The 72089-nt window shown below is 43.8% G+C and overlaps 5 protein-coding genes across 5 annotated transcripts; 1 reads left to right on the top strand and 4 right to left on the bottom strand.

Moving 5' to 3' along the window:
* LOC8072040 (pollen-specific protein C13) lies at nt 17434–18313 on the top strand. The gene has a single exon (XM_002447683.2). It carries the CDS (start codon nt 17535–17537, stop codon nt 18054–18056), a length of 522 nt encoding a protein of 173 aa, XP_002447728.1. The 5' UTR covers nt 17434–17534; the 3' UTR covers nt 18057–18313.
* On the bottom strand, nt 18441–21167 carry LOC8072039 (probable glucuronosyltransferase Os04g0398600). Its single transcript, XM_002446318.2, has 4 exons — nt 20722–21167; nt 19594–19982; nt 19240–19481; nt 18441–19153 (listed from the first exon to the last, which is right to left on the bottom strand). The coding sequence occupies exons 1-4, from the start codon at nt 20867–20869 to the stop codon at nt 18640–18642; spliced, it is 1293 nt and encodes a 430-aa protein (XP_002446363.1). The 5' UTR covers nt 20870–21167; the 3' UTR covers nt 18441–18639.
* On the bottom strand, nt 26349–30707 carry LOC8072038 (cytochrome b-c1 complex subunit Rieske, mitochondrial). The gene is made up of 2 exons (XM_002446317.2): nt 30400–30707; nt 26349–27308 (listed from the first exon to the last, which is right to left on the bottom strand). Exons 1-2 carry the CDS (start codon nt 30572–30574, stop codon nt 26671–26673), a joined length of 813 nt encoding a protein of 270 aa, XP_002446362.1. The 5' UTR covers nt 30575–30707; the 3' UTR covers nt 26349–26670.
* On the bottom strand, nt 30923–40668 carry LOC8072037 (glycine--tRNA ligase, mitochondrial 1). Its single transcript, XM_002446316.2, has 9 exons — nt 40228–40668; nt 37611–37993; nt 37407–37524; nt 36873–37067; nt 36520–36744; nt 32668–32727; nt 32426–32506; nt 31942–32347; nt 30923–31479 (listed from the first exon to the last, which is right to left on the bottom strand). The coding sequence occupies exons 1-9, from the start codon at nt 40663–40665 to the stop codon at nt 31232–31234; spliced, it is 2154 nt and encodes a 717-aa protein (XP_002446361.2). The 5' UTR covers nt 40666–40668; the 3' UTR covers nt 30923–31231.
* Nucleotides 34718–36507, bottom strand: LOC110436669 (4-hydroxy-2-oxovalerate aldolase-like). The gene is given in 2 exon segments (XM_021464123.1): nt 34718–35144; nt 35147–36507. Coding segments are annotated over 2 exon segments (450 nt in total). The 5' UTR covers nt 35492–36507; the 3' UTR covers nt 34718–35039.

Raw genomic sequence — 72089 nt, 5'->3', positions numbered from 1 at the left:
TATTTATGTTGGCTCTTACACCTATGTTCCAAAATAGGAAAAATAATGCTATGATATTTTTATAGTTTTTTTTGTAATGTAGAAATGCAGCTGTTCCTAGAACAACGTTTGTTGAACCAGAAATGTGGTCAGGTTTCACGTTCTCGGGTGTTAAGATTGCGTCCTTTGCGCAAAGAGAGAGTGCTGAAATTATTTTATTTTGTCTATACTGTCCAACGGTTTTCAAGTAAAATTTTAGCCCTTGAAAAATACATATTCTTGTACTAAATGGTGAAATACTATATACTCTTTTCATTCCAAACTATGAGACATTTTAGTTTTCTAGATATACATTTTTACTATATATTTAAATACTTCCTCCATTCCAAATTATAAGTTGCTTGACTTTTTTGATTCATCTATTTTGCTAATATCTAGACATATTATTATTATTATTATATCTATATACATAGCGAAATAGATTTAAAAAGTCAATTTTTTTATAGTTTAGAATGTAGGTACTATATCTAGTAGATATATAATAATAAAAACAATGTACTCCTATCTTAGAAAGAGATTATGAGTGTGTTTGGTTCGTTTTCAATACAAGCGTAGCTAGCAAAACTAAATCAGGCTAGCCTAAGCCTGACCATAGCAAGCCAAGATAGACTTGTTTGGTTGCATGTACTACGCTAACCAGGCTAGATGTGTTTGGTTGGCTGGTTTGTTTTGATACAGTCACCTCTTCTCTCAAATGGTATGGTTACCTCCATTGAAACATTTTGTCACACAATTGATGGGCATCGAGCAGGGCACACAACACACAAACAACCATGAACCAACCAAGCAAGCAATCACAGATTCAAAGCAAACAAACAATCGAGCGAAGTCTCACCCTGTGGTAGGGCGGATCTACAGTATGTGCATGGAGTATGTGCATGGGAGTACAACTGCCCCCCCCCCCAAAAAAAATTGTGGAAAAACATCAAATGTATATACCTTTTAATAACTTATACATGTACAATATATTGTTAAATACAATTGTTTGTCTCCTCAGCTCATACAACAGCCCCAACACACTACATTCGTTACTATTTTATTAATGTTTAGTGATCTAATTACGTCATGTCGATATTGAAAGGCGGAAGAAGTGAGCAGAGAGCAACAGTTCGGACGGAGAGCTACAACTTAGGCTAGCTTGGGCCTGGCACCATTTGAACGATCGGTTTGGCCGTTCGAAGCTGACCTGGCTATCTCGGTACGCCTGGCTTATTGTAGCCTAGCTCCAAACTCAATACAGGCAACCAAACACCTAAATTTTGGCCCAAAGGAGCCATGGCCAGACCTGCAACCAAACACACTCTATATTGTCTTATGAAGGCTACATTCCTAGTTTCCCACTCCCATACCATAAACCGTCCATGCATGCCAAAAGCGGAGAATATCCCGTATTTTGTAACATATTGGTTTGCGTAACAGTAGTTACTACGGGTCTGTTCGCTTGGCTGAAAAGTCATATAGTACTGTTTGCTGATTTGTTGTGGAGAAAAATACTGCTGGTAAGCTCAAGCGAATAGGACGTACGCCTCTTAGTGTATTAATTAATGTTTCTTATAATTTAGAATGGAGTATATACCATATCTAATAGATATAGAATAATAAAAATAATGTACTCCTATGTTAGAAAGATTATATTGTGTTATGAAGGCTCCATTCCCGGTTTCCCACTCTTACGCTCTGCTTGCAAAAAGCGGAGAATGTACTGCATTTCGTAACCGCTGTTTGTTTGCGTAATAGCAGCCACTACGCCTCTCGGCGTTCTTCTTCCCGACCGATCCGACCCCGTGAGCTAAACCAGACAACCAGCCATGGAGGAGCCTGGGACAAGCCGCCCACCCGCCTCCGGCACCGCCGCCGGCGACTTCCCGGAGCTCCTAGGTTTCTGCGCGCGCGCGGAGGCCCTCATCGCTGAGCTGCTCCTGCTCTCCGACCGCGCACCTCCGATGTTCGCAGACCGCCGCTTCGACCCCGTCCTCTTCGACTTCCGGTGACATCTCTCGCTCTGGTCTCTGCCATAAATAATCAACTCCGAACCATCGCAATGCGAAAGTGCAGCTGTGTGAATTCTCCTCCTATTCGTAGATAAAAATCTGCACATCTCGAGTAGCCAACGTAGTTTTAAGTTTCAATAACTGAGGTTCACTTCGCTCGCGGCGCAGATACTTCGATTCCCCGGGCGACTTTGAGGCGAGGATCGAGGGAAACATCGAGCTGGAAGCACTGGAAGATCAGCTCGGTGACTCCTGCGGCTCCTACATGCAGAGATTCTTCTCCTTTCTGGATGGCGCCGTCACTTACCACGGAGAGCTCTGCAATTACCTGAATGATCTGCAGGTTAGGCTACTCTGCTCTGTTGCGCCGTTGCACAGTGTCTTTGTAACTCGTAAATTGATGGTCATTGTTGGTAACCAGAGCGTCAAACATGATGCCCCCAGTCCCAATTTTAGTGACACTAAACGAGTGTTCTTTCTTGTTTAGGAAGGGTTATATGTCCATTGCACATTAGATCATGTGTTGGAGAATAACTGTGCATGCCAGTTACTCGTGGAATCAATGACTCTGTTCGGTTGCATGATTCTAATAATGGAACACAAAATTGGTGGGTTGCTGCGCGAGAGGCTCCTCGTGGCGCACCTGCGGTACAAACGCTATTTTAGTTATCCTAATCTGGAGTAGATATGTGATCTCTGTGGTCGGCATGTGCCTACCCATGGTACTTCTGCTAGTTCTGGTTCATCACCATTTAGCTCGGACATTATTTCTATTCAGAAGCCTGAGGACCTACTCAGGAGGTTTCCATTGCCCGAACCTGTTGTGATTGCTGTCATAACCTGCTTGAGGAATGGGGATGTGTACAACAACATCCGCTTCTATCCTGATCCGCAGCACCGGACTACTGCTCTCTCCCTGCAAGGTGGACATCTGTATGTTCTTTTATTTTACTCTCATGACCTTCTGCACAGAGGTTTGGCTATGCGGAGACCGGTTCTTCAAAGACAACTGGATGGTTCCCATATTCTTGCATTTCTCAGTGGATTTACTTGCCTCTTGGGATGCATACAAATTATGCATTTTCTTTGCTTTGTTCTGTTGGCACCAGGCACAAATGTCTGCATTTGAAACAATTTTATTGAAAATAAACCTGTAAACGGTTTAGGCGCCACCCTTGGTTCAGATAAAAAGCATCCTTGCCACCCTTGGTTAAGACTTGCAAGTAATTACGGTTTGCATGTTTGGTATGACTACAAAGAGTAATTCTAAGCTGTGAATACAAATGTACTATTTTAGTTATTGAAAGGATTGCATTGTCATGCAATTCTCTACTTGCATATGGCAGGATTTGATGAGGAAAATACTAAACGGTGGACAATTAAATCTGTATCTGTGGCGTTTTTACAAAAGGTGTTGGGGCATAATAAAGAAGGAAATTATGGCAGCCGTTGTAGAATTGCAGCGTGGTAATTTCAGAAATTTGTCTCTCCTTAATTCAGCTCTGATAACGCTCCTTCCCAAAAAAGATGATGCTGCCTCGGTGAAGGATTTTCGTCCTATTAGTCTCATACATAGTTTTGCCAAATTAGTCACCAAGGTGCTGGCTAACCGTTTGGCAGGGAGGCTGAATGAACTGGTGTCTGTCAACCAAAGTGCTTTTGTGAGAGGGAGATGCATTCATGATAATTTCCTTCTTGTCCAGCAAACTGCTAGGTTTCTACATCAGCAAAAACAACCTCGTATTCTTTTAAAACTGGATATCTCAAAAGCTTTTGATTCCGTCTCGTGGCCTTTTCTTCTTGAGGTTCTTCAGAGAAGGGGTTTTGGGCCAGTTTGGCGGAATATGATTTGTGGTCTACTCAGTTCATCTTCTTCTAGGGTGTTGCTGAATGGGGTTCCTGGAGAGGTTATCTATCACCGGCGAGGGCTTAGACAAGGAGATCCGTTATCCCCAATGCTTTTTATTCTGGTTATGGATGTCTTGAACAGTTTGATTGAAAAGGCAAGTAGTGAAGGGCTGCTGCAGCCCCTCTCTACGCGTAATATCCACCATCGCGTCTCCTTATATGCTGATGACGTGGTTTTGTTCCTCCGGCCGGTCGCTGCTGATCTTCAGATGGTTAATGCCCTGCTACATTTGTTTGGTACAGCCACAGGTCTCAGGACTAACATTCAGAAGTGTTCAATCTCGCCTATCCATTGCTCGGATGACGTCTTGGCTGAAGTGATGGATCATTTTCCTTGTGAAATCCAAAATTTCCCCTGCAAGTATCTTGGCCTTCCTCTTTCTCTCAAGAAGTTGACTCGAGCTCAGTTGCAACCGTTGATTGAAAAGGTGGCTGGTCGGCTTCCAGGATGGAAGGCTGATCTGATGAGCAGGGCTGGTCGGGCTACTTACGTGCAATCGGTCCTTACGTCAATCCTCATCTATTATGCGATTGCCTTGGATCTTCCTCCTTGGTGTTTGAAGGCTGTTGAGAAGTTTTGCAGGAATTTCTTGTGGAGAGGCAGGAAGGAGATAAATGGGGGTCATTGCTTGATCACCTGGCCCAAGGTTAGTCGTCCAAAGGAGTTGGGAGGCCTGGGCATTTTGGACTTGCAGAAATTTGGGTGGGCTCTCAGGATGCGGTGGCTATGGCTTGGTAAAACTGATCCTAATAAGCCTTGGGCAGCCTTTGCTGTCACGACTCATAAAAACACCCATGCTCTCTTTGCCTTGGCGGTTACTACGGTGGTTGGTAATGGGAAGAACACCAAATTTTGGACTGATAGATGGCTTAATGGATCGTCTATTGAGCAGCTCGCTCCTCATCTGTTTGCATGTGTTCCTAAAAGGCGGGCGAATAAACGTACAGTGAGTGAAGCACTCTTGGATGATAACTGGGTACGAGATATCCAAGGGCACCGTTCTGTAACAGTCATGGCTGAATACTTAGTGATTTGGGATATGATCCAGGAGGTGATACTGCAACCTGAGGTGGAGGATGTGCATAAATGGAGATTTGAGGCCTCCGGAAAATTCTCTACTCAATCGGCATATAAGGCCTTCTTTGTTGGATCAGTCCAGTTTGAGCCCTACAAGCTGATTTGGGGCAACTGGGCTCCAAGGAAGTGTAAATTCTTTCTATGGTTGGTGGCTCATAATCGTTGTTGGACAGCTGATAGGCTTGCTCGTCGGGGTCTGCCACATCCGGAGCATTGCCCGCTTTGTGATCAAGACAATGAATCGATCAATCACCTCCTGTGCTCTTGTGTTTTCTCAAGAGAATTTTGGCACCGACTGCTGCTTCTGTTTGGGTTGCCAGATATAGCCCCTCAGCCTAGGATGCTATTTTTCGATTGGTGGCAACAGTCGGGTCGTGCTTTCAACAAGGCTTTTGTTCGAGGATTTAATACTCTAATCATGCTGGGCTCTTGGATCCTTTGGAAAATGAGAAACGATATGGTGTTTAACGGCATCCTGCCGAGATTGGATCGTGCGCTGCTGCTTGCACAGGAGGAGGCAAACCTCTGGATGCTCGCAGGTGCTAAAGGTCTCAAGGGTCTGGTTGGTGCTGTCCATAGGGTTTAGTGTGTCTAGCTGCAGGTCGTCCTTCTTCCTAAACTGGCGCGCCTGTAGGTGTTTGATCTTGTGGGTGGGTGTGTGTGTGAGTGAGTGTGTATGTGTGTGTGTGTGAGTGAGTGTGTGGTTCTTGTTGTATTGGCTTTTTATGCCGGTTTACTCTCCTTTCTTAATGCAATGATACGCAGCTCTCCTGCGTATTCCAGAAAAAAAAAAAATTAATCACTGACTTATTTGAACTGATCTCGATAATATGTGGGGTTTTTCTGCTATATAATATGGCATTAGTCCATGTTAAATCTGATGTGAAGTGCAATTGCGTATACTGCAACATTTTGGGCATAAAAAGGATACCTATATTGTGGACGTTGTCGTAGCAAGAAATAAGAAGATTGACGCCAGGGCATGGCTACAGATGCTGCTGATTCCATGGCCGGTTATAAGTTTAAGTTAATTGAGTTGTTTTGACTTGTTAGCTGGTTATTTGGTCGAGATAGGATTGAACTCGAGTCATTAGCCAAGTTTGTTAGGGCCAATTCTATATACAGTGACCAGGCACATTCATTTGAGATCAAACAAAGAATAATCCTGTTTAATTTATACTCTCCTGCATGTCCGAGAAAACAAATCCTTAAACCACATAATTTGGCAGTTCACAGCTGAGAGCGCGTAGTAAGCCTCTGTCTCTTTGCTACCTTTCTATCTACTAAGCAATCACAATCTATACATGTGATCTCTAGTAACTTACAGTCAGTTCTATGTTGTGCATAGGTGAAGATTTTATATTCGTCATGGGGACCACTGGTTGAGGAATTGGCAACAATTGGACAACTGCAGTTGCTTCGGACTCTTATAACCTTCAAACTGAGATCAGCATGCAAGGCAAGGAAATTGAAAGCCAACCTTTTATTTTTCCATGATGTAAAATGTCTTCCAAGGGCCTTCTTTATGGCAGATTCTTGTTCCCTAAACATTTTCTGTGCTGGAGGTGGCAAAGTCAAGTTGTTACTTATTACTAGTTACTAGAGTAACTATCCAGGTGTGAACCAGGAAAGCATTAAAGAGACTGAGTTTCTGAATTTCAAAACTGAAAATTTTCCTTGTAAACAGAATCAGCTTGGTAAAGGTTCAATCAAATTTATGTGTAAGTTTAAACCAAAATAATCTTATCTTTTGTCATACTTCTCTGTCACCACTAAATTGAACCATGATTTGAATCAAGTTTCACACTCATATGTGCTCTTTAATAATGCGTTTTCGTCAGAAGCATTCACATCATGACTTGATTTGTGGATTTATCAAGTTCTCTATGTTTCCCTTCTGTTCTGCATTGCATATATAATCTCTTGTTCTTTTATTCTAAACCTTGTCTGGTGATGTCTCTGGCAGATCAAAGCAAAGACTATAAGCTCAGTCCTTGAGGTTTTGGTGTCTTCACTTTCTGTGCAGAAAGGAAAATTGGAGGTCAGTTCCAAACATGCCAGCAATTCAACTTCGTTATAGATTTGGTTGGTACTCATAGGTTGTGATTCAATGTTATGATCATTCATATAGACAGGAGAAGAGGATCAAACTGTGAGATTCTTACTTGACGGTATAAAGGAGCAGCAAAACTTTTGTGGTTTATTTTCACCTCTTCAAGTTATCTATATCTCGGAGGAGCCTCCAATGTTCTTGACCAGATTGCTGTCCCTCTTTTCAATATCACAGGTTTGTTCATGAAAAATTAAGGCATATTGTGAATTGAGATCATATGTTGAATAAGTGCATGAAATTATATGTACATTTGGCTGAGTGCAGTTGTCAAGATATGTGCTTGATGTTCATTTAGGGAATTTGACAAGTCCACTAAAGAGGTCCACCGCCGATTTCTCTGCCGTGGTACTGATCTCAGGTCCATTGTATCTGAATAGTGCATTGTGTTATGTGACTGAGTAATCACCTTTTTCCTCTGCTAGATCATAGGGCTTGGGACACTCTTGCGGCAGTTTGATTCTTTCTATATGACCCAGTATATTCAGGTAATCCTGTTCTTATATCATGTGATCCCCTTTCTTAGACATAAACTCACGACAGAAATTTGATCTATTTGGGTTTCAGTTCATGGTTCAATACATTCGGACGACAGAAGCAGCATTCATTGACACAAGCGGTACACACAAGGGAGCTACTCATTCCTCTGAGGTTGTACGTGCTCAGATATCTCTGTACTTACGAACTCATTTAGTGAGGTTTTATTGCCCATGTCTTTTAAGAACACAACTTGCACAACATTTATCAAGTACTATGCTAAATATGGGATGCTGTCATTTAGTGATTCTAGATGCTAATACAATCTTGATGCGTACATTTAACTGATGAGTGTTTTGTTGAGTCAATAAATACATCCTTATCACCTTGTGTTCTGTTACCTCTTCTTTTTTTTAGTATTTATCAACTTTGTTATTTATCTTGTGTCATGTGGGGACGGCAGTATAGCCGGCGCCCCAAGGGGCAGAAGGCTGCCAAAGGTCCAGAAGTATGAAAGGGCCTAATACTGTTTAGAGTATGAATGAGAGATTAAGGTGTGAATGAGAGATTGAGGTGTGAATGTGAATCAAGGGTGATCAGCCGGCTGGGCTATCTCCTATATATATGTAAGCCAGACCCTCGATTATGATTAACAAAGAATGAAGTAATCTCTAGTCTTCTCATCTAGTTCTATTCTCTAATTTCACCTTTGCTGGGCAGCCAGGCAACAATCCTGGCGCCTCCCCTACCTGGTTCTAGCTACAACCTGAGAAGCACAGGCCCTGCTGAGCTAAGCAAGGAGGCTTGTGACAACCTGGTATCAGGATTCCGGCGATCCTCCGGCCACCGATCATCTTCCTCCGCTGCCGCTCTGCCTTCTCCTCCTCCTTCACCCGCCCCCTCCACCGCATCCTCCGATTCAGCCATGTCTGAGCCTTCCAACGCAGACCTGGCCAAGATGATTGAGACGATGGCCAAGAACATGGAGACGATGCAGCAGCAGATCGTTACGCTGCAAGCCTCTCAGCAGCAGCACTCATCGTCGAGTTCTGGGCCGCACGGGTTTGCCGAGCACCACGGCGCTCGTCCCCCTCGGTTCCAGAAGATGGATTTCCCGAAATTCGACGGTAAATCTGATCCTCTATCCTTCCTCAATCGCTGCGAGTCATATTTCCACCAGCAGCGGATTCCAGCGGAAGAACAAGTCTGGATGGCATCATACAATCTCGAAGGGGGTGCCCAACTATGGTACATCCAGGTGCAGACCGACGAGGGCACGCCGTCGTGGCGGCGGTTCTCGGAGTTGCTCAATCTCCGGTATGGACCCCCGGTCCGCTCCAACCCGATGGCAGAGCTGATGGAATGCAAACGCACCTCCACCGTCGCCGAGTACCAAGATCGATTCGAGGCTCTGCTCCCTCGCGTCGGGCCGCTGGACGAGCGGCAACGCGTCCAGGCGTTCACGGCTGGGCTACGTCCTCCACTCAGCATCGACGTACAGGTGCAGAACCCCCAGACTCTGGTGCTGGCCATGAACCTCGCAAGGACGCTGGAGCAACGCGAGCAGTACTACGCCTTCCCCGGGCGCACGACGGGCCCTGCCCCCGGGGCCGCGGCCTTCAAGCCCGCGGCTCGCGGCCTCCTTCCGGGCGTCCCACAGCAGCTGGCGCTGCCGGCTCCTCCGCCTCGTACGCCGTCCGCGCCCGCCGTCATCGAGGGACGCCAATTGAAGCGGCTGTCTCAGCCCGAGATGGAGGAACGACGACGCCTCGGCCTCTGTTTTAACTGCGACGAACGGTTCGAGCGTGGCCACAACCGCGTGTGCAAGCGCGTCTTCCTCCTCGAACTGGCCGAGGCCGAGGACGACGAGGATTCGGCCGCCTCGACCGACGCCGCCGACGACCCGAAGATATCCTTGCTCGCCATGGCCGGTGTGCGCTCCTGCGATACGATGCAGCTTCGCATCAAAATCGGCGAAGCAGTGCTCTTGGCCTTGCTGGATTCGGGATCCACCCATAATTTCATCTCAGAGGATGCTGCGGGCCGCACCCCGCTCTGTCTCCAACCGGGCGGCTCCATGCGAGTCACCGTGGCGAACGGCGAGCGCGTCCCATGTCCGGGAGTCTACCGCGCGGCGCCATTCTCCATCGCCGACGAACAATTTCAGGCTGACCTCTTTGCCCTGCCACTGGCCGGCTACGACATGGTCTTGGGCACGCAATGGCTCGCCTCCTTGGGCCCGATCCTCTGGAACTTCAAGGACTTGACCATGTCGTTCTGGCTTGGTGACCACGAGGTGTGCTGGCACGGCGTGGCTGGACCATCCAGCCCCGGTCTGCGGGCTTGCTCAGCTGATGGTCTCTTGGCCACCCTTCTCGACGAATTTGCGCCGGTCTTCGCCGAACCTTCTGGTATGCCTCCCCCCCCGCACCAGAGATCATACCATCACACTTGTTCCAGGAGCCCAACCGGTGGTAGTTCGGCCATACCGCTATCCAGCGGCTCACAAAGATGAGCTCGAGCGTCAGTGCTCGGCCATGCTTGCGCAAGGACTGATCCGGCGGAGTTCCTCGGCGTTCTCTTCGCCAGTCTTGCTGGTCAAAAAGGCGGACGGCGCGTGGAGATTTTGCATCGATTACCGGGCACTCAATGCCATCACCGTGAAGAATGCATATCCAATTCCGGTGGTGGACGAACTCCTGGATGAATTAAAAGGTGCCAAGTTCTTCACAAAGCTTGATCTGCGTTCGGGTTACCACCAAGTACGTATGAACCCGGCAGACATCGAGAAGACGGCCTTCAGGACACACGACGGCCTCTATGAGTTCACCGTCATGCCCTTTGGACTCTGCAATGCGCCGGCGACGTTTCAAGCCCTCATGAACGACCTGCTGCGGCCATTCCTTCGCCGGTTCGTCCTTGTCTTCTTTGACGATATTTTAATCTACAGCAGCTCCATCGCAGAACACCTCCGGCATGTCCGTGCTGTCCTCACCGTGCTGCATCAACATCGGCTCTTCGTGAAGAAGTCTAAATGTGCCTTCGCCGCCACATTGATCGCGTACCTAGGCCATGTCATCTCGGCTCAGGGCGTCGCCATGGATCCAGCGAAGGTCCAGGCCGTGGTGGACTGGCCTCAGCCCCGCTCAGCCCACGCGGTCCGTGGCTTCCTGGGACTCGCGGGCTACTACCGCAAATTTGTCCATGGGTTCGGCACCATTGCAGCCCCGCTGACAACGCTGCTCAAGAAGGAAGGATTTCTCTGGACTGAGGCGGCCGCCCAAGCTTTCACGGCACTCAAATCGGCCCTAACGACGGCGCCCGTGCTGGCGCTTCCGGATTTCGCCCTGCCGTTCATTGTGGAGTGCGACGCCTCCACCTACGGGTTTGGCGCCGTGCTTCTGCAAGGACAACATCCGGTCGCGTTCTTCAGCCGTCCCGTTGCGCCGCGACATCAATCTCTCGCGGCGTATGAACGAGAACTGATTGGATTGGTGCTTGCCATCAGGCATTGGAGGCCCTACCTCTGGGGACGCCGATTCTTAGTCCGCACTGACCACTATAGTCTCAAATTTCTCTTGGATCAGCGCCTCGCCACCATTCCCCAGCATCACTGGGTGGGCAAGCTTCTTGGCTTCGATTTTTCAGTGGAATACAAGGCGGGCCGCAACAACACCGTGGCCGACGCTCTGTCTCGCCGGGACACTGATGACATCAAGCTCCTCGCCATCTCTGCCTCCCACTTCAACTTTGTGGACCAGCTACGGGTGTTCAACACGGAGGACCCGGCACTCATTGCACTCCGAGACGAGATCATCACCGGACAGCGATCGGCGCCGTGGGCTGTCCTTGACGGCCTCGTAACATACAAGGGGCGCCTCTACATCCCTCCTGGCGCCCCACTCCTCGACGAACTCATCACCGCCGTCCATGCCGACGGCCACGAGGGAGTGCAGCGCACTCTTCACCGCCTTCGCCGCGACATCCAGTCCCCCAGCCTCCGTGCAGCTGTCCAAGATTTTGTGCGCAACTGCACGACTTGTCAGCGGAACAAGTCTGAACATCTCCAGCCGGCAGGCCTCTTGCTGGCCCTGCCGGTGCCCACGACCGTCTGGACTGATATCAGCATGGACTTCATTGAGGCCCTTCCCAAGGTTGGTGGCAAATCGGTCATACTCATGATCGTGGATCGATTCAGCAAGTATGCCCACTTCGTCGCCCTCGCTCATCCTTACTCTGCGGAGACAGTGGCCCAGGCGTTCTTCCGCGAGATTGTGCGGCTTCATGGGATTCCACAATCGATCGTCTCAGATCGCGATCCGGTGTTCACCTCCACCTTCTGGAAGGAATTGATGCGGCTTTCTGGAATCAACCTTCAAATGACGACGGTTTTTCATCCCCAGTCTGACGGTCAAGCGGAGGCTGCCAACAAGGTGATCACTATGTACCTCCGCTGCCTCACCGGTGATCGCCCCCGCCAGTGGTTACGCTGGCTGCCCTGGGCAGAGTACATCTTCAACACTGCATTCCAGACAGCACTCAAGACTACGCCGTTCACCATCGTCTACGGCCGGGAGCCACCATCTATTCGCTCCTATGAGCCGGGCGAGACAAGGGTGGCAGCTGTGGTTAAATCCATGGCCGAGCGCGAGGAGATGCTGGCTGATGCTCGCGCCCGGCTGGAGCAGTCCCAAGACGTCTACAGACGCGTCTACAACAAACATCACCGCGAGCTCAGTTTCGCTGTGGGTGACTGGGTGTGGCTGCGGCTCCGTCACCGTGCGCCCGCTTCCCTTCAAGGTGCCACCAAGGGCAAGCTGCGTCCTCAGTTCTTCGGGCCATACCGGGTTGCCGCCGTCATCAACGACGTCGCATACCGCCTTGAGCTGCCTCCGCGCGCGCGTCTCCATGATGTCTTTCATGTGGGTCTCCTGAAGAAGTTTGTCGGCACGCCTCCACAAGCTCCGCCGGCGCTTCCACCTATCCACCATGGCGCAACGCAGCCAGTGCCAGAACGCGCATCCAAGGCTCGGCTCGCCCGCGGTGTTCGTCAAGTCCTAATCCACTGGCAGAATGAGCCAGCTGCCTCGGCTACATGGGAAGATCTTGAAGATTTCCAGGACCGCTACCCCGCATTTCAGCTCGAGGACGAGCTGCTTCTCCAGGGAGGGAGAGATGTCATGTGGGGACGGCAGTATAGCCGGCGCCCCAAGGGGCAGAAGGCTGCCAAAGGTCCAGAAGTATGAAAGGGCCTAATACTGTTTAGAGTATGAATGAGAGATTAAGGTGTGAATGAGAGATTGAGGTGTGAATGTGAATCAAGGGTGATCAGCCGGCTGGGCTATCTCCTATATATATATGTAAGCCAGACCCTCGATTACGATTAACAAAGAATGAAGTAATCTCTAGTCTTCTCATCTAGTTCTATTCTCTAATCTCACCTTTGCTGGGCAGCCAGGCAACAATCCTGGCGCCTCCCCTACCTGGTTCTAGCTACAACCTGAGAAGCACAGGCCCTGCTGAGCTAAGCAAGGAGGCTTGTGACATCTTGTATGGCAAACTTTTTGCAGGCGCCAAAAGCAGTGTTTTGGTTGATGTCCTTATGCAAGTACATGGATATCTCGAGGGATGTAGTGGAGTCGTGCTTGCCCGCTTCTGCTCTTGCTATCCTCCAGTCTTGAGTCTATAGTTCAGCGGGACCTCAAATTGTGTTGGCTCTCGTCTTTTAAAAAAAATGCATTTTCTTTCTATTTCATGTAATCATGTCCTAGAATATGGACGCAAACAAGCTGGAAAGGAGAGTCGCACCTGATGTGCATGCATCAGTGGAATGCAAAGAATGCTGGACATGCGAGATTATGCTTTCACTCACGGGGTGTGCTACGGGTTCTATGGTTGAAAACGGTCGCGTTAAATTGCTTTTGTCTTCATTTTTTTTTCATGGAAACGGGATTAAAATGGTATAAAAATGAATACGGCACCGGTATACAGTAGGTTCATGTTGATGGGTGTCGCTTGATGCCGAATCAACAGTGTTTTTCTCAAACAAAAATCAGCGAATAGTACTTTTAGTTATGTCTTTTCAGATAAGTGAATAGTAAAACAAAATAGTTTATATGACACCATATATGTAGCAATAATAAGCCAACTTGTTCATACACACATGTAGACTGATAGATTCAAATAGACAAGACACTGGAGGCTGATATATAGAAAAAAAAATAGTATGATATCGTTGAAAATTTGTATACCAAAACGGTAGAAACCATATTTTGTTTTCATATTTGCAGTTTCTTTTCTCTGCAAAAACAGAATGAAATTCCCAATAGGCATCCATTCACTGAAGGGCCAACGTCCATACCAGCAGTTAGGGCCAACGTCCATACCAGCAGTTAGGATTAGTGTTAGAGATTAATCATATCATTAAAGGGCCTGTCCTTTGGTGAACAGTTGTCTCCCTTGGAGACACCTTTTCTTTTTTTTGGGAAAAAGAGGGATCTTTATTTAGCCGGTACAAGGATTACAATCATGCTTCAAGAGGTCAACAACGCACGCAGGTGCTTGCCTCAACCATGTCGCGCTATGGACATTTTGTCTAGCTAAATGAGCAAGTTCATGAGCAACACCATTATAATCCCTCTTGACCTTTTTAATCTTCCACTCAAACAACAGTTGCAGATATTCTTTGGCTTCAAGGATGGTCCACCGGAGCTACGACCTGTCCTCCCTAGCGTCTCCTAAAGCAGTGACCAGTCTGGCTAAATCAAACTCCAAAATAGTTAGCCCCGGACACCACTGTGAAGCTAGACTTAGACCATCCACGCACGCATGTCCTTCGGCTTCATCTGCTGAGGCACATCGATGTAAGACACGCCATGCTATTAGGAGGACCTCGCCCTTGTGATTCCTAATCACAACTCTAACACTGGCTTCACCAGTAGCGTTTACAAAGGAGGAATCAACGAACTTTAATCCAACCGGCTGGAGGAACTTCTTAGCTCTGGTCTATGGCCGGCGTACTGTTGAGCCGGGACTTAGCAATCCAACACTTCGCCTTGCCTTTTCCATCAAGAGTCTCATGTTGACTAACCTGTAACAATGTATCTCTATAATTTAGCAAGAAGAAGACCGATTCAGATATGGAAGTAGATCCTGAGTTGTGTGTGGCATTATTATGTAGCGACCAGGCTCTCCATATTATGAGAATGATCAGGTCTCCTTGCTCCCGAGTACATTTATCAAGCATCAGTAAGAACCAATCAGGTCTTGTCTTCCTAAATAGCATATCATCAGGAATTGGCCACTGCTCCCGCATGGCGCATCAAAGATTTCTCGCTTGTGGGCACTCCACTATGGCATGGTAGTTGTCCTCCACAGCACATTTGCATAACGGGCATTGCGAATCCATTTCAAGCTTCCTAATAAATTTATTTTTCTGTCGGTAATATGTCTCTTACTAATTTCCAAGCAAACATGCAGACTTTTGGTGGGACAGCAGCGTTCCATACTATGAGATCAATGAAAGACTAGTTTTTTTTTTCCAAATCACTGTTGATTTACATTCACTTTCAACACGTTATCAGACATTTTGCTCTACGGAACATAGAGGAGAACGACATCGACAGAGGCACATGCCTCTGAACTCCCATCATTTTTACAGGGGTCGATTTGATGGAAGAGGAATTATGACTAGTGGATAGCAGTACCGCTATTTCTATTCTTAGGGAAACAAAATATTTCCAAACTCTTACTAAAAGACAAGGGATGTGTTGACAATCGTTGGGCGCGATGCTACAATAATTGGTTTATGTCGTGCCACTATTGTACTCTCTATGGGTACCTAAATTACAATTGAGGATGCATTATTATATCCGGATTCAAAGTGTACCTTATTAAGTTATAGAGATATCCGTCAAAATGGTTTCCATATAGAAACCCTTGATGACAATAATGAGGAAATTCTCCTTGTTACTAAAAACAACAGATATGGCAAATGAATTGTTGACAAAATTCCCTCTTTTTTGTCCGAATTGTACTACGCATACATCAAACCCGTAACACATGTTGCATACAAGGTAGTTTTTCAAAAGGTTGACGCATTCAGAACTTGGCATGATCGTCTTGGTCATCCTAGTATAAGGATGATGCACAAAATTATCAGGAATTCCAATGGTCATGAATTAAATACTGCTAAGTTCCCCAAATCTTCAAATTTTATGTGCACTTCATGCGCTATAGGGAAATTGATCTTATGTCTATCGCCCATTAAGATCCAAAATGAGCCACTTAAATTTCTTGAACGTATTCAAGGAGATATTTGTGGCCCCATACAACCAACGTCTAGACCGTTCATATACTTTATGGTTCTAATAGATGCATCTACTAGATGGTCTCATGTGTGTCTTTTGTCCACACGTAACCATGCTTTCAAAAAAATTATTGCTCGAGTTATTAAACTTAGAGCACATAATCCTAAACATCAAATTCAATCAATTCGAATGGACAATGCTGCTGAATTTTGCTCAAAGGCTTTAAATGATTATTATATGGTTTTGGGAATTCAAGTTCAGCACCCTGTCCCATATGTCATACACAAAATGTTTTAGCAAAGTCTCTTATTAAGAGAATTAAACTCATTGCAAGACCATTATTACAAAATTGCAACCTACCAACTTCATGTTAGGGTCATGCAGTTTTACATGTTGAATTCAATTGCGTCCAACTGCATATCATGTAGTTTCCCCATTTCAATTAGCACGTGGGAATATGCTAAAGATTTTCCATCTACGGAAACTCGGTTGCGCTTTATACGTACTGATTTCACTACCAAGCGTACCTCTATGGGTCCACATAGGAAACTTGGTATCTATGTGGGATATCAATCTCCATCAATTATCAAATACCTCGAGCCTCTTACAGGAGACTTATTCACGGCCTGGTATAATGACCGCATGTTCAGTGAGGTCCATTTCCTGGCATTAGAGGGAGATTTCAAGTACCAAAACAAATGCCAGGAAATCAACTGGAATGCCCAAGGCATTTCCTCCTCAGATCCAAGTACTTTAGAGACTGAACAACAAGTTTAGAAAATTATAAGCTTGCAACATATTGCAAATAACCTGCCAGAACTTGTCATGTGATAATCTCACTGACCTATTTACTAAGTCCTTACCAACTTCTGTGTTTCAAAAATTAGTACATGGAATTGATATGCGGTGACTTCGAGATTTGCCAAAATTAGGGGGAGACATCGTGTAGATGCCACTTATACCAGCATCATATTAGGTCAGTCTCAATAAGGTTTCATTAGAGTTTAATGCATATTAAATATGCTGATATGGCGCTATATTAATGAAGAGAGAGATGATAAGAATTTTATGAGAATAGAGAGAGTCTCATCCTCATGAAACTTCTATACACTGTTTTCAAAATATGGATGTATTGGAAACTGAATCATGAAACTCCCACTGAAGATGACTTTATACTCTTTTCTTTCACAAGTTTTACTCAAAAGGTTTCTTGTTAAAGTTTTTAATAAGGTAATATTAACATAAGCATGTGTCATATTTTCTATTTTCCCTTTTTATACATAGAAGTCGTCCAAGTTTTGTGGACCGCAGAGAAACTCAACCAAACTCCAAATTTTCACCATATCTCACCTTCACATGCCAATATGCCACAAAACCAGGTCAAAACGGCTTTGCTCCTATTTTTTGAATGGTCAATACGGCTTTCCTCGTCGCCCATGCACTATCTCTGCGGGCAGCCAGACAAATCTTCGGTCTCGTGATTATTTAAGGACACCCTAGGCCCTGTTGCGAAACCAGGCTAGTTTCACTACCCTCGTCTCACCCTCCCTCACCAAATAAGGTCCTGCCCTTTCCCGACATTCACAGGGGGGCAGAGGGGAAAACACATTCATCCGGCGGCCATGGCCTCGATTCTGGTGACGACGACCACCGCCACCGCCATCCTCTTATGCGTCCTCTTCTGTGCCGCGGCGGCTAACACCACCGTCGCCAACGACCCCAACCTCCCCGACTACGTCATCCAGGGCCGTGTCTACTGCGACACCTGCCGCGCCGGGTTCGTGACCAACGTCACCGAGTACATGGCGGGCGCCAAGGTGCGGCTGGAGTGCAAGCACTTCGGCACCGGCGAGGTCGAGCGCGCCATCGACGGGGTGACCGACGCGACCGGCACCTACACCATCGAGCTCAAGGACAGCCACGAGGAGGACATCTGCCAGGTGGTGCTGGTGCAGAGCCCGCGCAAGGACTGCGACCAGACGCAGCCGCTCAGGGACCGCGCCGGCGTCCTGCTCACCAGGAACGTCGGCATCGCAGACAGCCTGCGCCCCGCCAACCCGCTCGGCTACTTCAAGGATGTCCCGCTGCCCGTCTGCGCTGCGCTGCTCAAGCAGCTGGACTCCGACAATGACGACGATCAGTAAAGATCACATACTGTTGACGACGACCACCGTGGTCGTCGCTGACAGGCTGCGCAAAACTACAAATCCTCTTCAGTCTTCACCTGCTGGCCTACAAATATAATGGTACAGAGTCGAACGCATGGATATAGCAGTATCTGAGAAAAGAAAAGAAAAAAGGAAAAGAAAAATGTTAACTGCTGTATCTGAGAAAAGAAAAAAGCAAAAGAAAAAATGTAACTTACAGTCCTGTGGCTCTTCTGAGTGCTGGATTCTTGCAATTGTCACCCATTCTTCGTTTTAACGTACAAGTTGCAGTGCAAGACGGCTGAAACAGACAGCAATACCAGCTCTGGCGAGAACTTACCGACAGAAATAACCAACCTAACTAATAATAACCTGCGGATCTGAAAGCAAGATAAATACCATTTCATTTATATCGGAAATGAATAAGTTACATCATTCTCATAAGGACTAGGCACGGCCAAGGTGTATTTTTGCACCTAAAGCACACAGCATTTTGATCACATCGTATTTCATGAAGCACGCATTAGTCCTAGGAGGTGCTCATGGCAGAGCTTATCCAAGAAGACAGCTCTTCTCTTCTCTACCACGGCTTCAGATCTCCCACAGGTCCGGCAGTCCAGTTGAGATGCTGATCGCCAGGTTGTAAGTACGTACCCTCCGGGTGAGGGAGCTTCCGAGCAAGGCCGTTCAGGATTTGGTGGAACGCATCCCTTGGTTGCGCTGGCTGCGGGAACAGCATGGCCTGCTTCATTGATGGATTTGCAAGTAACCTTTGCTTTCTTAAGATGTCATCTATAGGCATCGACGTGAGGATTGTGTCTAGCTTTGGGACATCCTTCTCCTCGACAAAGACACCAATTTCCTCCCATGGGATTGCATCCGCAAATGGAAGCACAATATCATCAGCTATGATGACTGGAATGCAGCCAAAGACCACAGCCTCAACCAACCGAGGGCTCCATGGTGCCCAGCCCAATGGGCAGAGGCAGAAGACAGCACGTTGCATGTCTTCGTAGTAAGTGGCAGGGTGGTCCGTGGAAATGTCAAATAGAGGGTTGCTCTTGAAGTTCTCCCATAGCGAAGCTCGCGCACCTCTGTATTCAACAATATTGAAGTGAATAAAGGTATCAAACATTAACACAAGATTCAAATATGTTCAAACTTGAAAAGCAGTTGCTACCTTGCATAGTACCCGCCCTCAGGGTCGTTCCCAGTGTCATAGAAAAGTCCCCGGAAGTAAACAAAGATTGAGCGTGGAGTGTCAGGGGAAATCAAGTGAGCTTGCATTTTCTGCGGTGGAGCAAAGGGTGGAATAATGATGGAACCCTCCTTCAGACAAACATGATTCTCCTGTCCAAAAGTTTGGACCAATGTAGCACGTCGCAGCAATGGAAGAATTCCACGCTCAATAGCCTTTTCTTCCTGGAAATGCCAATACAATTGTTACGCATACAACTTCTGAGTGAAATGGTAGTCAAGGCATTAAAGGGCAAGATTGCACACAATGAAAAGCATGATGAACATGGGTACTCACCTGATAGTGGAAGCATGCTGCAAAATCATGAGGAACAACAAAGAAGTGATCCGCTCCATCAGTCCTATTCCAGAAGGGCCATTTGTTTGAAATATATTGGATTGCACTCCTCATCACCCGTGGTGACTTAAATGGCAAGGGCAGACCAGCATTAGTTAAATCACAAGTAGTGTAAACTGGTGTATAGAACCAATCAGCTTCCTTGGGATTTAGTGTCCGGACAGCACTTGAGAGCAAGAAACGGTGCATGAAAATTTCGGCGGCAAACATGTGACTGAGGCACCGTGGATCTTTAGTGACCATCTTCTTGTTGTACTTCCTTGGTAAGTCATAAATGAAGACCTTCAACCTCCCCACAGGATTATCCTCTAACACATCACCAGCACTCCCTACAGTTCCATAATTGCCGTTTCAGTACACACAATACAAAATAGACAAATTCAAGAGCAAAACAATCATATGGAGATTTTTCTACATAAAATTGCGAGCAACCTCTCCATGTTGACTACAGTCTAAGCTTATGATGGAATAGCCTTTCTAAAGTTGAACCAATTCATGTCATTAAGTTGGGCTCATCTTTGATTCCATACCATTTCAGCCAACCGAACCCAAATTACCTGTATACGGCTGCATATAAAGAAGGTTTATTTTCCATGTTTAGATATTTGTTAGGATCAACCTAACAAAAGCAAGAGATTCTTGTGGATTAAATGAAGGAGACACCCAAAATTAACCCTACAACTAAACGGTGATAGTACCATCCACAAAAAGGATCGAGCTTCAACCTGAAAACTTTCACGGCGAAAAACTTAAAAAGAAAAGGCAAAAAATGGAAAGCAAATTCGGCTGAACTGATGCAGATTTGTCTATCAGCCTCAAAGACGTCCTAATCCACAAGTCTAATCGACAGCAACAACTAACAATATTCAGAAATCAACCTATTCAATCTCCAACTCCACAGCTACAAGAGATTAGTATCATTCGGAACGAAGAAATCAACAGCTACGTAGGCCTCGGATTCCAAGGTAGGCTACGAGAAGCAACACGTCGATGGGGAGGGGGGAAAACAAGTTCCTAAATCACACCAGAATCAACTTCGGAAATGAAGAGGGGAAGAAGGTGGGGCACCTGAGATGCGCTCGCTATGCTGCTGAACGGCGTGTTCGGCCTCTCCGCCGCCGCCGCCGGCTGCGGCTGCTGCTGCGACCGGCGGCCAGAGGGCAGAGGCGGCCAAGAGCAGGAGGGCCACGGGGAGCCACCTCTTTCGTGATCCCATCCCGGACGACCTCTTCGGCCTCGGCCTCCCGCAGCAAAGAGCGAGCTTGACGAGGGGATTGGATTTAGGAATTCGATAAACAGGAGCAGGTTGGGGAAACTAAAGAAAAGGAGAGATTTTGTTTGGGACAAATGGAGAGAGGAGGAGGAAGAGGAGAGAGAGAGGAGAATGGGTCCAGCCACCAACTAGTCCACAGTGATCAAACGGAAACACTCCACTGAATCCACAGTTTTATCCATTTCTTTTCCACAGTCATAGTTTAGGAAAAGGCAAGTCCAACTAGTGTTAAATCTCAACAATTAATAATCACTGCTCCTTCCATTTTCAATTATAAGGTATCATGATCTTTTTTTTCTACTTATCTACTATCTAGACACAATGATATATCTAAGTATAGCAAAAGCTATGTAACTAAAAGAAATTAAAATAGTTTATAATTTAAAACAGAGGGCATATCATTTTTGGTGTTTACCAATCTAGTGAATAATTCTCTTTCCATAGTTTTGATACTAAGGCCCTGTTTAGTTTACCCCATAAAATTTTTTCATCCATACCATCGAATTTTTGGACACATGCATGGAACATTAAATGTACATAAAAAAATAAACTAATTACACAGTTTGGTTGAAAATCGCGAGACGAATCTTTTAAGCCTAGTTACTCTATGATTAGCCTTAAGTGCTACATCAACCCACATGTGCTAATGACAGATTAATTATGCTTAACAGATTTGTCTTGCAGTTTCCTGACGAGCTATGTAATTTGTTTTTTTATTCGTTTCGAAAAACCCCTCCCGACATCCTTCCGACACATCCGATGTGACACCCAAAATTTTTTTATCAGCAATCTAAACAGAGCCTAAATACATAAAAAAGTTATCTGCTTTTTGTCTTGATTGAGAAAGTTTGTTACCAACTGACAAAATGTATAAGAGTAGCTCTAAGAGTCTTTTGATATCTTCCCTTATTAATAGAATTAGAGATTTTGTTAAAAAAATATTTTCCAACTATTTCTTTAATTAGATCTCAAAATACTGTTGTTCTTTAGATTTATCACTAGTCAAATATGGAGTACGGGGTTAACTCTTTAGACTGCACATAAGATATAAAGAAGTTGTTGAAAGTCAAAAGATATAAGAAAATGATTTTTATTCAATGACTCCTAAAATAATGATTAAGAGAGTGAGTTCAGGGAAAACCCCTAAAGATACTCTAATTAAGGATCGCTGGACAAAGTAAAACTAGATACCACTTTTATCGGGCTAAGGCCCCATTGACCGCACAAATTGTTTTCTAGACCCTATATTTAAGAAGAAAAAAGATTGGTTTCTAACTTTCTATAAATTTTCTATACAGTTTTGTAATTATTTCTAGTTTTTAAGATTTAAACACAATTTTAATGTGATTATGATGAGTCTCAGTATATGACTTAAAATCTGTTGATTTCAAACTAAAAAATCATTGCGGGAGCTTCTGGCTAAACAATGTTTTACAAAGAAACTTATGTCGTGCCAGTCTAACTCTCGGCGACACTATACTAGTAGGCTTCGTTGTGCGAAAGATCTACAGGCTTTAGGGCTATCCCATATTGTTCGTCTATCCATCCGTGTATCTTGTTTACAAGTCTTGTAAAGGTTGTACGGTAGCTTGTCATGTACGTCTAATCAGCTGCGTATCCTATTTAATCATCGTTTAGCCTATTTAAATAGCCATTTCACCCAAATAAATAGGTAAGCGATAAGTGAACATTTAGTCCATCTAAACAGTTAGGCTAACACTGATGATATTATAGGTAAGAATGTCTAGTTTAGTAGCATTTATATCTTTTATATGACCTAGCATATAACAACACTTATTCAAGAAAACACAAAATATATCTTTTGCTCATGGAATAATATGTAAGGAAAACATGAATAATGATGAGAAACTTTTTGTGTCCTGCATATCCAAGTGTTTATGCAAATAGCCTAAGATGCAGGTCACGGTACATAAGAGCACTTACAATGCAAAAATTAGAATAGGTTCTATATACATCATTTATACTGTCATGTAAGTTTTTAGCTGATGTGGCAAGTAATTTGCTATAGAAAGAGAGAAAAACAAGAAACCATTTCTAATGAAGAAACTAGGTCTTCGCACATAGCAATGATGGAGGAAAACTACTTGAATTGCGTTGAGGAGGACAACCATCATTTCTATCGGGTCCTTCAATCTTGTGCATCCTTAGCCCTCCACATTGGTGAAAGCCTGAAACTTTCGTCGCCAAAACCCCCCTGTGCACACGCCCAACAAGCACAACAGCATGCCACACGGGCAATGGCCTTCACCCGTCTCCTCGTGCTTGCCACCTTCCAGGTCCTCATCCTCTTCATCCTGAGCGCGGGCGAGGCGCGTGCAGTGAAGGATGGAGCTACACTACCTCCGCCATAGGGTTTGATGGTCATTGCTGATTAGGGGGATTCGAGGGTGTCCCACGTCTGTGGCGACATCGCAATGTCTCGCTACAGCGGGAAAGGGCTCGCTGGCATGCTCTCAGCTGCCATCACGCTTTCCAACCTCCGGCCACAAGAAGACCCTCGCTTGTAGAGGATTTGCCAAAGAGAGAGAAGCAGACAATGAATGATTGCTTAGATTTTTATTCGGACCCACATTGCATTGTGAAAAATAGTTCCTAGTATAAAGTTGTGGAATATACAACTAGGGGTTTTGGAGCGCCTTAACTCATCGTGCCGAGGTGTTAGACACATAATCTTTTTTTAATGCCATGTCGTGACCCACACTAAAACCTAAAATATTGTGTTATGGCTAACCTAAAATAGCATGGCCTAAATCCTAGTATCTTCGTGATAGCTTCCCTCTCTTAGGGCATCTCTAACATTGCCACTTCAGTCTTTCGCTAGCTTATTGAAATCCATGTCAGCACTTTGCCTATGTGGAAGAGAGAATAAAGAAAAGAGAAGAGATTATTTCTTATCTCCATACTTATCTCACTCAGAATATGAGACCATATATGGGCCACTGGGCCTACCCATAAAGAAAGAGAGAAGGAGAGAAGATGTAGAATAAAAGGTCACTTAGAACAGCCCCAACACGCCACTCTATCTGGTGATTTCAATCGCTAAATTTGCACATAACATCCACGTCGCGTGGAGTAGTGGTCTTGCAGATGTGCAGAGCAGCTTAAAGAGGCTGCAAGTGCTTCACTGACCAAAAAAAAAAGTTGAAGCCACATTGGAGAGGATGAACAGCGTCCCTATCACATATGTATCATCTGAAAAGAGTGTGGAACCATTTAGAAGCTATAGGAGGGCTGTATATCTACGCTTGAAGGACATGAATTTTCTTTACTCCTCGTTTATGTGTACTATACCTTTTTTATGAGGTTAATATGCTTGTTAGCTCGAGTTGGTAGTATCATTATATGTACTCCCTCTATCTCCTAGCCGCATTCAACGCGTGGAACGAGACAATACAATAATGGCCATATGCAGCGACAAAAAAGAGGCCCTTTGAACCTAGGACTCACGACTCAAACCTAAGCTAGCCATTTAAGCATTTGGTTGCTTCTTGAAAGAAATGCCCCCACAGTCATATTTATTAGGGGTAGAAATGGAAAACTAATCACTAATTAATTACTTCTTGATAAGCACAATCATATTCTAAATGTCAATAAATTTGGGTATGTAAGGACCAAAACTTATGTAATGAAGTGACATGACATACATGAACTAGCTGATGTCTTGTACTGTTTTAGGACGTTCTTGGGCCTTGTTTAGTTTCCAAAAAATTTTGCAAAATTTTTTAGATTCTCTGTCACATCGAATCTTTAGACGTATGCATGAAGTATTAAATATAGACGAAAATAAAAACTAATTACACAGTTTGGTCGGAATTGACGAGACGAATCTTTTGAGCCTAGTTAGTCCATGATTGAACAACATTTGTCAAATACAAACGAAATTAGTACTATTTATATTTTGCAAAATGTTTTGCAAGTAAACAAGTCACATGTGGATATACAAAACACTTGCATGTCCTAGTCACTGAGGCCTTGTTTAGTTCGCAAAAATTTTCAAGATTCCCCGTCACATCGAATCTTTGGTCACATGTATAGAGCATTAAATAAAGATAAAAATAAAAACTAATTACGCAGTTTACCTGAAATTCGTGAGATAAATCTTTTGAGCGTAGTTACTTTATGATTAGACAATGTTTGTCAAATAAAAACGAAAGTGCTACAGTAGCCAAAAAGCCAAAATTTTGCCACCTAAACAAGGCCTGAGTAGGCCGAATTTGTTTGTACTATTCCGTGAGCGTTTGCAATCATCGATGAGCTGACACTTGTTTAAGAGGACGTCGAATTCGACATGGACTCGCTTTTCCTTCACGCTACCGTTGACGCCTTCCCCTTGGACCGTCGAATTGGAGGCTGGCTGACACTTGACGAGTTCATCGAGTTGCCATGTGCGGCTCGAGTACCTAGTTTCTTCGTTATCACGAGACCTAATTCTACTTTGCCACGTATATGTATAATCTCCGATCCCTAGAAAATATTTTGCCTTCTGTTTACGTTAATGTTTCGGTATATAAATATGCGTGTAGTATTTAGCAACCCACGATGAACATTGTTTAAGGTAACACACTGGTTATAATATTAGACACATTTTTTCTCTTCTTAATACAGTGATACACAGCTTTCTGTAGGTTCGTGAAAAAAAAATAGACGCTATTACAACACTGTAAAGACATTAAAACGTGTTTAGGGTAAACACGTTTTCCAAATTTGTCAAGCGTTGAACTGAAAGCAACAGCAACGTATTTGAAGCTTTTCTTTCATGGACAAATAATGCTATATACTCGAGTTTTAAGTTATGCTTATTATGCTTACTATACTAAGACAAATAAGCAAGTTAACAATTAAACTAACTAATTAGCAAGGAGCAAGCTTTGTTATAAGATTGCTTGGATACCTGAAACCGAGAGAAACGATTCTCCGTTTTTCACTATACAGGTGAATCGGCTACAACCTTAATCTCACACCGATTCTTGTTCTCAGTTCTCACCTCGTGCAATTTTTCCTTGCAGATTTTACTAAGAATCAAAGGCAAGTTTGAATAGATCGTACTGAAGTTCTTCGTACACAAAAAGTTCTTAAATTTTTATTTAAAAAATATATGTTTGAAGAACTAGAATCTAGCCTATCAGCCCAACGGTCTCACCAAATGTTTCTAATCCATCGTGGAAACATTTCTTGAGACAATCAACCTACATGTCAGCTAAGACAGTCTGGCCACAAGTCCACAACCTGTACGCGTTGCCGTCCCAGGCAGGATGGTCACATGAAGTCAGACTTATCAGTTAAAATAAAACTACCAGCGTGCATCAGCACGGAGAACAATCAGACATGTAGTTCGACCCCATCTCAGAACTATAACCAGAACAATCAGACGAGCTCAGTAACTTCACATCAGACACCCGAATGGGGAAAAAATAATGGTAACTGCTTATTCTTCACACGAGGATGTGCCACAAAGATGTAATAATCCATATCTTTCCTATGGTATCCCAGAAAAATGAAGTCCCAAATGACTTCCAACTTACATTCAGTAGCAGCACAGTATCACATTATTTTGTACTTGGAAAATGCACTTTGGCAGATAACAGTCGACCATCAAGGCATGGCAATGATCCTCGTGATGCAAAAAAATTTTTAGCCAAACCATAAAAAGAAGGAACAATATAACAGCACAGCAGGGGTTCACCTGAGTGAAGTAGATAAATAGACAGGTGGTTTTCCAGATCTTAGCCTATGAGCAGTTTGTTCTCCTCCAAGAAACTGTAGGTCGGGACCTCGAGGTTGAACGGCGCAGGGCCCTTGCGGATCCTCCCGGAAATGTCATAGTGGGAACCGTGGCATGGGCAGAACCAGCCACCGAAGTCTCCTGCGTTCGGCAGTGGGATGCAGCCGAGGTGAGTGCACACGCCAATGACCACCAGCCACTCAGGGTTCTTCACACGCTCTGCGTCCTGCTCTGGGTGGCGCAGGGATGCCACGTCCACACTGTTGGCAAGCTTGATGTCGTCCTCCGTCCGGCGTCTGATGAAGACTGGTTTTCCACGCCACTTCACGGTCACTGTGGTCCCTGGCTCGATGCTGGAGAGGTCCACCTCAAGTGAGGCAAGGGCGAGCACGTCCTTACTTGCTGACATGCTCAGGACAAACTTCAATACGAGGAGACGCAGCAGTGATGCATATATGAACCTCCCACCACTTAGGACAAAGTAAGCAAAGGCACGCTTGCTGGGATCTCCAGGAGGATATCTTTCATGGTTATACTCATCATAAACCACCTTAGGGTTAGGATTCTTCACAGCAGCCACAGTTGCTGGAAAGCCAGCATCTTGGTTCCTTGGGACAAGTGTTTCAGTTGAAGAGAAACCTACATATTAGAGTAAGAAAAACCTGTCATGCAACCCATGCGCAGATATAAACAAAGAACAAACGATAGCAGAGCATTCAACCTCCAGACAAGTAAAAGGTATATCAACATGGCAACACTGAGTAATATATGCATCCCATAAAGTTGGAACATGAAGGATCCACATGTGCTCCAGTATTCTTTTGCTTGGCCTACTATTGATCTTAGTAATAACAGGCATATGTTATTCTTGGACAAACAGAAAATGAGGAATATTTTTAAAACAAGCAAATACCATAAACTATTTCTTTAACCTTTAAGACAGTGCCCACTATTATGGTCCTTGCCAACAGGACCAGGAGAAACAGATATATACACACTACTAGATTGTCATTTTGCAGCACAATAACACAAGTAAATCACCAAAGGTGACATGACACATGGAACGGCAGGAATATGTAGGTCTCTAGAACATTAGGAAACAAGGGAAGCCATCCAAGCAGTAAAATTAGACTTACACAAAACATGACAAATGCAGTAAAATCAGAAGTTCAGATACTAGCTCATTTTTTTCTTGTGACTATGCCTGTAATTGTGTCCTCAAATTAATGTAATAGTACAGCACTGCCAAAGATCAGCTAGGCGCTAGGCGGAATCTAGGCGCTGACCCTCCGCCTAGCGCCTAGTCGGGAGTAATCGCGCCTAGGCGTTCCTAGGTGTTTTGCTAGGCGGTGACTAATACATGTATAAACACTTAAAAGAAAAGAAAAAACAATAGATAAGTAATAGTAATGGAAGGGAGAAAGAATAGAAGGCCCATTTAACGGCCCACTTTAGCCCAACTCTCTCATCCCGCATTGCCCCCGTGACCCCCCGTCTCCCTGCAAGCCACGTCGCGAGTCGCGACTCTGCCCGCTGCCGCCGCCGCCGCCCTCTCCCGCTGCTCCCTCTCTCTGCGCACGCCGTCGCCCGCGCTGCTCCTCCCCGCCGGCGACTGTCTCCTCCTCGCGCCCGCGCCCGCGGCGCTCACCGCCGTCTGCGCACGGATGCTCCGCCCCGCCGAAGCTCCGCCCGGATGCTCTCCACCCCCACCGGCGCCGCCGCCGCCGCCTAGGTTCCGCCTACCCCCATAGGCGAGGCAGGGAGCCTCCGATTCGCGCCTAGTCGCGCCTAAGCGAGCGCCTAGCGGAACTTTGAGCACTGCCATGCTAGCAACCAAATTCACCATCAATTTAGCAAGCTGTTACAGACATGCTAAAATCAAGGGAATAGAAGTATGAAGATGGTCTCTGGACAGCAACACAAGTCTTCAGTTAAGAGTCAAATCATTCAAAGGAAATTGAGGAATATCGATACAATCTGAAGCTGCATACAAGTGTCGTAAGCACCAGGAAGCTTTTTAATAACTCAATTAATACCACTTTCTTTACAACAGAACAGATTATGATTTCTTTACATTTTACAATAGTTGCAAAGATCATTGATCTACATATCCTAAATATACCGACAAAACTCTAAAATTAGTTCTTTAGGGACCATTTGTTTGTTCAAAGCATCATTTCACTTATGTTTAGTTTCAAGTTCTCATGAAATAGATATCATATAGCATTAGAAAAAACACACACTTGTAGTATGTAAAGAAAGATAAGAAACTTATGGGAGAGCTATATGTACAGAAAATGGAGAAAAGGGAACAGATGTCCATTAGAGTGTTGGGAGATGATGCAGCAACAACGAAATGCTTTTGGCAAAGGCACCCCAATCACACAAGGAGGTCAAATGGTGAGGGATTATTATTGTGGTCTGAAGGATCTTGGTGGAAGTTTGTATGGTGAAAGGAGATTTTCTTACAACCCTACTACTCAAGGTGACAAGACAACAATACTACCTCGTCACTTCAACCTCCACACTCTGTGGCCAAGGTATCAAAAAGTCACTGCAACACCTCCCAAGACTCTAAATATACATATGTTTCTCTTCCCACCATCAGTACACATAGTTCTCATGTACATTTCTAATTTTTTTCTCTAGTTGCTCCAAAATACTCATTTATAAGAGAAGTTACAAATAAACTGAGCAAATAGACACTAGTTAAATGGAGTATATGAAAACAGATGTAAAGTCTAAATAAATAAACACTACCTTTGTGAGCGCCAGCTCTCTGGTGCTAACAAACCTTGCAGTTTTAGATTCGGATTTTAGTCATATACAAAGGGCGGGCCTAGTGCAGTGGTAAGAGTCTCTCATTTGTGTCATGGAGGTCTGGGGTTCAAATCAGCCTCCTTGCAGAATTAGTAAGGGTAAGGCTGCCTACAAAATTCCTTTACCAAGACCCAACTTGTGGGAGCTTTGAGCTTGGTATGACCTTTTTTTTTACCAGTTGAAATCTCTGATTCAGAACAGAATTATCACCACAGTTTCTCATGGTAACAACACTTAGCTCCATACAGCATTATGAAACAACAGAAGACATATGGGCAACAGTAATTGGCTAAAATAGACTGAATAGTGTAGTACTAATGGTAGATCACTTCAGATGCTAGCCTTTTCTTTCATTAAGGAGATCCTTGCTGCCCTAGCATAAAAGCATTTAGGCCCCACCCCCTCTACTTTGTATACCCCAACAAAAGTGACAACACAGTATTGCCGTCTTGCCAACCCAATTCATCACAAGTTGGCAGGGAAGATTGTGTAACAGTGCTAATCACTAAAGGTAGGAGGCAATCGTTTCGAACACAGACATCAAGAAATGGATGTCAAAAAGCATAAAAAACAGGCCAAAAACAAGGGAACAAATTCTCTTGGGTTCTGACAGGAACGCAAATCGTCCAAGCGCGTTGAGCACATACTTCTCAATGGACAGACAAAGTGACAACAAAGATCAATCCACGTAAGAGCTACAGCTACGGCACAAGAAGCAAGCATGGATCACTAAACAGGAAGGCCTCGGAGCACAACTACGCCATCATCGAGAACCGAAACAATCGTCCAGCAAAACTGTCAACCCTCGTGTCCCAGATCAAGGATGCGCCCAACCGACGGATCCCGATCCCAATCAGAGGCAAATCTACACGGAGACACGGGAATCAGGCGGAAGGACGCGCTCTCTTACCCCTAGAAGCGACAAAGAAGGGGGAGTCGATGGAGAACCGCGGCTGGCTCCGGCCGCGAGCCGAGTCGTCGTCCCGGTCGGGGGCGCCAGCGCCGGCGAGGGGGCCCCTGGCCGCCGCCGCGGCGGGGCGCCACGAGAGGGAAGACGAGAGCCTTCTCCCCGCAACCCGCAGCATCGTGTCGTCCTCTTCCTCCTGCTCCTCCGGTGATGGCGCTCGCCTCCAATCTAATCTCGGCTAGGGTTCGCGCCTGGTCGCACGGAGGAAGAGAGAGAGAGAGAGACTGGTGGAAACGAGAGAAGCGGAGAAAAATATTGGGGGCGGTGGGCTACGCTGGCCCAATATCAGCAGCCCAGTTTGGCTGTGTGGGCTTTTGGCTCTACCTTATTGGGCCTAAAACTTTGCCTAGCCTGCTTTCAAAAAAAAGAGAGAGGCTTTGTACCAATGACAAGTGGAGCCACCACGGACCTGCAATTCTGCTGGCTCTCCCGTGACTACTCAACCAGGACCGTGCACATTTCAAGCTAGCAAAAAACATTACAGTTCATCAAGGGTGACACGGGATGAAATGAGGTGGCAGAATTTACGAGGTCAACTAACAAAGAAGCTGCTATTTTGTTTGTGGAAATCAAAATGTGCAGGAATCTGGCTACTGTAAAACAAGGAATTTACGAGATGGTATGAAGCAGCAGAAGTTACGAGACCAACATAACAAAATAAGCTAATATCTGACTACTGTAGGCTTACACGACAACGCAGTCTGGCTCTGTTAAGCAAGCGAGGAAATGTATCAGGGACCAACGATCGTTGGGTGGTGTTGTGCCAGCGCTGTCTTCAGGGCTCCGCGTCTTCCTCGTCGGCGGCCGAGGTGGTATGCGCCGGGTACCTCCACATGATGTCTGCCCAGGTGCTCTGCCCGTCCGTCACTTCCTTCACCACCGAGGCCACCTCGTCCACCTCAACGCGGATCTGGTCCTTGCTGTCGCGATCGCGCACCGTCACGCTTATAGTGTTATCGACTGTGATCGCCAGGGGAACACCAATCTCGTCCGTCCTTGCATACCGTTTTCCTATTGTATTACCTGTAACAAAAGCATCCACAGATCAGAACAATTGAAACTATAGACCTTCGTTGCAGTATTGGACCCACCACAACTCAAAGAACAAATTCCATGCCTTGTTTCGTTCAATCAAAATATTCTGAAAAAGAATAGCACGCACATCTGAGTCCCACAGCATATGATTTGGAAAACTGAACTAATAACAACTAAAGAGACATTAACAATTAAAAAATCAACTGATAAAACATGGAAAGCTATGCCTTATCTATTAGTACATCTTTAAATGTACAATTTGCTAGATTCATATTTTTTTTTACTGTGTATCTAGACATAATATATCTAGGTGCTTAGCAAAAGCTATGAATCTAGAAAAGCTAAAACGTCTTATAATTTGGAATGGAGGGAATGCCGAAGTATCAGAAGTAGAATTTAGTTGAAACTGCCATAGAACATAAGCGCAAGTCTGCTTATTTGGTAATGTACCTGTCATGTCGATAATATGTGAAATCCCTGCTGCTGTCAAGGCCTTTGAAATTTTCTTGGCAACAACCTCAAATTTCTCAAGCTTGACCAATGGAAAGACAGTGCACTTTATTGGAGCAACAAGAGGGGGAAAACGGAATACGTTTAACTGCTCATCCTCTGTCTTGCCAGCCCTTTGGTAGAAGCAGTGCTCAAAAAGGCAATATATAATGCGCCCAATCCCAAAGGATGGTTCTATGACGGAAGGAGTAAATTTCCTTTGGTGTTCCTTTTTCTTCTCGATGTTAATTGAAACCATGTTTTTCTTTATGGTAACATCCTTCCCAAGCGTACACACCTTGAACTCAACCTCCCCCTTGGATTCCAACACAGCTTTCATATCCAATGCTTCAGTCTCGGTCATGGCCTGTAAGAAGATAATAAAGTATGAAGATCAACGCAACAGGAACATAATATAACAAGTCAATGCAGGTATGAAACTTACTTCCAATGATTCAAGAACCATCTTCTGGTTCCCTTTGAATGCAAGACCAAGTTCCTTCTTTGATGGCGTTATAACTAATTTCTGAATATGCCAAAAATGAAACTTGTTAATTGCAAAGCAGATAATTTAAGAAACTGACCAAAACATCACAGCTTCATAGCTATGGTAATGACTGAAACATTTTTAGAGGAAAATAATGACTGAGAACATTAGTGTACAATAAAAGGAAATGTAAAACTCACCTCCACTTCTCTGGGTTCTGCAAACTTCTCATGTGCTTCAAGTTTCTCGCCGCTTTTATCCTGTCCAATACCAACATTAGAAAGGAGTTCTACTGTGATGTGCATGCAAAAGAAAATTTCAGAATGGGGCCAATAAAGTCAGAGCTTTAGTTATTAAACTCAATTATTGTTTAACTATTTAATCGTACAACACTAAAACAAAGGAAAAAGTCTACTCACCCCCTTGAACTATCAACGTGTGTCTAACCTAGTGAAAACCCTAGTTTGGTTTTGGATAATTGATGAAACCCTAGTACTAACCTCTATACTAAGTGTATGTAGACTTAATGAGGTTGGTACATGCCAAGTGATGGAGCAAGTGATGATCATGGTGATGATGGTGATGACCACAAGATGATCAGGTGCTCAACTTGGAAAAGAAGAAAGAGAAAAACAAAACCCTATGGAGATCAAGGCAAAGGTATTGCTTAGGGTTTTGGTTTTGGTGATCAAGACACCATAGAGGGTGTGATCACATTTAGGATAGATAACCGTACTATTAAGAGGGGTAATCTCGTGAAAACGGTTGTCTAAGTGCCACTAGGTGATTGGATTCCTTGCATGTGCATTAGGACCTAGTGAGCTAACTAAGTAACCCTTGAAAAATGTTTTTTGAAATATGCTAACACACGTGCACAAATGTGGAGACACTTTGGTGTTGGCACATGGAAGCAAGGGAAGAAGTTAGAAATCTTTGTGTGCAGCGCGTTCAGGCCGGACGCGTCCGGTATGAGGTCGGACGCGTCCGAGTTGAGGCACCGGACGCGGAAACAGTTTTCGCGTAGAGTCTGGTGTGCCTCGTCCGGTGAGTTCGTTTCTCGGTGAAACTCTCTGAGTTTGCGTTCGGTGCACACCGGACGCGTCCGGTGTGAACTAGAACGCGTCCGAGTTGGCGTCCGGTGCAAACTCCTCTTGCAGAGCTCTCTGGGTGTGAGTCTGGTGCACACCGGACCGTCCGGTGTGTGCGTCCGGTGTGGCGACCGGTGTTGACTCAAGTTTTGCGACGCTCTCTGAGTTTGCGTCCGATGCATACCGGACGCGTCCGGTATGAGGTCGGACGCGTCCGGTATTTCAAAAGTGAGCGTCCGGTGCCTTGTCAGTGTCAGAGGCAACGACTACTTTTCTAACGGTCAGGAGCACCGGACGCTGGTCTGGTCAATACCGGACGCGTCCGGTGTGAACTAGGACGCGTCCGGTGTGAACGCAGTCAGTGGGATAAACTGCCAACGGCTAGTTGAAGCTTGGGACTTCTATTTATATGCCTTGGCCGGTTCATGCTCACTCTCTTGACTCTCTAACTTGTTGATACACCTTGTGAGCATACTCCCACACTTCCCACTCACCTTGTTCAAGATTTGTTCATCCAAAGTGAGATTGGGAGAGATCCTAGTTGCATTTGCTTAGAGTTTGAGCATCTAGTGGCACTAGTGATCGTTGAGCAGCGGGTTTGCTTGTTACTCTTGGTGGTTGCCGCCACCTAGACGGCTTGGAGCTGTGGAGGAGCTTTGGCACGAGTTGGTGATTGTTCGTGGCCATCTCCCGGTGTTTGTGAGAGGTTTGTGCCTACCTCGGCGGAGTGCCAAAGGCAACATTAGTGGATTGCTCGTGTCATTGAGCTACCTCACTTGTGGGTAGGTTCTTGTGGTGTCCTAGTGAGGACGAGGTTCGTGCTACACCTCTTAGCCACCGAACCACCAAGTGTTGGTCGACACAACGGAGACGTAGCGTGCCGGCAAGCACGTGAACCTCGGGAGAAAAATTGCTTGTCTCCATTGTATTTGTTCATTGGATTTCTCCCGGTGATTGGACTTCATTTTATTGATTGGTTCATCCCCTCTACGCGGTGGTATAAAGATCAAACCTTCTCTCTTACATTCCCGCAAACTAGAGTAGCTTACTTACTTGTATAGAAACTTTAGGTAGCTCTCTAGTGTAAGTAGTGACATAGCTCTTGTGTGCCTAGTGATCTTAACAACTAGAATTGTTGGATAGGTGGCTTGCAAACACCCCTTTAAAGCTAGAGCAAAAAGCTTGGCTTTGTTATTTACTAACCTCTTGCTCTAGTGAGTTTGTAGAATTTTTAAATAGGCTATTCACCCCCCCTCTAGCCATATTAGGACCTTTCACCTAGGCCCTGAAGTACAAACCAGGTAACCTACACTCTAAAATTTGTAAAACAGGACAACAAACCCCCTGGGGTGGTTTTGGTGGCTGGTTTCGATGACGTGGCAGCCAGCGTGTCAGCGGTATTCCATACTGGCGAAGATGTTGTCCAGGTGTGGTGGAGGTGGCTGGCAGGTGGGTCCCACATGTCAGGCAGCCCACGAGATAGTTCAGGGGTCCCACAGGTATCCCATGCTAGCTGACAGGTCGAGCGGGCCCATCTGCACGACGTCCAAGCCGTCGACGGCGGCGATGGCGTCGATCTCTGCGATCCCCCAGTGACGGTCTCAACCTGGCAGATGACGAGCGTATCGTCCTCGCAGTGGGAGAGGAAGGAGTCGTCGAAGCCGTAGGCGGAGGTGCAGACGATGGGGTGCGCGGTGCCACGGACCCCGCGCGGCGGGTAGCGGCAGTGGGAGACCGCGTCGGCGGCGGCCACGGGGGACTCGATAGCGGGGAGCATGAAGCTGGCGGGGCCGAGGTCCAACGCCTTCTTGGCCCAGACGACGCTAGCCTCCGGGAGGCGGAGCATGGCGGAGGTGTGCACGGCGTCGAGCGCGCTGAGGTAGGCGAGCGCCTCGGGGATCCCGTTGAGCCCGTGCTCCATGTCAGACAATGACATAGTCGTAGCCGGCGAGGGCGGTGAGCTTGGCGAGGGTCAGGGAGAAGGAGAGGAGGAAGAGGGTGTCCCAGGCGGCGAGGCGAGACTTGAGGGAGGGCGTGGGAGAGAGGCAGAGGCGGGGTCAACTCCGGCAGGCTGATTGGGAAGCTCGTCGTTCCGCTTGACCTTGGGGCCGCTATGGTGAAGCCCATCGTCTTCCACAGCGGATGGGTCGCCATCGGCAAGCACCGCTCCAGGCACGGCAAGACGGCGGCGAGGGCGCAGCTTAACATCACCGTCCGCGTTGAGCCAGACCCGAGGTTCGTCTTCGAGTTCGACGGCGAGCCGGAGTGTAGCCCACAGGTGCTTCAAGTGAAGGGAAGCATGAAGCAGCCCATGTTCACGTGCAAGTTCTCCTGCCGCAGCAACAGCAACCTCCGCTCACGGTCAGTTCTCCGTTCTCCCCCATTGCAAAGCAATTGCAAATCTTCATTGAATCCCTCATCCATGGACGTGGAACTAACCGTCTGGAATGTGGGCACGCTAGAAACTCACGAGGAGGGCTCCTCGAGCGGCCGGGCCCCCGCACAACCTCCTCTAATTGTGGGCTGTCTGACACGTGGGATCCATCTGCCAGCCACCTCCACCACACCTGGACGACACGTGGGCTCTGAAGTACAAAACCAGGTAACACGTGGGATCCATACCGCTGATACGCTAGCTGCCACGTCACCGAAACCAGCGACCAAAACCACCACAGGGGTTCGTTGCCCTGTTTTTCAAATTTTAGAGTGTATGTTACCTAGTTTTGTACTTCAGAGCCTAGGTTAGACACACGTTGATAGTTTAGGGGGGTAAGTAGACTTTTTCCCTAAAACAAAGAAGGCTACCTTTTTCATAGCAATAAATATTTGACCATAATAAGGATGGGGGCTTTTAAAAAAGTAACTTTATTTAATTCAAAAATATGAGATGCACCACTCCTTGCTCCATAATGAACAACCAACCAGCAATTCCAAGAGTGTACGGATGATGATACTGATACATACCGAGTGGGCACGTAAGTCATAGGCAGACCTATCAGCAATTCCAACGCACTCAATCCAACCATAGGAGCATTCAATCTCTGCATCCCAACAATCAGCAGCATAATGAGCCATTTCATTCGGCAGATGTTGACGGAAACGGAGACGATCTTTGTCAATCCCAAGTTGTGTCAAGAAAAGGTAGACCCTTCCAATGAAGTAGCCAAGGGTCTCATTGTTCACAGTTCCCTGCAGTTGTAGCATAAATTACTTTGAAACAGCACTACAAGTTTAGAGAATGATATCAATAGTAGCAAGAGAAGAGCTCAGATAACATATTGTCAAAATAATAACCAAGAAATATCTGGACATAATACCTCAGACACAGCATTTCCGAGTTTAAGTCTTGTGGCAGACCTTCCGGCCATTTGATCCTCTCTTGGAAACATCAAGAACTCTAGATCAGAAACATCACCAAACTTTGGATGGGATTTGTCCTCTGGGTCCACAAAGTGCTCAATTTCCGCTAAAGTAAACTCACGGACTCTCAGAAGGCCTTGACGGGGAGATATCTAGCAAAAGGAATTTGCTTCAGTCAAGAGAGTATTTTGGTAGGACTCTACGGATACAGGCTTACAGCTAAAGGCAATTAATGTGATCATACCCATTTTACTTTCCAATTTACCAAAATAGTAAACAGGTTATTCAAATAATATTTTATACTATATGGATACCTAGTAAATAGAAGATGTCTTTAAATGTACCAAACAAATCATGATAACCTTTGATGTGCCACATTACATTTATGATTATGATGGAAAATATGTTAATAAGAAGAAGAGGAACTAAATACTACAAGGCATGCTAATAAAAAAACACAGGTCATGAACAGAAGGTTAACGAAGTCATGCCTCATTCCTGAAGGCTTGACCAATTTGCGCTGCAGCAAATGGCAGCTTGTTGCCATTGTAGTAATACAAGTCTTTGAAGTTCACAAATATACCCTGAGCTGTCTCTGGCCTCATATACCTGCAAAACCAAGGAAGCAGATATGCTTAAGCTAGAATGAACATAGTGGAAATATAGTGGAACCTATTCAGCCATTATTGTCTTACCCTGGGCTCAAACCTGATGGTCCAATGGAAGTTTGAAACATGAGATTGAAAGGGTACGGATCTGATAATGGGTTCTTGGTGTCCGGAGCAACAATCCCATACTCCTTAATCTTAGCACCCAATTGTTCTGCAGAGAGATCATCCAGGATAGCAAGAACTCTATTGTATTCTTGTACCATCTCTGGTGACAATGTGTGATCCTTCTCAAGCTTATCCTTACAGAAGTCCTTCAGCAAATGATCCGCACGGTAGCAGTTGCCTGTCTTTTCATCTTTAACCATTAAGTCTGTAAATTTATCAACATGTCCAGAGGCTTTCAAGACAACTTCTGGTGTCACACATGGACAGTCAACCTCAAGCATCCCTTCCTCCAATACAAAATGCTAATAAAGAAGTTGAGTAGTTAGTAAGCAGTGATCTATAGTATATTCTCATAATGTACTGAAGACAATATAGCTAATACATGCAGGCACTGGAACAAATCAAGTGAAAACAACATTAACTTTCAAGAAGTTAAGAACTTAAGGATGCAAATATATTTTGATCTTATTGCAAGCAGTGTTTATTTGTAGAAGTTTTTGTTACTACCTGCAATAAAACTGGACACTCCAGGCAACAGATTTCATCTTTTCAAAGCAAGGTGGTTTTCACCTCATATGAGTCCAATATACATTTGGATAAAAGATTACATGAAGGATACTTTACTGCATGTCCCATGTCATGATTTATGCAATACATGTTATTCCCATTTTCCCCCTTACCACAGATGGAAATGGAAACATTTTTAACAACCGTGCTAATATAAGAAATCATAAGTTCAGGTCGATCTCGCCCTGGGCATTCAGTTTTAACCGATAGTTCGGGTCGGTTTATAAGGTTTGCTCAAACTTCGTTTTTCAAAAATTAGGAACCGATCGGTTGGTCAGGAAATCAACAACCGACAATATCAGTTTCAGTTTTAAATTCGGTTCTTCGGTTTCTAACCGAGCAAACCGATGGATGTCCACGGCCAGAGAGCTTGACGAGGGTGCTTGTGCCGCCATCCGCTCATCCCCATCCAAAGTCCACGGCCGCGACCCCGGCGCTATGTTGCCGCGCTCACGACGCTCTGCCGTTGTCTTGTTACCCTGTCCCGCGTGCATCCGGCGTCCGCAGCCACGGTCATTGGCCATCCGCCCGTCGGCGTGTCCGGGGTCCGTGACTGCGCTGCGCCACTGCCGCCGGCCCGCTGTGGCCTGGAGATGCAACTGCGGTGTGGCGGCTGGAGATCGACAGGCCTGCGACCTCCATCCCAGTCTGGTGTCACGCCGCCGCCGCCACTCTCCAATATCGGGATAAGGTTGACAACGAATGGTGCTAGTGCGTGGTTGTGTGCGGTAGATGGCCAACTAGGGGCTGGGCTATACTAGTTGGAGACTTAGACTATGGTGGGCCTTACTGGGCTAGGCTGCCCCTGGCCACATTCGTTGGCTTTATTGCTGTGTTCGCTGGTTTTACCCTTTTGCTGCTGCAGAAAGTTCGGTTGCTCGGTGTTTCGGTTTCGTTGCACCTGGAAACCGAACACCAAAGTTCACAGATCTTGAAACCGAAGACCGAAAAAACCAAAATTTCAGTTCGGTTCGCTGCGGTTCGGTTCGGTGCTCGGTTTTCGGTTTAAATGTGCCCAAAATGGGGTCGATCCAGATTTGAAAGCATCTGGTTATTATCCATACATAGAATTGGAAAGTTGCAACTTGAATTAAGACCCCTTCCCTTAAATGTGTTTGAGATTTTAAATATTGAGTAAATTTTGCCAGACTACAGGTACAACATATTTAAGCCACCTTATTGCAGAACTGTCAGCTTACCACAAAACTACCAAAGTACATGTTTTCCTTTAGAAGATTTAAGCACCTACAGCCACTCCTCTTTCCTCTAAATCTCTGGTTTTGTGATACTATTCCAAATACTCAGTTTGGTGGCACACATATGCATAGAGATTAAATATGTGGTTTCAAAATACAATCGACTGTAAATATGTAGTTTTTTGCAATACTATTTGATACTGAATATTCAGTGTGATGACACTGATACATAGATTTAAATATGTAGTTTCAAGGTACAATCGACTTTAAATGTGCAGTTCCATGAGGTGGCACAGATTGTGATAATTTTACTGTAAAAGTTGTAGTTCTGGTATAGTTTACTCATAAATATATTATAATGAATTCCTTTAGTCACAGCAATAAAAAATAATTCATCTAGATATCACTAAAATAAAATCACAATACACATTGACATTTGAGAGCATCCTAAACAATACATGTACTTTTGACTTGTATACACTTCTCAGTACCAACTGATGGAAACCATTCCCACTAACATCACAATACACTAGATTTAATTGATTATTTTATAGAGCATAAGCATGACAATTTTCAGTATGTGACCCCTAAAATATTGAAACTGAGAACATTAATCTTCTACAATCCAGGAAATCAATGTAGTCTCCTAATCAGCAAGCTTATGAACCAGAGCAATTACCAAGGTTTATAATCAGCAGAACAAGAATGGTTTGGGTGCTAGTGCATCCAGTAGACACCTTATCCTTTCTCTAAAAGGTGTAGTAGTACAGTACCTGGCGCCAGAAAGCGAGGACGTTAGCCTTGACGGCACAACCTGGGGGCCCGTAGTCGTAGAGCCCCGCGACGCCGCCGTAGATCTTGAAGGAGGGCACGAAGAAGAGCCGGCGCTCCAGCGTGTTGGTCACGGCCGCGCGGAACGCGTCCCGGCTCATCGTCCCCGCCCCACCCGCCGACGGGGCCGGGGTCGGCGCCGGCGCAGACATAGCCACGAGCTGCCGCGCTGTCGGGGCTAGGGTTCTGGGCGGGCGTTGGGGCAGGAGAGGTTTTGCGAGCGGCGCGCGAGGCGAGGGCGACGAGAGGAGGACGAAGACGCCGCGGCGGAGCAGGAGCATCAGATGGGAAGCGGATCGTGGGGCTGACGTGTAGGGCCCACTAGTCGGTGGCCGCTGCTGCCCCAATGCCCACGCGCGCTGGCCTGGTGGGTGGGCCATCGGTGGCGTACTCCCGGGCCCACGGGAAACCAGATATTTTCCAGTGCTTCTGGGCTTCCGACTGGATAGCAAACAGAATATAAGTAGGCTGAAAATTATTCACAAAAAAAAAGTAGGCTGAAATTAGGCCCGTTGCAAGAGTGGTTCTAGGAGTAAAAACTGGCCCATTACGAATTAAGAGGTATGGTGGCGGATTCTGAAAGTAAGGTTAGTGGGCTATCTACTATGGGCCCATGTTATGTTAAACAAGAGATGTGAAATTTCTATGGTCCTTCTGTGATGCCATGTTGTGTAATGTGAAGTTTAGTCAGGAGAATAATAAAGATTTTTCCTAAAAGAAAAGGAGAATATTAAAGATTTCAGTACAGATTCTGTTTATGTAAATACATTTTATGAATAGATGCACACACTGAAATACATGTACGTACACTCGTATATACATATAAAAACACCTACACACACCCTTTACACGTTGCTCCTATAAGTACCTCTTAAGAGCAACTCCAAGAGAGTTGATAAAAATGGATGGCTAAATTCAAGATTTAGCCAACCTCTCTAAAATAGAAAATCATGTAAAAAACAAAAATCTCCAACAGTCTTTCTATATGACAAATCATATGGCTAGCGGAACATGCAAGCTATATTTACCATGCGAGAACTCCGGAATAGATGACTTGCTATTTTAGCAAACCAAATACAATAGCTGTTGGACTCTCTTTTCTCTAACAAAATAGCCAAATATAGAATACATAACATGGATAGCTCTTCTCTTGGAGTTGCTCTAATAAAGACGACTATAAACACCTCCAAAAGACTGGGCTAGACCGATATGTCTTCCTCTTTTGCCGTAGTGCATAGCGCATGCATGATTCAAGATAAGAGAAACTCTAATAGTCTCTTTATATTAATAGAATCATAGAAATATAGATTTTGGTGAACAAACTGCCTACCTCTTTAAATAAAAAAGAACTGCCTCTCAAAATCCTCTTGTAGACATGTAGGTATGATATGAGATAAGAACAACTTCAAGAGTCTCTTTATATTCTTTTGCATCGAGAAGAATATATAGATTTTAGTGCAAAAAAAATCTCCACCATCTTCTTCAACTAGATCTCTAATAAATATTCCCATTCTTTATTTCTGGTTTATGGCTCGCCAAAGAGACTAGAGCTAGATTTCCAAAGTGACGGATTAAGATATAGGGAAGTTGTTGGAGCATCGAGAGATATAAATAGTGATTTTTATTAGAATGACTCTCCAAATGAGGATTTATAAAGTGTGTTTAAGAAAAACTATTGGAAATTCTCTTAATAATCTATTAAACAATACATATTTTTTTGTAGTCTTTATAAGTGCGTGCATGCATTCGTGCATATGTGGAAAGAAGGAATACTTGTCATTGCAATCACTAGGCTTAACCTATATATACTCCTTCCGTTGCACAAAAAGTGTCATTCTCACTTTACGAGAAGTTAAATATTTTTAACTTTAACCCAATATATACAAGAGAATATCAATATTTATGGTTCATAATAAGTATCATTAGATTAACGGTACATTGAATGTTGTACTTTAACAATAAATTTATTTAAAGATACAAAATTTGCTAATATACTTTATAAATCTAGTTAAATTTAAGAAAATTTGACTAATACGAAACGTCGAAACCCTATGCAAGACACTCTCCTTAGGACAGAGGTACTATATCATAAATTGATAGAAAAGATGAGGGTTAGAGAGCGACATATATTGACATATACTATATGCCTACATATAAGTACACACTAGAGAGAGAATAGATTCATTCACAAGTCACAACGGAGCCGCCCCATTCGGCGCAAAGCTAAAGGTCCTCTATATATTATTAAGGTGGACGTGCATGCATATGCATGTGTATGATCGATGTCAACTAATACGACAAACGAGAGGACCTGATGATTAGCTGCATCCACTGCATGTGGTTTTCGAGTACATTTCTGCACCCAATCGGTGAGCGCCGAACTGAGAAAGTTCATGCAAAAGAAGCCAAAGATTCTTGCTCGGCCGGGAGCACGCACGCAGTAGCTAGCTAGCTAGTGAGCCTTAGCTTGGCTTCTCCTTTTCCCAGCTGCTTGCTTCTGCTTTGAGCATGTAGTCCCAGATCGAATATATCCTCTTTGCCCTGTTGTTCCCACCTCTATAGATAGCTAAGAGAACATTGCATTCATTGATGAACAGTACAAATGGCATCGAGAAAACAGCAACTAACTCTATTTTTGGCCAACACTTTTCACTCTGAAATATGATGGAAATGGCGGAGAGTACAAGAAACAGCACAAGTTCTTCAGGTATAATCCAAAATCCCCGCATACTTTGTGTACCCGAAGAGTCCTGAATAATCAACAGATTAGTACCCCCGTAGCGATTCTTTTTGCAATGTGAAGTGACCGACCACCAAAAAGTGTTCATGTTCATCCTTTCCAAACTACGATGCACTGGGTTTCAGAGAAACTGAAGCTTAGTGGCTGCCTCCGCTAAAACAACGGACGAAAAAGTTGATCAGGCATCTGGGTGTTTGTTACGCTTTCTAATAAAGCTAGGTGAATACTTTTAATCTAAAAAAAAGTTGATTAGGCAAGACAATATAATGACGATGCAAACATAGGTCTTGTTTAGATGCACTAAGGCCAGTCTCAATGCATAGTTTAACCGAGCCACGGGGATGAAACTCCTCTCTCATCTGATGAAACTCTTTCATTTAATAACCGTGCCAAGTCAGCAATTTTGCTTATGTGGCATCATATTTAATGTGCAGACACTCTCATGAAACATTCATTGAGACTGGCCTAAAAAATCTAAAAGTTTACAAGATTCTCCATCACATTGAATCTTATGGCACATGCATGAAGCATTAAATATAGATTAAAAATTATTAATTGCACAGTTTATCTGTAAATCGCGAGACGAATCTTTTAAACCTAGTTAGTCCATAATTGGACAATGTTTGTCAAATACAAACAAAAGTGCTATAGTATCAAAATCCAAAAAAATTGGATCTAAACAAGGCCATACATATATTAATTCTCCCGATCCATTGTTTCTTTTAAAAGTACTCCCTCCATTTAAAATTATAAGACGTTTGACTTTTTTGACCCAAGTTTGACCATTCCTCTTATTCAAAAAATTTGTGCAAATAGAGTTAAGTTTAAGTCATTTTTGTAAAACTTTTATTAATAAACCAAGCCACGACAAAAAAGTGAAATTTTACACAAATTTTTGAATAAGATAAATAGTGAAATTTGGTGTCAAAAAAGTCAAACGTCTTGTAATTTGGGATGGATCGAGTATAAGATAAAGAAAAATACCAAAAGCACGTAGCAACAAGAGCAACACACTGCTGGCCTAGGACAAAGCATGAACAATGGGACAAGAATAATCCTAAAAGGAACCCTCTCATGCAAATTAATTAAAGGAGCTTTTAGAAAGGTTGATGTGGAACTAGTTCCGCGGGAGGAGGAACCTGGAAACATTCTTGCACATCCATCACTCTCTCTCTCTCTGCACCTTTTTTGATGCATTGATGCACATCAAGGTGAACCTTGGGAAAGTTGAAGCGGTAAGGCCATCCTCAATGGAAGTTTCACGACACAGTTTCTAACACATCAATATTTTGGAAACAGTGCATAGGAGTTTTATGGGGATGAAACTCTTTTTATCATCTCTCTCTTCATTAATATAGCGTCATATTTAATGTGTATGAAACTCTAATGAAACCCCATTGAAACTGGCCTAATATACTATTCCTTCACCTACATGGAACAGGCTATCTCGATCATTGCAAATAGATCGATCTCTTGAACAGAGTGCTGAATCATCAAGTAATTAACATGACCATATGATTCTTGTGTGAGAGAGATTATTGGCACATTTTTCGATCATCAGATGCATTAATCAGATATCTTGCATAGTGAAGTTGATTTTCTTTCCACAACAGTCCAATAGTTTTGGGTGCCACACATATTGGTGAATTGAGAATGTTGGCTGGCTCAGTGCTCCATCTGAATGACATAATAAAGGAAACAACAAAGACACAAAGTACATCTGGTTAATTAAGTGAAGAAAAGCCTCAATTAATTAATTAGAGGATCATATAGAATATTTGGATTAAGTTTTGGCAAGAAGCTCAAATTATTAATGCTTTTTTTCGATCGTGCCGTGACATGTTTTAAATTATTAATGGTGATACATTACGTATATGTAGGACAAAGGTTGAAGAGAATGTAATGTCAGAAAAGATTATTTTTCCATTCACAAAGAAAAGAAAGGATTATTTTTTAGTAAATGTTTGGCACAAACCCTAAGGATATGCCTGTTTCGTTATCCTCATGGTCATCACTAATTTGTGTTTTCTAACTATTTATGTTCCTCCTTTTTCTATTCTTCTCTTTTGTGTGTAGTTGAAGTGTTAATTTGATGTAAACTGAAGCATATATATTCTCTTTTCTTGAACGTAACTAGACAACCCTAACTAAAATGCTTGTTTCCTCGTGAGCTTTTTTAGAAAAATCGCTTAAGAAAGAGCACCACATGATATTGTTTAGAAGAATAACCGACCAAGAAACCCTTGTACTTAACATTGCAGAGCCCTATATATAGTCATATTTTTTTTGAATCTATATATAGTCATATTAATATGGGCTTGCATATATACAAGTTGCGTTAAATCCCTTGCCCATATTTTTGGAAGTGGGCCTCGAGGTTTCCAGAAGGACCTTAAACCAATAATTATGTTGGGCGCAACAACTACTTATTGGTCGATTTAGTTAAAAATGATTTGGTCTTTGAAAAAAAAACTTTGTTCATTCTCCCTTGCATGTGGTTTTTTTGATGATCCATTGGCTTCTACATGAGTTATCCTCCAAAACCCCTACACACAGGCTTTGGTGTTGAATATGTCACAATAATTGATGCAAAGTTGCTCGGTGTTTTGCAAAACTGCTACGGTGTTTTTCTCCCAGACATATAGTTGAGAATCTAGTCTTTGAATTGATGGCCATTAGTGTCGAGGGCTTTGTGTTTAGGCAAAAGCCAGAAGTAAATTAAATTTTATTGTATCAACTCGAAATCCTTCCTTCATAAAAAAAATATATAGCACAACATTGTTAACCTAGTCCAGTACCATAGCCATTTGATTCGGCACCCTATCACTACCCCAAAGTAGGATCTCACCGCTGGCATAGGCCGATTATATCTACCACCGTAAACACCACTATTAAAAACCACTACTAAAAAATAATTTAGGAGACAACCTATTTGATTAATAGAGTTGAGCAAAAAAATATTCATATTTCTAAAAATATTCAACTATTTTTAGAGATAGATATCTCATTTAAGAGATAGTCCTACTTCTAAAAATAAAGACTAATTTTAGAGGTAGACCTAACCTATCTCTATGGTCTAGCCCATCTAAAACCCTGCCTCAATATGTGGCCTCTCATTTTGAAGGTACTAAGGAACTAAAATCTAACACAAAATACTAGTTCAAAAGGCTAGTACACATACTTTTTTACATCACATAGTTTTACCCATTATTCTTCTGCATCCGTAATAATACTTTGCTTGTCGAGCAGCCACTACATAGAAATTGTTTTTTCGGGGCACCTGGTTTTTAGGACGGTTGGTGTTGGATCCGCCCCTACAGTGGCGTGCTCAGGCCTAGCTAGTTAGCTGCCCTTAGAAATGACACTGTAGGGGCGGGTGTTGTTACTAGCCGCTCTTATAAATTGGTTGATTTGTAAGGGTGGCTCAATCACTAACTGCCCTTATAGTGCCCATTTGTAGGGGCGGCTCAAACACCAGCCGTCCCTACAAATGCCCGGAGCAAATACAAAGCAGCCACCTTCTTCCTCCTCAGGTCACTCACTTCAACTGGCAAAAAAAAGGTTGAAAGGCCTTGGGTAGTTGGGCTCCTCCTAAAATTTGCTCTACTAAGAGGGGAGGTGTTGATCTCAAATCCTTTGGTGGGGAGCTTGTAGAAGGTAAGAAAATGCTATTCCAAGCCTTTAATTGAAGTTCTCATGGTTGGTTAGTGAGTAAATTAGAGTTTTTCTTTCTCTCTCTTCTATGGTGCTTGAGTTTTGTATGGAGCAAATTAGGTCTTAGTTTTGAAGCTAATAGGGTAAATTAGTTAGAGAAATGAGCTTACACCTTTTATTAGTGCATCTTGCTTGATTTTACTGGAGATTACACCCTAGTTTCATGTATGTTTCATGTACATCTAGTTCTAGATCTAGGGTTTGTTTTTTCCATTTTGTAATTTTTGTTTCATGAAATTGGAATGGGGTTAGCATGAAAGTTAGTGGGTAAAATGTTAATTGTTCTCTTTAAAAACATATATTTTAACCATTTAATATATATCCTTTTTGTAAGTATTTATGTAGTAATAGGTAATTTTAATTATCCTTTTCTCTCTCTCTCTCTCTCTCTCTCTTTCATAGTGCTTGAGCTTTGTATGGAGCAAATTAGGCCCTAGTTTCAAGCTATTGGTGTAAATTACTTAGAGAAATGAGCTTACAACCTTTATTAGTGCCTCTTGCATGATTTTAGTGGAGATTACATCCTAATTTTATGTGTGTTTCATGTAGAATAAATATTAATAATTGTTCTCTTTAAAATCATATATTTTAACCATTTAATACATATTTCTTTATTTAAAAGATGGAGTATAGGGATTCTTGGATGTATGGTTCGTTGAGGTTCACGACAGGCTTCCATGAAGAAGTAAACAAATTTATTGAAGGCGTAGAGAAGCATGCAACAACATTGACACAGAATAATGGCGCATTTATCTATCCCTGCTTAGATTGCAAGAATCTTATGGCATTTTTAGATTTGTCTACCATCAAATCACATCTGATTATGCGATGATTTGTTTCGACTACATAGTGTGGATTCATCATGGTGAAATCATGGTTGTTGATGATGATGCTGATAATCAAGGAGACGATGATGATCAAGAAGAGGACGCCAAAACCCTACAATACTTGTCCCAATTCTCATGTGAGATTAGTGCACAAATGAATCGTGACTTCGATAATGAACAAGGTGGTGATGATGTTGGTGGTTGTCACCAAAATGGCGATGATGGTGGTGTCGACAATGATGGTAGAGCACGTTAGGGGGGTGCAGAAGACTTTGACAACTTGGAGGAAATGGTTTGGGCCCTTGGACCAAAAATATTAAAGAGCAAAAAAGGTCTAGAAAATCTAGAGAGGGTGAAAAAGCATCGATTGAGGCTATGTATGGTGTTGAAAAGGTTGTCCGACATACTAGACACTGCTACATTTTGTGCTTGAGCTACTCATCTTGAAGGCTAAGTACGGCTGGTCAGACTATAGTTTCAGTGATCTACTGCATCTCTTGTCATGGTTGTTTCCACAACCAAACTCAGTTCCCGCCAACACATACTAAGCGAAGAAGGTTACAAGTCCATTGACAATGGGTGTTGAAAAAATCTATATATGCCCCCAACCATTTTTATCCTTTTTCATGGTGACACATTCAAAGAGCTAGATAAATGTCCTCGGTGTGGGGCAGCTGGTATAAGAACAATGAACTTTACAGTTGGGGAGAAGAAGCCTCCGCGGGGAACAAGAGGAATAAGAAGGGTGTGAAAAAGGTGGTACAAGAACCACAACTCATAGAGGACACTCCATTATGCAATGATGCAAAATAAAGAAGAATTCCTGCCTTGGTAATGTGGTACCTGCCAGTGACTAACTGCTTGAGGCGTATGTTCCTAAACCCTAAGGAAGCCACACTCATGGCATGGTGGGATGATGAGTCAAGGTGGATGATGATAAGATTGCACACCTTGCCAAATGTAGTCAGTGGAGGGACTTTGATGATAACCACAAAGACTTCAGCCAAGACCCTAGGAATGTATGATTCACCTTGAGCACCGATGGAATGAATCCCTTCAATGAGAGGATGAGTGACCATAGCACTTGGCCAGTGATCCTGACCATGTACAGCATCCCTATGTATTTGTGTTAGAAGAGAAAGTACATTTTCTTCATTGTTCTTGTTTCTAGCCCTAAACAACCAAGCATTAATATAGATGTGTTCCTTGAGCCTGTAATGCAAGAATTTGAGAGACTATGGAGGTATGGGGAGCCGATGTATGATGTGTTCCGATAAGAGGGCTTCACACTAAGAGCAATAATATTTGTGACTATCAATGATCACCCCATGTTGTTGGCTTTGTTTGGATAGATCAAAGGCAAGACGGGATGCTTAGTCTGTTTGGATGATACTAAATGAGTTTACTTGGATGGATCTAAGAAGGTTGTTTACATAAGGAACCAATGCTTCTTAAAGATAGGTCACATGTACCATAGCAAATTGTACTTAAGAAACTATGGCAACATCCTAGAGAATGAACCACCTCTAGAGAGACATCGTAATGGAGAACATGTGTTCAAAATGGTGAAAAACATACGCATCATCTTTGAAAAGAAGAAATTAGATGGAACGATAAGAGATAGAAGCACACCTCCTATCGAAGGCGTACCTTTTAAGAAATAGTCAATCTTATTTCAGTATCTGCCTTATTGGCCAGAATTGGAGGTCCCCCATGCCATTGTTGCTATGCACATGCAGAAGAATGTCTTTGAGAGTCTCATGGCTACATTAGTGGACACCCCAAGTCAAAGGATGGTCTGAAAGCACAAAAAGGCATGGTGCAGCTAAAAGTGATGCTAGAGCTTCACCTGATACTTGAGGATAATAGAAAATACACACTTCCCATAGCTAGCTGCAACCTAGACCTATAAGAGAAGAGAGCTTTATGCACTTTTGTGAGGGGGATCAAAGTCCTGACTGGGTTTTCGGTGAACCCGAAGAAGCTAGTGTCAATGAAGGACTTGTCATTTGCACACTGCAAGGCTTAGGATTCTCATGTGATGCTGATGGTGTTCCTACCAATTGCAATCAGGGCTATAAAGCTGGAGTTCTTAAAGATGGCTATCACCCGCATGTGCTACTTCTTTTCAAAGATCTCACAAAAGACAATAGGCAGGAAAGAGCTGAGTGACCTACATGATTTCATGGTGGAGACCCAAAACCATCTAGAGATTTGTTTACCACCTATGTTTTTTGATATAATGGTACATCTCATGATTCACATGGTTCATCAGATATATGCGCTTGACCCTTGCTACTTGCATGAAATGTGGTCCTACAAGCAGTTCATGTTAGTTCTAAGTTGATACATGCATAATTAGGCATACCCAGAGGGATCCATGGTAGAGGGCTACAATAGCAAAGAAGTCATTGAGTGCTATCAAGAGTACCTAAAAGTATAGAGAGGGATTGGTAATCCTGATTCTGGTTACAAGGGTAGGCTAGCTGGGAAGGGCACAAGTGGTAGAAAAGTGTTCATCGACCATGATTACAAAGAAGTGAGTCAGGCACATTACAGTGTCCTATAGAGCACAAAATTGATGGAACCATACATTGAAGAACACTTGGCTATCATTACGGCAGAGAGAAATGGTAGTTCAGATGATTCGGTCATGAAACAACACAAGCAACACCTAACTTCATGGTTGAAGGACAAGAACATACCGCCTGGAGAAACCATAGATTCTATAACCATTAGTAGGTTGGTGGCGGGGCCATCGAGACAAGTGACCTCTTGGAATGCTTATGACATCAATGGGTACACGTACTATACCCACACAAATGATACTAAATGTGTAAACCAAAACACTGATGTTCAAACTGTGGCTCTTGATGGAGTGGGGCAAAAGGCTCAGTTCTTTGGCATAATTGAAGATATATGGGAAGTTGACTATGGAAGGGATATAAAGGTGGCCCTATTTCGATGCCGCTAGATCAAGCAACATCCATTCAATGAGATCAGTTTGAGGGTCATGGAGCACTAGAATATAGGCTACCATGATGATCCTTGGGTGCTTGCTTCACGTGTCACAGAAGTTTGCTATATGCCCGACCCGCAAAGTATCCCCCCTAAAGAAGAGAGTTAAGCATGTGGTTGTGCTCAGGAAACGACACATTATCGGAGTTGATGGCGTCGATGATGTTGAAGCCTACAATAACTATGATGAGATGTCCCTATTCACAGACTTTACTAAGAAGATCTGTTGTGGAAAAAAACCTACCCAAAGACACAATGCCATGGGAATGGAAAGGTGTCAAAGGAAAAGTTGTTATGGCGGGGGCCTAGCTAGTTTGTGTGTAATACATCATTGATGTATGTGTGTGAGACTAGACATCATTTATGTATGTTTCATTGTACACATATGATGCTACTATGCACTTTGTGGCTTGCAAACACTTTTTAAATGTTGTTGGAACAATTTGAGCTAGGGTCTATGTTTATGTTTTGACCAAATACTAATTTGACCATGTTTGGCAATAAGTTGACACTAGGAATTATCTATGGTTGACTATAATATGTACTAAGAATTTGCCAAATGATAAGATGACCAAAATAAAAGTTGTAGATCTTCATGAGTTATATAATGTAATACCCGATTTTAAGGACAAAACTAGATATGCACCATATGTGAGTTTTAGAAGTCAAATCTTACATATAGCTACAAATTAAGGGTAATATCATAAGACAATGCATAATACATAACATACTTAGTATAAAAGAGATAACCTTTGATAACAAACAGCGGATAGACAACTCTAAACTTCGGGTATTAACTTCACTCTACAGGATCCAAACTGACTGGTTGATCACAAGCCTAAAACATCTCCTGAAGTGTGGGGGAAATAGCAAGAGTGAGTCCATGTCGGACTCCACAAGTATAGCAACTAGATTGTATAGATCCCACAATCCCATGATCAATGTGACATAAACAATGTAAAGCATTAAACAATAAACAATGAGCATATTTAACACACAAGAATCATCACCCTTAATGTAGATGTCCCCAAGGCCGCTCCTGACCGTGAGCTCGGCTAGTATACTAGTTTTAAACACTCTGCAGAGGTTGTACATCTTTACGCATGAGTCATGATTTATCCTTTCACCCGAGGTGATCAGCCTCTTAACCCACTACAAAGGAAGGTCGGCAGGGATCACTATGAAGTCTTTCAAAGGTTTGCCTAACAAGTTAGGGCTGCTTGGTTTCATTAGTCAGTCCGTGTGATCCACCTGTAGGAATCCACGTTCTGCTATTCCCCAATTGCGCCACACGGGTAACCGCTAATGAGCTAGAAAAGTTACTCATACTTAACTAAAGCCAGAGCCATTATAGCCCTCATGGTTGCACTGTTGTCCCGGGTGATCACGTACAGACAAATCATCAAGTTGCTAAAAAGTCATTTTTATCGTTTATTACTTAACATTAATCTAGCCACAGGATCATGGTCACAAAAATAAAATCCAAATGCTATACTTGTCTTGATCCAATTGCTCCTATTGATCTTGCTAGTTGTCCAAATACTGATCTTGATTACTGAAGCACCCTTGATCTCCACGAATTGCTCACCGTCTAAACTCGATCATCGATCATCAACACACAAACAACCGGAGACAACATATACGAAGCAAACAAGGCTATAATTAGAACAGTACACCAAACATATAAAAACAGTAGGAAAAGTTTATAAAATGATTCTACGTATCGCTACGACCTTATAGACGTAAAGATCACGAAAATCAGAGTTAAAACGGAGAAGTTATGAATTTTCCATGATTTTATATAGAAAAAAAATTAATTAAATAAGGTCACATAATTAAAAGGTTTCAAGCTGGGAAAATAAAATTACTAACATGTAGATCTTTCAAATACAAAACCAACGCAATTTGAGCGGGTCAAATCGGAGTTGAAACGAGCATTTTATGACCTAAAGAAACTCAGTGGCAAATTTATAATTTCCTGAAAACGTATTTTGATTTTAACCAACGCAGAATACGCTTTTGAAACAGCAAAGCGTCTTTGTAAGTTTACGCCAAGGACCGCGGGTTGGTTCTCAACATTCCCAGGGGCTCTTTAACAAGTTTTACCCCGAAGGGTATCATCTAACTGCAGCCGTTGGATCTTGCCTCGATGGACCAGATCAGAGTAGAGAGAGGGGATCGGCTTGCTAGCCGGAACAAAGCCGATTGCCGGCGGCCGGGGCAGGGCGAACACGGTGGCGCCATGGCCGGGGTCGCCAGAGTTGGTGGAAAATGCGCCACACTGCACCAAACTCGATTCCGAGTGCATAGGGAGCAAGGCGAACTCACCCAGGGCACATGCGGGGTCGGGGAAGTCTCGGGGAAGATGTTCGACGCGAGGTGGCGGTCGGCGGCTCCCTGTACATGTTCGACGTGGTTAAAACTCCGCGAAGACTAGTAGAGAGCAAGGGGAAGGGGTCGAGGGATTCGTTACCAATTGGCGAGGCTCGGCCACTACTCGGAAGTGCTGGCATGGCTGCGGGTCGCGAGCACCATGGCGGCGGCGGTAGCTTGCGGCTTGGCGAGATCCAAAACGGAGCCAAAACACGGAATTAAAGCTTAGAGGGCATGTAAGGGAAAGAAACGGAGGCGGTGGAGGCACTGGTCCTACTTATCGGGTGCTTTGGTATGCAATTTGGTAACCAATCCCGCAAAATCGGGATGAACTTTTGATTCGGTACGAGTCTGGCTCGAGGAAGAAGACAACGGCGTGGTTGACATGTGGGGTCCGACTGGCCGTCAGAGGAGAAGAGAGGAGGATGCCGGGCTGGCTGGCCACGGCTTCTGGACCGGTTGCGCGCGCGTTGGGCCACGGGAGAAGGAGAACGGATCTGGCCCAAAAGAGAAAGGGGGAGGGCGCGGCGCTGGCTGGGCCGCGTCTACTTGTTGGGCCCAGACCGCGAGAGGGAAGAGGGGGAGCCGATTGAACCAGAACAGAGAGAGGGAGAGGTAGGTTTTGTTTGTTTGTTTTTTTATTCAAAAGCTATTTTCACATCATTTGAAAACATTTCAATCATTTGGAATTTTTGACAAAGCCACACATCTCAATAAAATAAATGCACAAGCATGAATGCACAACAGTTTTGCTAAGTCCTTTGATAAGTTTTATTTAAATGAAAAATATTATTTTTCCTATGTTCCATGAGCACAAAAATACAAAATTAAATTATTTTTCATCTATTTCCAAAAGAGAAAAATTTAGGGTGTTACATACAACTTTGGTATTCATCACTTTTTAAGTTGAAATAATTTTGGGGGTTCAAATTCTGGTTTGAACTTGTCATTTTTCAAAGTTTAAATTTTAAAATATGTAAAACAATGTAATATCCAAGTTTAACCAAACCTAAATATTGGAACATGATTTTAGAAATTTTTAGGAAAAAATTATCACATTTAGAGTTAGTATGAGAAAGAAAAACCAGTTACAAAATTTACCCATAGATAAAAAAGAGAAAACACACTTTTCTAAATGATCATTACATGATCATAGTGAACAGTGTGATTTCTTTTTTTGATCTGTTGGTAAACTTTGTAACTAGTTTTATCCTTTATATTAACTCTAAGCTCCCAAAAAATTTTGCAAAATTTTTCAGATTCCCCGTCACATCGAATCTTTAGAGGTATGCATGAAGTATTAAATATAGACAAAAATAAAAACTAATTACACAGTTTGGTCGAAATTAACGAGACGAATCTTTTGAGCCTAGTTAGACCATGATTAGACAATATTTGTCAAATACAAACGAAATTGGTACTATTAACATTTTGCCAAAAATTTTGGAACTAAACAAGGCCCCAATGTGGTGAATTTTTTCTAAAAATTTTCTGAACGGACACAGTGTAGGCAAGAGTATCTGCACGGACAGGATGGAACGCTGCGTGCACGGCACGGCTAGGCAAGCAGTCGTGCACGGCGCCGCTGCTGCGTCTGACAACACCAGGCCGATCACCGGTGTGAAACCTCCGACCAGGAGCGCCGCCGCAAACGTTGAAAAGGCGACGGCGCCGGAATCAAAGCCGGGCGGCCGGAAGCTTTGAACAGCGTGCTGGTCGGTCGGGCTGATGATGATGAGAAGGACGTGCCAGGGCGGCGCTGGCTGTGTGCCTGTCGTGTCCGCCGGCTGACTGACTGACGGCCTGATGAAGCGAGACTCTGGACCATTGCACGCAGCATGCCTACATGTGTAGGGATCATCATAAGGTCATCATAAGAGTGATTACCTAGCTAGCTTAACCTCTGGTACAAGTGCCAAAAAAGCGACGCCCAGCAGCCGGTCAATGCGCGCAAGGGCATGGCGACCCCTCCACGTCGTCGAGAAAAGAATCGGCAGTCACTTTGGTCCGGCCGGCCGTCCGGGCAGCACTAGCACCAATCCCATCGCTGGAATCGACGACGGTCAACAACGCGTACGAGTACTCTCTACTTGCTCACTCTCACTCTGTGCCACTAGTGCCAGCCGTCAAGAAGATGCAGCTGCGCTGTCTGAATTCTCAAGAAACATGTAGCGACGACGCTAGTGCAAGTGCACGGGGACTTCAGCGTCCACGTCTCTGTACACCTGAGCATCCACGTCTCTAGTAGCTTGCTGATTCCATCGGTGCACGCACGTCGTCCGTCTGTCCGTCGACCGGTGACTTTCGAGCACCAACTGATCCATCTTCAGTTCTCCATGGATGATACACATCTGTCTGTCTGTCTGTCCGTTCCGTTCCCACCGGCCGCCGAAAAGCATCGGTAGTGTCCGTTACATGGCAATGGATCGGAATGACGCTTAGCCGAAATTTACGAAAGTTGCTGGTATCTGGACGCGCATGACTGTGTGAGTTGACCCCTCCTATCGCAAACTCATTCGTTGCTATACCCTTGTTTAAGTTCTAAAAATTTTCAAGATTCCCGGTCACATCAAATCTTTAGTCGCATGCATGGAGCATTAAATATAGACGAAAATAAAAACTAACTGCATAGTTCACCTGTAATTTGTGAGATAAATCTTTTGAGCCTAGTTACTTCGTGATTGGACAATATTTGTCAAATAAAAACGAAATGCTACAGTAGCAAAAACAAAAATTTTTGTGAACTAAAAAAGGCTAAATCACTTTAGCGACACCACCTTTTACATCAGAAGTGGTTCACATAGCGGCCGCCGCTAACCACGCTATGGTGTACTGTAGCTTCATGTCCGACTCTAAAAAATCCATCTTCAGGGATGGTTTTATTACAAATCTCTCATACACATCCAATTTTAGAGGCAGTTGCATTAAGAGACCCGTCATTGAAGATCGATCTTTACAAAACCATCTCTAGAAATGTCCTATTTTTAAAGACGGTTTCTTAAGAGAACCGCTCCTACAAGTTAATGAACAGAGACGGTTCACTTTAGTCAACCGCTCTTAAAAAAGCACCGCACCTCAATAGAGATATGATATTCCCCATCTAATTTGCGTGGGGGAGCAAAAGCAGCTCTTGCCGACCACCATCAACCATCTTTTTCCAGCCATTCTTCTAAAGGTCAGCATCTTCTTTCATCCATTCTAATCTTTCATTAATGTAGATCATTTTTCATACTTTAGTGTAAGCATAGAAATATTCAAATAAGTGGTTTTTTAAATTAGGAATAATAAGGGTGGATTTTTTTTAGAATTACACAGTACAACGCAGACGCTCACACACGCACGCATACTCACCCCTATGAATACATGTACGCGCAAACCTACTCCTACCACTATAAGCACCTGGCAGATCTGAAGATTCTTGAAGTCACCACTGCACCTCGTCGTCGATGGGAACGTCACTTACCACTTAATGCATAATGCCGGTAAATCCTTGGGAAAATCCTAGGAAAAGGTGCGAGCACTAGGATTTGAACCCTGGTGGGTAGCGTCCCACTTGACCATCCTACCATTGGACTACAAGTCAATTCGCTGGACTTTATTTTTATTTATACATTATTTGCACATAGATTTACTTTTTCTAGATCTTTGTTAGCAACATTTTCTTGATAATTTATTGTTCATATGTTTCTATAATATATATTGTTGCATGTTGTTTTATATGGGGGTTCCATATTTATTGGGATGTTTTTTTTTAATTTTTTTAGTTACGGTGAATGACGGCCAACTTCACGAGCCACAAGAACACCTTAGCGATGTTTCATTTGTGCCATCGGCCAATAGGTCCATCCCAAGTTAACCAAACCCATCAATAATATGAAATATTTTATGTTTTGCATGCTAATATAATTTTTGTGTTTATACATTCATTCATAATATGTAGACTATAAAACCGGTTAAGTGGCTAGAAGACACATTATGGCAGGTCAGGGTGGAGGACATCTTCAAGAACACGACATGTGAGGTTATGAATGGTGGCGAGTTATGGAAGTGCAGTCTCACCAAATGATGTAATTGGCCAAGTTAATATTCAACAAGTCCAAGATGATTTTTGCAGCTTCATTCTGTAGGAGGTTCTTAATCCGTTGTCGGCCAGCCTTGTTTGTTTGGGCTTATCAACCGAATCTACCAGCCATTCAATAGTGTTTTTATCTGATAATAAATCAGCCAACAGTACTTTCTGCCATGGCTTATCAGCTAAACGAACAAGGCTGCGTCGACTACTATGATCATGTGTCAGAGTATGCAACAGAGCAGAAGTTTGAGTCCCTTCATAAAAAATGTCTCTATCCCTTTTTTTCATTCCTTGATCGAAAAATCAGGATTAATGTTGACTAGCTTGTAATTTGCAATGTACAAAATACTTTGTTGATCTTGTATATATAACTATTGTACCTGCTATTTATTTATGAAGCTAATTTGAATCATTTGCAAGGGGTCTCAAATTTGGTGGAAAAACATGATTTCAAAATTGGTGGGAATTTTTAAATTCAAAAATTTTGAAACTAACTTTCAAAGGTAGTTGATTATTCCATCCCTGAAAACATCTTTTCAGAGGCGGTTGTATTGCGACCACCGTCTTTGAAGAAAATATCTTCAAGAATGGTTGTATTGCAGCAGTCGCCCCTGATAACAAGTTTTTATGGACGGTTCATGTATTGTGACTGCCCCTAAAAAAGCATTTATAGAGGCGGTTATTTTAAAGAAATCGCCTCTAAAAGTTCACTATCAGAGCCGATTTGTCTAATACACCGCCCTTAAAAATGCTTTTATCACAGGCGGTGCTCCTAATTAAACCGCCCCTAAAAATGTTTTTATCAGAGGTGGTGCTCCTAATGGAACAACTACTGAAAATAACATTATCAGAGACGGTTCTCATAATTGAACTGCCCCTAAAAATGCATTTTCATGGGCGGTGAAAATCTGTTTTAGCTGACTAAAGAAAATTCCTATACTAGTGTGAACCATGCGACCTAAGCTCAGGCACCACCATCGTTAGAGAATAGGGTTTAAATAAAATTGTTAAGGCGTCCAAAAGGAGGTTTAAGGGGCAGCAGTCATGACATGATGGTGGGCTGTGATCTAGTGGTGTTGTGAGCACTACCACAAAAATAGTTTTAGAACATCTTCTCATCAAGAGACCGAGACCATCTTTGTAAATGATCAGGAGCAAATGTTTGTCTCTGAAAATCATAATGGAGGTGGACGTCTTAATTACAACACTCATCTCATTTTCAGAGATGGAAATTTTAAGATGTTCATATCTAAAAATCGATTTATAGAGACGGTTGTCTTAGGATATCCACCTCTATAGATTAATTTTCAGAGACAGACATCTTAAGATATGTGTCTCTGAAAATTGATCTTAACAGAGACAAATTCTAGGCATCTGTCTCTAAGAATCGATTTTTAGAGGTGGGCGTCTTAGATGCTCTTTGCTAAAAAATACTTTCATCCAAAAATAATTCATAATTTTTCATATAAACTCGGATGAAGATAAATTTATATCAAACTTGTAGCTCTTCACACGATAATCTTTTACCATGTGATATTAAGCTTAACATCTCTCTTATCATGAATAAGTATTAGGATAGACTTATAATATACCTTAAGAACTTTAGTACTTATCCTACCAACTAGTTGTACCACTTTGTTACCTTAGTGTGGAAACTCTTTGTGCCATGGGCTCACGACTGTCATATCACTTACCACCATCTAGTTAGCCAATGCCTTAATTAGTGGATTTTTATTGTCATTATTTTCCGATACTCTTTATAGTTCTCCCAAGATAAAAAATAACCTGATATCTTGGAATACTTTTAAATTAAACACTATAATGTGTTGTTTTGTGTGCTTGTGGATTAACTTAAATTATTCTAAAAGGCATAAGAACTACCAACAAATATGGCATTGTGCCGCTATCCCTACCTATTACTATCACAATACAGAGGGAGAGGCAAGGTATGTGAGATGCTAGTTTGGGCTAGTCGCTTGGCACAAGTGGAAGTAGCTGAGTATGTGGCATTGTGTGATACCTGCCAATGGATCGAGGCTAAACATCAAAGGTTACCTAGATTACTACAACAAATGAAAATTCATGAGTGGAAGTAGGAAGAAATAAGTATGGACTTTATAGTCTGTTTACCTCATACATAGTCAGGGTATTGTAACAGAACCACCCAAATTATAAGAGTTTAAGCCTAATGGTGACCATTTGCATAGTCGAACCATCGAGCTTAAGCCCATATAATCCCGGTAGTCCGTGAAATCTCGAAGGATTTCAAACCACAACTTATACATACAGCCAAGATCGTAATAAGTTCAGCGGTCACCATTCACAAATACATCCAGTTCTCAACATTAACACATACATTGGAGTTCACTTAAAGTTATTACAAACCAAGTTCACCAGTAGCGGAAGCCTCATAGTTTTAAAATAACACACACAGTCTGATACGGTACCATACTTTGATCATTCCCACAAAAGCAAAAGAAGAGGTAGAGTGACCATCGCCCTTGGTCAAGTCATCACCCATCGCTGGGTACAAGCAGTAAATGCAATAACCATAATACATCTGACCATCTGCAAAACAACATGGGAATAGAACCCTGAGTACGAGAATGTACTCAGCTAGACTTACCCGTCATAAACTACTCTTCAAGGATCATGAAGGCTGTATAGTGGGGTAGCTGAGACCTTTTGCGTAAAAGCACTACTCAACTAGAAGTACATCCTAACAATACCCCCTCTTCTTTTAATTAGCACAGGTTAGGTATTATTACCTATCATCTAGATTTGCACCTGTACTATTGCAAACAAGTGTCATGATATGATAGTACCTTATCATAGCATTCACCAAACACTATTTATCATAACCCAAGTGTTCCATAGTCATTACTACGAGGACGAAGCTCATGTCAAGTGCTCACTATCCAGGAGCGATGGCGATTCGAATCGATTTCTGACCAGCTGACGAGTTATTCCCCACACAAACCACACTCACTGATCAAGTGAGCTACAGATCACCGTATTACACTATCCAGGACCAAATCGTGGGTTCGGCAGGCACTGCCAGTACCCGAGGACCGTTCCGGCGACCGAGGTATCCAAGGTATACCAAGGTTGCGCGCCGCGCCCTCGTCGTTCTCCTCAACCATCACCAATACAGCGCATGGCGGTTCAACTCCCGGCCCGGATAGTGTTCAGGCTTCGCGGTCGGAACGACTTATCCTTCCAGCTAAGTGTGGGGCATGCGTTCAACTTGACAAGAGGGCCGTCAACGATCGGTCCTTAGTCGACACAGGCAGGGGCACTACGGTCAACACCACCATAACATTGACAGCTAACCTTTAGGTATCCACCTATATCTCGCAGGTGACAGGAAATCACCCGACTTCTACCGTACTAAGCAAGCTAAGCATAGACTCCGAGCCTATCTACATAGGACAAGGTAGATAAACAGATGGTGATATCAAGGAGTAAGTATGCATCAACGGTATCAAGCAATTCCTATCACCTAAATGCAACATAGTAGGACAAGCAATATTATATTAATTAAGTTAGCGAGAATAGGGAGACTTAGAATGCTCCGGGGCTTGCCTTTCTCGAACGTGCTAGGCTTGTGGTCTGGACACTCCTGCAGCTCTCCTTCCGGCTCGAGTCCTCCTGGAAGTTCCTGCTCCTGGGTCTTCTCCTGCTCCTCGGGTCCCACCTCGTTCTCCTGCGAGGCTGTATGATGCATGTGTGCTCATGAGTGGAGTGCGAGATGCCTGGGATGCAATGCTTTTGCAATGCTTATGCAAGTGAAGATGGAAGATTATGATATGGTGCATATGTGACATAGGTGATTAATTCTTCAAGGTAGTCAACATCATCCAAGAGCATGGAGTCAAATTAAGTATCTATTGCATTCTCTTCTACAAATGGTTTTCAGGGTTAACCAGCAAACTAACATGATGCTTCAAAGATACACCAAACACCCTTTTATCCCATTTAACTTATGCATAACAATTCATACTTTATTTTAGTTATTATTGGGCCTACAACAGTAGCATGTACTTCTGGTTATCAATAAATTCCACAAAAATTACAGTGGATTACTGGCCAATCATAAAGTCTATCAAAATTTTTTCATAATATTTGGACACTCAGTTTCGTCTACAAAAATTGCAAGATTACTCAATATAATTAAGTAAAAATACCCTACTGTTGACCAAGTGTCAAACAACAGATTTCATATTTTTGTAAATTACTTACTAACATAAGAAACATCCACAAAAATTTCCAGATTAATTGCATGATCCAATTATTTATTAAAAATCATAAACCACTGCCATGCAAGCATTTAAATCATCATAATTTAATTTATACAGCAAATAATATGTGAAATATTTTCCCAGAGGCTAATCAACCATGCAAAGCTAACAAAACAAGTTTCACATTTTTTGAGTCATATTCTAATTACTATGCATTTTCTAAATATCACCAAAAACATAGATTAAATGCATTTGTACAGAAAAGTTGTCCAAAAATGACATGCAAACACACCAAGTTGTAGATCTGGAATTATAGAACACACCAAAACTTATTTTATTATTTTTGAAGCTATGGATCTCAAGATATAGATTTAATACCATTTAAAATCAATTTCTAGAAAATATTTTCTGTAAATCTATTTCAGATCCGTAATGAAAAACACTAGGAGCACCCGGATCTCTACCCACCTCGGTCCCCTTGCGGCTGACAGTGGGCCCCCGACCCCACCGGTCAGCGTGACCGAGAGGGAGAGCACCTCCGACGAGCGGATCTCGTCAGCGGTGAGGTCTCCGGCCACGGGGTGAGCACCAACGTGCTCCCCGCAGCGAGGCGCACCCGAGGGTACCCTTGGTTTGGCCGGAGGACGACCGGAGCACCCCTACTGGCGTGCATGGCGGCACGACGACGCTGCTCGCCGTGGCCAGACCACTCCGGCGGGGTAGAGCGCGCGCGAGGGATCGTCTGAGCTTCCTCACCACGCTTCGAACCTAACGCGCTCAAGAACAAGCGAAACACGGCAGAAATGGGAGGGTTTCGACGCGGCGGAGCGCTCCGACGAGCTCGGGGGAACTCCGGCGAGAGATTGCGGGCTCGCAGAGGGCTTTCACCTTGGTAGAGCGTGCGCAGGGGCTTACCGCGGCAAAGCGAACACTGCGGTGGTCTTGGTGCAGAGAACGGGCCACCAACGCGGCCTGCGGCGAGCGGCGGAGCTCGGCCAACAATGGCGCCGCGGTGGTCGCTGCTGCTGCTTGCGCTCGTGAGCGGGGAAGGAGAGGGAGCGGGGAGGGAACAGAATGGAGGGTCTGGGGGCGCGGGGTGGCGTCCCGACCGGGATAAGCCGGTTGGCCGGGCGGCCGCGTCCACGACGCCGGCGTACGGCCGCCACGTGGCCGGCGCCGGATGGAGCGAGGTGGGCGTGTCCGCGCGCATGAGAGGGGAGGGGAGGCTGGGCCGCGCGGCTGGATGGGCCGAAAGGGAGGAGGGTCAGCCCAGCAGCGCCAACCCCCTTTTCTTTTTTTAATTTCTTTTCTCCAATAATTTTCCAAACTCATTTTGACAAATTTAAAACCTTTTTAGCCTTGGTCGCCAAAACAAAAATGGTCACAAATAAAAAGTTCTACAACTTTGGTTTAAGTTGAAATTCCAAACTCCAAATAGAATTTGAAATGCAACTCAAAACTAGTTCTAGGTTTTGAATAAATTCATTTTGGGGCTTTTTGTATAAAATCCATTTCTTAATTTCTATAGCTCCAAAAATTTCACAAAATTGTTCTTAATTCTCCTAAAACACATTTCAACCTATTTTGGTCAACACAAGAAATTTGGAAGCAAGCATACTATTTTTATCATATTTAACTCACATAGCACATAAAATCATACTTGAATTAATGCTATGCTCGTGATGTTATGCTTATGCCATGCTTGATGAGAATGCTTATGAGAGAGTTTATGAGACTAAGTGCATGCTTAACACCTAGGGTGTTACAGCCCTTCCCCCCTTAGGGAAATCTCGTCCTGAGATTTTGGGTTACAAACCATTTCTTATGAAATTTTGGATAAACTGTTTTTAGGTAATCCTCGGTTTTCCAGGTGGCGTCTCTATCATCGTGATGACTCCACACCACCTTGTAAGTTTTGACAACTTTGTTCCGGGTTACCCGCTCCTTGGTATCTACGATACCCACCGGTTGCTCTTTATATTCCAAATCTACCTTTATTTTGATCCCTCGAGGTTCAATCCTCTACTCGGGTACCTTCAAACATTTTCTCAGCTGGGACACATGAAAAACCGAAAAGATTGAGCTCAACTCTTCAGGTAACTAAATCTTGTAAGCCACAGGGCCTTTTCATTCTAGTATCTGATACGGTCCCACATACCTAGGTGCAAGCTTGCTCTTAACTCGGAAGCGTTGAACTTTCTTCATTGGCGTAACCTTGAGATACACATAGTCACCTATCTTAAACTCGAGTGGCCTTCTTCTCTTGTCGGCATAACTCTTTTGTCGTGATTGCGCTGCTCTCATATGTTGTTGTATGATTTGCACCTTCTTCTCAGCATCGTTTACAAAGTCGATACCATAGTACCTCCTTTCACCAGGTTTGACCTAGTTTAACGGAGTCCTGCACTTCCGACCATACAAAGCTTCAAACGGAGCCATCTTGATACTCTCTTGATAGCTATTGTTGTAAGAGAATTCAGCCAAAGGTAACCATGATTCCCAAGATCTCCTTGATGATAACACACAAGCCCTCAGCATATCTTCGAGCACTTGATTGAGTCTTTCCGTTTGACCCGAAGTTTGGGGATGATAAGCTGTGCTTCTTATCAGACTAGTCCCCAAATTCTTATGCATTCGCTCCCAAAAGTGAGCGGTGAACTGTGGTCCTCTATCTGATATGATGGTCTTGGGAATACCATGTAGCTTGACGATCTCAGCCATGTATATATCAGCATACTTGGGAGGTCTATATGTGTTCTTAACTGGAATGAAATGAGCCGACTTGGTCAATCGATCTATGATTACCCAAATCGAATCATTCCCCTTTCATGTCGTCGGTAGACCTGTGATAAAGTCCATGCTGACCTCTTCCCATTTCCACTCTGGAACTGACAACGGTTGCAACAGTCCTGCAGGTTTCATGTGTATGGCTTTGAATCTGCAACACGTGTCACAACGTGCCACATATGCTGCTATCTCCTTCTTCATTTTGGTCCACCAAAAGTGAGATCTCAGATCTTGATACATCTTACTACTGCCAGGATGGATAGAAAGCTTTGAGAGATGCGCTTCATCCATGATATGATTCTTTAGTTCTCGATTCTTCGGAACTACCAACCGGTGCTGAAACCACAATACACCCTTCTCATCTACTTGAAACTGAGTCTTTGGGTCATTTTTGATCTTCCCTTTGATGTGAGAAATACCCTTATCTATTTTCTGACCTTCGATGACTTGACTTTCAAGTGAACAACTGAGATGTATGTGATATAACACTTCAGGATGCATGAGATTGAAACCATCTTCAAACAAAGGTTGAACTACTTGATAGTGCGGTTTACGACTCAAAGCATCTGCTACCACATTGGCCTTGCCTGGGTGGTAGTGGACCTCCAGATCGTAATCCTTGATCAGCTCTAACCATCTTCGCTGCCTCATATTCAGCTCAGATTGAGTGAAGATGTACTTCAAGCTTTTATGATCTGTGTAGATATGACACTTATTCCCCAGCAGATAGTGCCTCCAGATCTTCAGGGCGTGCACAACGGCTGCTAGCTCGAGGTCGTGAGTCAGATAGTTAACTTCATGTTTTCTAAAATGTCGTGAAGCATAAGCTATAACTCTTCCTTCTTGCATCAGCACGCATCCTAACCCACTTTTTGATGCGTCGCAGAACACATCAAAAGGCTTCTCGATTTTTGGTTGTGCAAGAACTGGAGTGGTGGTTAGCAACTTTCGCAAGGTGCGGAAGGCTACTTCACACCCTTCTGTCCAAACGAACTTATGATCCTTTTGTAGCAAACTGGTCATTGGTTTAGCTATCTTGGAGAAGTCAGGTATGAAACGGCGATAATACCCGGCTAGACCAAGAAAGCTTCAAACTTCCGAGACAGAAGTTGGTGCCTTCCAGTCCATGACTTCCTGCACCTTTGACGGATCCACATCAATCCCTTCTTCTGACAGAATGTGCCCGAGGAAAGGAACTTTCCTCAGCCAGAACTCGCACTTGCTTAACTTGGTATACAACTGATGTTCTCGTAGTCATGTCAGTACGACTCTTAGATGCTCAGCGTGATCTTGCTCATTCTCTGAATAGACCAGGATATCGTCGATGAACACCACAACAAACTTGTCTAACTCGGGCATAAAAACAGAGTTCATCAGATACATAAAGTATGCAGGAGCATTTGTCAACCCAAAGGACGTGACAAGATACTCACACAACCCATATCTGGTGGAGAAAGCGGTCTTCGGTATATCTTGCGGATGGATCTTTATTTGGTGATACCCGGACATCAAATCTATCTTGGAGAACACCTTTGCCTTGGACAACTGATCAAACAAGATATCAATCCGTGGCAAGGGGTACTTATTCTTAATCGTTACCGCATTGAGTGGACGATAGTCCACGCACATGCGCAACGATTGATCCTTCTTTTTCACAAACAACGCCGGACAACCCCATTCTGATGAACTTGGCCAGATGAAACCCTTGTCCAATAACTCCTTTAATTGGGTTTTCAGCTCGGCGAGCTCGTTGGGTGGCATCCGGTATGGCCTCCTAGAGATGGGTGATGTACCTGGTATCAACTCTATAGCAAACTCTACTTCCCTATCCGGGGGAAGTCCTGGCAACTCTTCCAGAAAAACATCAGGAAACTCACAGACCACTGGGATTTGAGGTAGAGGAACCACTTGCGTAGCACAAGAGATGCGAGCAAAGTCAAACCGATGGGGTAGAGGTACTTGAAAGGAACCACTACCTTGGGGTTCTCTTAGAGATAACACCCTTTTCCCAGCATCTATGACAGCATCCCACTCCTTCGTCCAATTCATGCCCATGATAACATCCAAAACTAGCCCAGGCATGACCACAAGATTTACTCGAAACACCCGGTTACTTATATCTAGGGTTGCCCCTCAGACCACTCTATTCGTCAACACATCTGCCCCTGCTGAGCTGATGCGATAGCCATAACCCAGATCTGTAACTGCTTGGTCATGCTTTTGTGTGAATGCTTGGCTCATGAATGAATGCGATGATCCAGAATCAAACAAAACAACTGCAAGATGTTGGTTGACAGGAAACATACCAGCTGTTACCGGTTCTCCTTCCGGGATTCTTCTATCGAGGTGTGGTGCACACGAGCTGGGTAGGTTGCCTGCTGCTTCTTGGGGTAGGGACATTCTTTAGCAAAGTGCCCCATCTTGTGGCAGTTATAGCACGGCCCCTTGGTCATGTTGTTGGCAGCGGGTGCTGCAACTTGATTCGCCTTTGGCTTAGCGGGAGCCACTGCTACCTTGTACAGCTTCTGCTGCGTTGGGCGCCCTGTGTTCCTTCTCTGCGGCGGTCAGAACCTAGCACCCGGGGCAGGAGGACGATACTGCTGACGTCCTACCACTGGTGCCCTGGACTGAGACGATCCAGCTTCAAAAGCCCTCTTGCGTGACTTGGATGCACTATAGTTGTTGTTATTGTTCTCTTGAGTCAGACAGTCGCTGATGTAGGCATTAAAAGAAGCTCGGGCTCCTGTGCCCATGGTCTTCAACATCTTTAGGCTCAAGCCTCTCTGGAAACTAGCGATCTTCTTGGCCTCTGTGTTCACAAACTCGGGAGCATAACGAGCAAGATTGTTAAAAGCGTGTAGGTACTCCTTCACAGATTTGGTTCCCTGGGACAGCTTCATGAACTCTCCAACCTTCATTTCCACCACACCTGGAGGAATATAATTCCCCCGAAAGGCGGTGGTGAAGCGGTTCTAGGTGATCGGGGTCCCTTCTGGGTAGGTGGTGCGATGATGGGACCACCAAATCCTAGCAGGCCCCTGCAACTGATGCGCTGCATACTCGGCCTTGAGCTCTTCGGTCATCCGAAGGAGATGGAATTTTTGCTCCATGGTGTTAATCCATTCATCCGCCTAAAGTGGTTCCAGAGCCTCCTTGAAGACCGGTGGTTTGGTATCCATGAAGTCCTTGAAAGAGCTGTACTGATTTACTTCCCGGCCGCCTTGGTTATCCCCACGGCGGGTGTTGTCAGCGATATTGCGCAGGGCTTCTTCCATGTTGCGCTGCATCTGCACCATGTTGCGTTGGCTTCCCAGAAACTGGGCGAAGAACACATCCGTAGTGTACGGGGGTGGTGGTGGTGGTGGCGGTGAGGGTGCTCTCCCGTCATTCCTGCGAGCCCCACCTCCGGAGGAACCTGCTCCAAGATCAGGGTTGTTGGTACCCCTGCCACGTGTTTGCACCATCTGCATGCGCAATGTTAAGCAGTCATTATGAGTTGCTATCAACGGGTAGACATATGTAAAATCATGCCATACTGGATTTACTGATGAGAATAAATTTGCACAGTAAACAGAGACACAACAATCCATCATCCACACACAACATCATCAACTGATTACTTAACATTTAGCCAACAGGGTTCGCATACATCCAAAATTGCCAGCATACATACACTGGACTTTCAACATCAACACGACTCAACACTTAAAGTCTTACACATCCAGATCCAATAGGTTACATCGCAGGTCATGCAACAACGTCAACAAAAGAAGAAGGACTAGCTCTAAAGCCCTAGAATCTACTCGCTATGGTCACTGTCCATGCCGGAGCCCTCCTCGTCCTCATCTCCACTAGTGACTGCCTCCATCACTGGATCCACATCCATCTCATCCTCAGAATCCAGCTCAGCTGCTCCAGGCAGGTGGTGAGGGTGGAGCTAGTTATGCAGCTGGTGGATCTCCTCGTGTAGGTTCTCATTGTACTCATCAGCATTAGCTAGCTGCTGCTCAAGCTCCAGCTGTCGGGCCCTCAGGGTGTCCTCCTCGTGCCAGGCTTCATTTCCTCTGACCAAGCACATGGACTAGCATATGCTCGCAGTTCCTGTGAGCGGTGGTCACCCTGTCCCTCTGCTCTCTCACTGCTAGAAGATCCTGACTCAGCTCACTATTCTTTTGGACTGCCTGGTCCCTCTCTAGAGTCACACGGGCCAACTCTGCCTGCAGTCTCTCAACCTCACTGTCAAACTCACGGTGTAGCTGGCGCTTCTCATCCTAAACTTTGAGAAGAGACCCAGACAGGCATCCCAAACAACGCTCTAGACCCCCATAGGTCTTCATCATGGCGAACAAAGCACTCATAGCTGCGCTGTCACTGTGCTGATCCTCATCCGCACTCCTCTCTAGAGCATTCACCTCAGACTGATCTAACACCGAAGTGTAGGGGTCACCCCGGGAAAACACCCCAACGAAGGCGTGGGCCAGCTCCTGTGGAAACCTCTCCATGATGTCCCTTAGAACCGCAAAAGCAGCCCTACTGGCACCCTGGAAAGGCGTGGTACCTCGAGACTCGTACACCCAACCACCCCAGGCGGGGTCACCTCCACTGGTAGGGATAACTGCCTCAATCCCCACCGGGGTCCCTGTTGATATTTGGTAACACCATTAGGAAATGATCCGCAAGCGCACGGATATCGGTGAGCACTTCACCCGGGAGGTTATCTAGAGTATCGTATTTATATTTTTACCTCTAGGAGAAAGCGTGCATCTTACTAACCAAATCTATTGCTACTACCCTTTAGGCTACAAAGAATGTGATTCGATGTGAGCGATGTATAGAGAAGACTGCAACTGTAGTCTCGTTCCTGCTAACGATATATGGTCTACAAAGGTAACTTGGAAATGTCACATTCCTCGCTACTACCACTGTCCAGCTAGTCAGGGGATATCTATGAGTATCCTAGCCCAAACACTATGAGTATCCTAGCCCAAACACCATGTCTGCGCTAGAAATGATTACTCTAAACTCTACACGAAGAGATTAGAGTAAACTCATAAACCAAAGAACAATAAAACAAGAACTTACTAGAATTTAGAAGTCGAAATACTGAAGAATCCTAGGAGCAAGCTTCGGGTTAGGAGAACTTGATCCCGGAGGTACAACCTCGGAGTAGACACCGACAGGCCGGGCTTCCTCTGATCTACACCTCCACTCTATCTCTCTCAATCTAGTAGATCTAGTATACTCTCACATTGGATGCTAAGCCCTAAGTCTATTTAGAGGAGAGGTATTCCTTCGAGGGCTCCTCTCAACTCTATGATGAACTTGTTCTCCTCCAGTTGCCAGGGGATCTATTTATATAGTCCCCTCAAGTGAATCTGGGCCGTCGGATCAAACCGACATTGATTGAATGGTTATCCTTGATTCTTTAGGTCGGTGGAGCGTAATCCGCGAGACGGGACCTGTTTAGACTCTGGGACAGGGCGGGCGCCCAAGGGGGGAGGGCGGGCGCCATGCCCCCGGGCCCGATTGCCTTTCCGTTCGTTCCCGTGGCTTCTGGAGTCTTCTAGATGATAGAAAATTGCGCAGCATGTTAATATCTCTATGTAAACCCGACGTGTGGGCCTTTCTTCCATATTTCCTGATAACCCCCTGCAGAAATAGACAAACACCAAAACTCGTGGAATTTTGTCAGATAAAACCCTAAGTCTGGGTGATGGTTGTATTTGGATCCTTTTTCTTTATATATTTGATGATTATATTTGGTACTTAAGGACCGTCAACAACTCCCCCAAGCTTACCTCTTGCTTGTCCCTGAGCAAGGATGAACTCAAGAGTTTCTGTAGTGGTTTCATGCCTTAAAAGTACACATGCTTTCAAGCAAGATCTCATCTCCGAGTTAGAATAAACTGTTAAGACTTAAAACTTACTCATTTTACCTTTCACCATGGGGCTTGCAACCGTCACTTGTGTCTTGAGTAGTTAAAAGATAGAACAATCTAGTCAAGCGCCATGTCTCTTGTTCTTTGATTAACTATAGCTCTAGAGTTTTTGCAGATTTTCAAATAAAACTCAGAGATTCCTTGTATGACTCTCTCAAATCTCTCTTTTGTGGTATTTCTAGATCCTTCCCAAGGCAGTAATGGTATATGCGTTCTCTCAAAGTATGTGGTATTTTTGGTATGAGGCATAGTGATATTGCTTTCTCTCTCACCCTACTCTAATAAGGTTTTGATATCTGGAGCTCATAGGTGGGAGACAGATAATACATACTTACAAGACATTTATTGCATAGTCAAACCATGGATCCAGAAGAACAAGTCAATAAGTCAAATCAAGATGTGCATGTGTGGCGAGTGAATGGTGTATGGTGATGATGGTGATAACAATGGTGAAAATCTAATTCTACTTTTTGCTCTTTTAAGGGGATACATACCTTTCTTGCTTTTTTTGAAACTTTTTGAGGAGAATGAGATGCTCTATTTTCTTTTTCTTTTCTCTCAGGTGGGTATCTTGTACCCCTAATTCTACTGTCGGACACTTGTCCATTTTTACCTCTCGTCTCACTTTTTCTTTTCTTTTGAGGTTCCGGGCACTTGCCCCTTTTTATTTCCTCGTATCTTTTTCTTCTTTTTTTCTTTTTTTAGAGCACTTATCTCCTGAAATAATACAGCAAGTGGTAGTAACCAAGATAACTCGAGCATTTATTTCAAAGGGGAAAAATAGAAATGTTTTTGGCTATTCTCTCCCGGATTAGGAGTAAAATATTTTTGGGTGGTTCTAGAGATGGAAATGAGTGGATATATGTGGATGCGTACTTCCAGAGTAGAAGTAGCATGTATGAGTGAACGTGCAAGTGAATCTTGATTTTAACCACATGACAAGCTCCTAAGGGTTTACATAGCTTGACCACACTCAATGCTCATAAGCAGTAAATATATGGTTCATAGTCTAATAAGCATGTATGTATGGCTGTGGTAGGAATTTAAACTCTCATCATACAGGAACTCATCATGTGTTATTTTAAAGATTTTCAAAGATAAAATTCTCCAGAATTCTAGCATCTCTAGGAACAGATAAACAGCAGCTCAACCTTTCCATATCATATCCGTTAACAACTTAGACTTTAGATCAAGTACTCTTCCCACAAGTTCAGGTTTAGAGCAAATCTTAATTCATAACAGTCATGCCTAAACTTGAGAGAGATTTCAATTTTGAGAACTAGTCATGGCAGAGCAACTATTCATCATTTCCATGTGAGAGCTTATCATGAGGGTTCATAGCAAACTTTATTTATTTATGTATTTAGCAAACTAAGCAAAGATATATATAAGCATAAAATTTTTATTTGGGTTTTCATGATTATGCATCTTTTTATTATTTGAGTACAGTATAAACGCGAGTAGAAACACTTAGCTGGATAAATGGGGGTGTTCTCCCCCAAGCTAGATTTTGACGTAATTTCTTCTGATGTAGCTAGCAGGTGATGGAGGTATATTTGAATGTCGGCAGTACCCTGACAGCGATTAGGATGTCCTTCGTCTGCTAGTCTTGTTTGATCCTTGAATTCTGTGGAGCTCAAATCGATAACAAAGCTTTGTGGAACTAGTTAAGTGTTAGCATAAATATCTAGCCTTTATCATGATGAGCCTCCTCAATAAATGTTACTCTCTTTAGTAGGATCATAAATTTATTTTTATATGACAGGAATATATTTATTTTATTTTTATGCCACCACAGTGAATGTACTTATGGGTTTTATGCCATGAGCATACTCACATGGGGCTTACTATTTTTAACATTTTATTTTCTTTTCAAGATGATATGAACCTGATTAACTAAGCAAACTATTTTAAATAGTTGAAAGGAAAAAGAATAACTACCAAGTTTACCTTTTGGCAAGGTGTTTGGTGCTTTTATGTCCTCCGAACGGGACTCTCCGTTTTCTCAGTCGTCCTAGGATTCGCTGGATGGCGTAGTCAGTGGTTCCGGCAGCGCCTCCTCTTCGTGTATAACTATCTTCTTTCTCCACACC

Source organism: Sorghum bicolor, chromosome 6, assembly GCF_000003195.3.
Source record: "Sorghum bicolor cultivar BTx623 chromosome 6, Sorghum_bicolor_NCBIv3, whole genome shotgun sequence".
Taxonomy (NCBI): Eukaryota; Viridiplantae; Streptophyta; class Magnoliopsida; order Poales; family Poaceae; genus Sorghum; species Sorghum bicolor.
Note: the sequence above shows the minus strand (reverse complement) of the source record. Positions and strands in the feature narration are given on the sequence as shown.

Excerpts from the sequence above, each read along its gene's own strand:
- LOC8072040 (XM_002447683.2), top strand. The coding sequence starts at position 17,535 with ATGGCCTCGATTCTGGTGACGACGACCACCGCCACCGCCATCCTCTTA.
- LOC8072039 (XM_002446318.2), bottom strand. The coding sequence starts at position 20,869 with ATGGGATCACGAAAGAGGTGGCTCCCCGTGGCCCTCCTGCTCTTGGCC. Across the intron at positions 19,983-20,721 it reads GCATAGCGAGCGCATCTCAG|GGAGTGCTGGTGATGTGTTA; the intron begins GTGCCCCACCTT and ends ATGGAACTGTAG. Across the intron at positions 19,482-19,593 it reads CAGCATGCTTCCACTATCAG|GAAGAAAAGGCTATTGAGCG; the intron begins GTGAGTACCCAT and ends TGGCATTTCCAG.
- LOC8072038 (XM_002446317.2), bottom strand. The coding sequence starts at position 30,574 with ATGCTGCGGGTTGCGGGGAGAAGGCTCTCGTCTTCCCTCTCGTGGCGC. Across the intron at positions 27,309-30,399 it reads CTTCTTTGTCGCTTCTAGGG|GTTTCTCTTCAACTGAAACA; the intron begins GTAAGAGAGCGC and ends TCTAATATGTAG.
- LOC8072037 (XM_002446316.2), bottom strand. The coding sequence starts at position 40,665 with ATGGCCCACCCACCAGGCCAGCGCGCGTGGGCATTGGGGCAGCAGCGG. Across the intron at positions 36,745-36,872 it reads TCGGAAATGCTGTGTCTGAG|GGAACTGTGAACAATGAGAC; the intron begins GTATTATGTCCA and ends CTACAACTGCAG. Across the intron at positions 31,480-31,941 it reads ACATATTATCGACATGACAG|GTAATACAATAGGAAAACGG; the intron begins GTACATTACCAA and ends CTTTTGTTACAG.